This window comes from Peromyscus leucopus, chromosome 15 (genome assembly GCF_004664715.2).
Source record: "Peromyscus leucopus breed LL Stock chromosome 15, UCI_PerLeu_2.1, whole genome shotgun sequence".
NCBI lineage: Eukaryota > Metazoa > Chordata > Mammalia > Rodentia > Cricetidae > Peromyscus > Peromyscus leucopus.
This window is the reverse complement of record NC_051076.1, coordinates 15154735-15224961: the sequence shown is the minus strand read 5'-3', so window position 1 is coordinate 15224961 and position 70227 is coordinate 15154735. Positions and strand designations below refer to the sequence as shown.

Genomic DNA, 70227 nt, shown 5'->3' with positions numbered 1-70227 from the left:
CAGAAGGCGCTGTAGGGTTATTGTTGGAAAGAAGCAGTACTACCACGCAGGGGATCTTTGTTGCTCTCAGAGTAATTGATGCTGATTACCTTGGAGAAATTAAGGTGATGACTCACTCACCTAAGGGAATTTCTGTAATAAAGACAGGCCAGAGACTTGCACAGTTAAGTTTACTTCCTCAGGTACAAACAAGAAATCCAGTTAAAAGGGATAAGAGAGGAGAGGCTGGATTTGGTTTGTCAGATTTCTATTGGCTACAAGCTATAGATCCACAGCATCCAGAATTCACCTTAGTTGTGAACAGAAAAAGTTTCTCAGGTTTTCTAGACACTGGTGTGGATCTGTCTGTTATTACTGCTAGTTAATGGCCTTCCATGTGGCCAAAGATGGAAACTATCACACAGATGAAAGGGATTGGTCAAACTCAGAGTCCTGAGCAGAGCAGCAATGAACTCTCCTGGAGAGATGAGGAAGGTCATGAAGGAACCTTTCAGCCATACATTGTCCCCCACTTGCCTGTAAATCTGTGGGGTTGAGTTGTTATGGGCCGAATGGGAGTCTATTTATATAGCCCCAATACAGTTGGCACTGAACAAAGGTTCCCGACCAGGAGTTAGTAAAAAATAGTGAGGGTCAAATGTCACCTTTGCTCCCTAAAGAAGGGGCTAATAGGGATGGATTAGAGTATTTTTAGGAAGGGTCATTGAGCAGCCTGTACTCCAGGCAGATCTTATAACTTGGAAATCTGCCCATCCTGTGTGAATAGATCAATAGCCCCTGACAGAAGAAAAAATACAAGCTGTCCATCAGTTAGTACAAGAACAGTTGGATGGTGGCCATATCAAACCCTCTAATCCTTGCTGGAATTCTCCTATTTTCCTGATTAAAAAAAAAAAGTCAGGGAAAAGGAGATTATTGCAGGATATAAGGAAAATTAATGAGACCATACAGCCAATGAGAACTTTGCAGCCTGGATTGCCTACCCCTACAGCCATACCAAATGATACTTATAAAATTATTTTGTGCTGTGGGATGGTCTGTATGTCAAATTGCTCTGATTGGTCAATAAATAAAACACTGGTTGGCCAGTGGCCAGGCAGGAAGTAGGTGGGACAAGGAGAGAGGAGAATTCTGGGAAGTGGAAGGCTGACGCGGAGAGACACTGCAGCCACTGCCATGACCAGCAGCATGTGAAGATGCCGGTAAGCCACCAGCCACGTGGCAAGGTATAGATTTACGGAAATGGATTAATTTAAGATATAAGAACAGTTAGCAAGAAGCCTGCCACGGCCATACAGTTTGTATGCAATATAAGTCTCTGTGTTTACTTGGTTGGGTCTGAGCGGCTGTGGGACTGACAATTGACAGATTTGTCCTGACTGTGGGCAAAGCAGGAAAACTCTAGCTACAATTTTGGATTTAAAGAATTGTTTTTATACCATCCCTTTGGCTCCCCAAGGTTGTCAAAGATTTACATTTAGCATTCCATCAGTTAATTTTAAAGAGCCCTTGAAAAGATGTCATTGGAAGGTTTTGCCGCAGGGAATGGTCAATAGCCAAACATTGTGTCAGAAATTTGTGTCTCAAGCTATCCAAAAGGTTAGAGATCAATTTCAACAAGTTTATATTATTCATTATATGGATGGTGTTTTGCTTGCACATAAAGACAAAGAAATTTTGCGTGACAACTTTGGACAGCTTCATCACTAACTTACCCATGCAGGGTTAATTATTGCTCCAGAGAAAGTGCAAAAACAGCTGCCACCTTTTCAATATCTAGGATATATATTATATCCCAAGGAATTAAAGCCTCAAAAATTGGAAATAAGAAAAGATGAGTTAAAAACTTTGAATGATTTTCAAAAATTATTAGGGGGCATTCAATGGTTGCAACCTCATGTAAAATTATCTACTAGTGATTTGGAATCTTTAAGTGATCTTTTAAAAGGAGATAGTGATCTTAAGTCACCCAGACAGTTAATTGGAAAAGGTAGACAGGTTCTTTTGCAAGTTGAGAATGCTATTCAATATTAGCAAGTACATTGTATTAATTATGATCTACCTTGGCACGCATATATCTTGCCCACTAGACACATTCCTACAGCAGTATTATGGCAAATAGTCTGCTTTTATGGTTACATCTTCCTGTTTCACCAGCTAAGGCATTAAATCCATATGAAGCTGTAGCTTGTTTGGTATAGAAAAGCAGGATTGAATCTAGATATTATTTTGGTAAAGAACTAAGTGTGATCAGTGTTCCTTTTATGAAACTGGAAATTGATTGGCTTTTTCAAAATAATGATTCTTGGGCAATTGCCTTTTCTCAGTTTTTAGGTCAAATTGATAATCAGTTTCCAGCGCTGATCAATTGTTACAAATCACTCAAATGCATTTGTTTATACTTCCTAAGATTGTGAAGATCCCATAAGAGATGCTAAGATAGTTTTCAATGATGGATCTTCCAGTGGAAGGGCTGCTTATGTTATCAATGGAAAAAGCTGTGTAGTACAAACATCCCAGCTTCAGTACAGATAGTGGAATTACAGGTGGTAAACATGGTTTTTCAGTTTCTTGTAGATAGCTCATTTAATTTATATACAAATAGTTGATATATTTATAGAGCTCTTCGAGTTACAGAAACTGTTCCATGCATTGGGACTAGTAACAGTCAAGTTAAAATGCTGTTTCAACAAATTCAAGATGCTATTCACCAAAGAAAGCTGCCATGCTTTGTGGGTCACATAGAGCTCATTCTAATCTTCCTGATCCTTTAGGTGATTATAATGCAACAGCTGACAAATTAATAAGATGATTACCTTATCTCAATTAGAATTAGCTCAACAGTCACATGCTTTTCATCATCAAAATAGCAAAAGTCTAAGAAAGCAATTCAATCTTACCAGGGAAGTTGCTCAACAGTTAAACAATGTGGGGTGTGCCCTAAATATTTTCCTGTACCTCACTTGGGGGGTAAACCCTTGAGGTCTTCTTCCTAATCATTTATGGCAAATTATGGAAGTCACTCATATTGTGAAATTTGGCAAGTTAAAATATGTACATGTAACCATGAACACTTATTCAAGATTTTTTCTTTTCTTTCTCATTTTCTTTTTTTTTTTTCTCTTTTGATTTTTTTCAAGACAGGATTTCTCTGTGTAGTTTTGGTGCCTGTCCTGGATCTTGCTCTGTAGACCAGGCTTGCCTCAAACTCATAGAGATCCACCTGGCTCTGCCTCCTAAGTGCTGGGATTAAAGGTGTGCGCCACCACTTCCCAGCTTATTCAGGATTTTTAATGGCTAGTGCACAGTCTGGAGAAGCTACAAAACATCTAATTGCTCATTGCCTGAAATGTTTCTCCTATATGGGGACATCAGAAATAATTAAAACTGATAATGGTTCTGGATATAGTAGTAAAGCATTTCAGCAATTTTGTTCCCAATTGCAAATTGAGTATAAAACAGGTATTCTTTGTAATCCTCAAGAAGGCATAGTGGAGAAAGCCCATGGCAATCTCAAAATGCAGCTTCAAAAAATTAAGAGGGGGGAATCATACCCTTAGTCACCATATAACGCATTGAATCATGCTCTTCTCATTCTGAATCTTTTGAATGTGGATGTTTGTGAACAATCTGATGCAGATAGATTTTGGTATGATGGCACCCGAGTGACTTATGCTCAGGTGAAATGGAAAGATCCTTGCTCTGGATTATGGAAGGGTCCCGACCCTGTTTTAATATGGGGTCAAGGGCATGAAAATGAAGCTCAATGACTGCCTGAGCACTTGGTGCCGGGTGTGGAACGGAGGAATGTCTTCTATGATGACACCATGGCTGCTGATGCTCCCCCAGAGGAGTTTGAGTGAGAGCAGCTGAACCAGTGTTCCTGACATTGATGTTCCATCCTGCAGTCTGGGGAAAGCAGGAGACTAAAGGGGCCCTCCAGACTGCTGACAAGGAGTTTGGGACAAATGTTTTGTCATTATTTGGTATTCAAGGTCTGAGATTGTAAAAACTAGAATGAAATGGAGCCTGGAGTCACACCACTTCTGGTTGCTAGAGGCAAACCAATGTATGTCTCCTTTAAGAGATGGTTTCTGATTCCTACTAGCTGAGTAGAAAGCTTTTCTAAGAGTTACAGCAGCTCAAAAAAGTAATTCCACCTACTAGTAATTAACCCTAGGGCAGCTCTCCTAGGGAAAGCTAACTGAAAGTGCCTCTGTGGCTGAGAGTAAGGCTTCAGAGACACTTGTTTGAACTAAACTGAGTTGTTGCATCAGGAGAGTTGCAACAAATTTGGGACTCCTCATATTTGGAACTGTTTGCCTGAAAAGTCTTTAGGACTTGGACTGCTAAAAGGGACTTCAGGACAGCTGATGAATCAGGCCCTGATCTTGGGCTGTCAGTGAAACTTTAAGACTGTTACTTTTTTGAGCTTTTGCAAACCTTAGAAATGAAACAGTTTTGAGTTCACCTACAATTTTAACCATGGTGACTCACTATTCATGCACCCTCTGTCTTGTTAGAAGAGAATGTAAATAGCTCTGTTAAGAGATCACTTTTGAATGTTTGCTAAAGTTTGTAAAGTATAAATAGTCCTATAGAATGTTTGCTTATGTATGTAAGTTTGTGAGAATTGTAAATATGTATAGTAATATTCATGCTAGAATTATGTTAATCTGTTGATATTGATGAACCATGGTTTGGTGAAGTTAAAGGAGTCTAAGTTTGATGCAGCTGCATCAAGAGTTTATTGATTTAAAAAAAGGTTTTGGTGCAGCTGTTATAAACATCTTAGACCCATTCAAAAGGACATTCTATCTTGGTCATCCTTTACTTATTTACTTTGGGGTGTGGTGGCCATAGGTATTATTGTGGTTGTTCTAGCTATTTGAAAGCTCTTAGTAGGGACCTGAGTCAGAGCTGAGTTAAGCTCTCTGCACTTTACCCAGCCAGAGGCTGGTAGTCAGAAATGGGTAAGTCCTTCTTGCTAGCTACCAACTGAAGTATGCTTGATGGAAAGTGTATCTCCATGATGGGTAAGACTGATTAGTGAAGAAGAAAACAACCTAAGGCAGACACAGTCTATCTGAGGGGCCCTTTAATATATTAAGAAGGGGAAGCTGTAGAGACCCACAGAGGTTTCCTAGTGAGAACTTACTCAGGATCCAAGAATCTGAGTTTGCTTTACCCAGCAGGGCTGCAAAAGGAGATCATATGAACATGGACATGATTACCAGGTGTTTGGAAGGGTCTACACTTGGCTGTGCAGTGTGCTTTGATCTAGCATAGGGGAGGTCTTTTGCCCTGCCCCTTGGCATTGTTATAAAAAGCCCTTTTGAAGAAGCAGAAGGGACTATTGAGGTTTTGATCCAGGTCCTCCTGAAGCTATCCTGTGTTTCTGTCTTTCTCCTCCTTGAGCCTCAGCTTTGGAAGGCCTTTGGCTTCTTCCAGATATTAGCTTGTCATAATCAGCTGATATCCTACTTCATATATTCTTTTTGGCTTGCAGCAATTGAGAGCCTTGATGATTAACTCTCTCTGGAAACACCATCAGATACTCTCTGTCTGGGCATTTTAAATGCAATCAGATTGAGAAATAACATTAATCACTACAATCCATTTTAGAAAAAACAATATAGCCTCCCTATAATCTATAAATGTTCACAACAGAATTAAACCTTATCAGATTGCAAAGAATTAGAAAGACTGAATTTTAAAAGAAAAAACCCATGAATAATAAGACATCTCTGCCATGACCCACATATTAGAATTGGCTGAAATAAGATTCAAATTATTCCATAAATGGGTGTAGTGGCATATACCCTTAATTCCAGAGTTGGAAGGCAGATCTTTCTTAGTTTGAGGCCAGCCTGGTCTGCATGGTGAGTTCCAGGACAGCTAGAGCTACAAAGTGAGACTTTGTCTCAAAAAAAAATTACTCCTCCCAACACTTGGGAGGCAGAGCCAGGTGGATTTCTGTGAGTTTGAGGCCAGCCTGGTCTACAGAGTGAGATCCAGGACAGGCACCAAAACTACATGGAAAAACCCTGTCTTGAAAAACAACAACAACAACAACAAAGACTCCAGAGACTTAGTGGAAAGCATAGTCATAATGAACAAATAGGGCATATCAACATATAAGTGAAACTTCCTTTTGAAAAAAAAAAGAAATTCAAATAATAAGAAACAGTATTTTAAGTGAAAAAAAATAATGAAACAGGATTATCAGAAGGCTTTACACTGCCAACCAAAAAAGGGTCAATTTGAAGACAGACCAATAGGAATTATCAGGTCTAATGATCAGAAAAAAAACTGAGCAGAAATTATATTCTAATCTCTTAATACTAAGTGGTATTACTAATATATACTTAGAAGTTCTCCAAGTGTTTGAAAGCAGGGACATAATTGAACAGAAATTTATTTGAGGCAAAAAATTTTCCAAATTAACAAAGAAGAAACTGATAGGTCTAGAAGACTCAGTGTATATATGAATCTAATGAAAATATTCACACAGAGATCAGTATACTGCTATCTATAAATAATCAAATGGGGAGAAAATTGAAAGCAACCAGAGACAAATGATACATCACTGACCAGTAAAAATGGTTAACGTTTAATCTAATCAGAAAAGAGACTAAAAGTCAACAGAAAGGTTTACAGTGCTTAAAGAAAAAAATCTGCAGATCCAGTATAAATAGTCTCCAAAACTGAAATAAAAACCTAGACAATAACAACAGGATTTCTCTATTAGCAATGCTAAAGGGAACTCCAGAGTTAAAGTTGTCTCACCACGTGGAAACAGATCAACACTTATTCTGCCCTATGTAATAAATTTAGTAGCTTAACAAAATTACTTATTTCTCCCTATTCTATGTCTTATCTGGACTTAGCCGAATGGTCTTCTATTCTATGAGTTACTGGCTGGGGTCATTCACATGACTTTTTTTAGCTATGAGTTGGGTTAAAATAGCTTCATTCCATCATCTGGTAGTTGTGCTGTGGTGGCTAAACTGATTGGAATAGACCTGTATTTCATTCAAATTATCCAGTCATGTATCTTAAACTTGTTGACTGGAGTCCTCTTTCACAATAAGCGAGAAGTGTAAGGCATCTTAAAGCCCAGGGCTAGAATTGATATAGTACCACATTCCTCATATTTTCTTAGACCCAACCACCAAAAATTGGTGCCTGAAGATAACCACCATTCTATTGTTTAGTTTGAATTGGGAGTTTATGTAGGGTTTAGCTTGATTCTGCTACACCTGCTGTTGAACTGGAATCACTCATGTGATTGCTTCTAGCCAATAACTGCTCTAAAATCTGAGATGAGATAACCACCTTTTCATCTTCTTCATGTGTCTAGAACCAAGGCACTGAATGATGGTTGTGCTTTCTTTATGATACTAGGAGCTCTTTATTCATTCACAATCTCTCTCCAGAAGACTAGCCTGGGCTTCTTTCTTTCCATGGTGGCTCAGGGTACCAAACAAGGAGGGAAAAATTGAAGTGCCTCTTAAGAGTCTTTTTCCAAGTCTCAGACTAATGTAGGTTCCTAACCCATGTATTTCAGGGAAGCTATAATTGGATAAAACTTTACACTACCATGCAAGCTGGCTTTGTCTTTATGCTTTTATTTTTGTCATCTTCTCTTTTAACCGACACTATTAGTCTAGTTTATTGGTGATGATGTTTTTCAACTGTTTATGTGAAGCTTGTTCTTATATATAAAAGGTTCATGGGAATAATATTTTCCAAGACACCTCCAAGGCTTTTAGAAAATGTAGCTCATCACCATTATTAAGTTGTTCCCTTGGTGAAAAGCAACTGTGAGAATATTTTCCTCTCCCTTGTAACATACATTTCTAGGTTGGAGTCTAGAAAGCTTTTGTGCATGCTCCTTCTCAACACATTTTCATCCAGAATTGTACTGTGGGAAAGGGAAGTGGTATGTAAGGAATATAAAGATAGTGGATTGTCTCACTTTTATCTCCTAATATCAAGAGATGTTTGAAAACTTTGAGATCAGAACACCCCCCCCATTGGTTTTTGTTGTTGTTTGTTTGTTTGTTTTTTGAGACAGTGTTTCTCTTTGTAGCTCTGGATATCCTGGAACTCACTGTGTAGACCAGATTGGCCTTTCACTTAGAGATCCACCTGCCTCTGCCTCCTGAGTGCAGGGATTAAAGGCATACTTGACCACTGCCCAACATTTCCCCCTATTTTTATGAGCATGAACAAACAAACAAAAAAATCAGTTCATTTTGATGAACCAAGCTTCCAGATGACAAGCTAATTACTGTCTTAGTGTGTGTGACCACCCCACCTTGGCCACATCATCATTTATTTTAGCTTTGCCTGTAGTTTTAAAGTACAGATTTAAAGGCCAGGCATGGTGGTACACGCCTTTAATCCCAACACTTGGGAGACAGAGGCAGGCAGAACTCTATGAATTCTATTGGCTCTATATGCGTTCTAGGTCAACCTTATCTACATAATGATTTCCAGAACAGTTAGGGCTTTGTAGAAACTTGGTCTTAGAAAAACCCAAAACTAAGTAAAACAAAAACAGCAACAACAAAAAGAACAAGCTTAAGGGCAAAGACTAATGATACAAAAACAGTATAAAGAACCTTTCTCCAGTGCTTATGGCTACTGCATATTGGTTATGAAGAAAACATAGAATAAAATATCTGTAGCATTAAAAAACTATGTACAAACTCTTTAATTTCCATGATACACAGATTCTATTCTCAAGCAGTAAATTCAGAATTTTGGAGGAGTCCATACTTTGATCTATGTAGCCTTAACTGAACTATAAAGTCAGTTCTTCCAATGACTTTAAGGTGGCCTCCCTTTAGCTTTTACTCATTAATGTTTGTTCACATCTCTGTGATAATCTGTCCATTAACAGGTCAGTACTTCAGGCCCAGCAGTGGTGGCGCACAGAGCCAGGCAGATCTCTGTAAGTTCGAGGCCAGCCTGGTCTACAGAGCAAGACCTAGGACAGGCACCAAAACTACATAGGGAAACCCTGTCTCAAACAAACAAACAAACAAAACAAAACAAAAAAAACAAAACAGGCCGGGCGGTGGTGGCGCACGCCTTTATTCCCAGCACTCGGGAGGCAGAGCCAGGCGGATCTTTGTGAGTTCGAGGCCAGCCTGGTTTGTAGAGTGAGTTCCAGGAAAGGCACAAAGCTACACTGAGAAACCCTGTCTCAAAAAACAAACAAACCAAAACCAAAGTAGATCAGTCCTTCAAGTAGTATTTTTCCATACATCTCTGGCCATTCTTCAAGGTCAACTTCCCAAACTCCTCCCCCCCTTTCACACGGCTTAACAATGTCACTATCCACCTCCATAATTACTACATGGCTGTCACCGTCCCTCTTGAAAGTGAACTCTAGGCCGATCCCTAGAACAATCCACGTTGAGAAGGAAAAATGGATTCTTGCTCAAGCTGTGAAGGCAGCGAGTCACTTAAATCGGATGCTAAAATTTGTAATAAAAATAATTTTCAAAGCAGCAATCAGAATCGGCTATGTGTCCCCCGCCCCCGACACACACACACACACTCCACACTCGACTTTGCGATGGAAACCTTCCATTTTCCGGCTGGCACAGACCAAGATGTAAATCTGAGCCAAACCAATGGGAAAGCGGAAGCTACCATCCACTTCCGGGTCACGTTCCGAGGCCTCCCCGGAGCTGGAGAGGCCCCGCCGCTTTCCCATAGGCAACGCACGAGGTGGGGGGCGGCTACTCCTGCACGCTCCCCGACAGCCCGCCGGGCTGGTTCTGCGCAGGCTCACAGGAAGCGCCGGCTAACTCTTGCTTCCGGCGAGGGTTTTCTCTGGCGTCCGCGGCGTGGAGACCCGCTAACCCTGCGGCCGGGCTGTAGCCACGCGCGGGGTCGGTGCGCCCTTCGCTCCCAGGGCAATTGGAAGAGGTATATGAGCATCCTGCCTCTCCCTTCTGCTATTTCCTCTTGACTTTCTGCAATCTTGGGTTCTGGGAACCTGAGTTACGGGGACTGTGAAGTTTTGGTTACCGTGGCAACCGCCACCACGCCAGTCTGAGTCCTGGAGAACCTCAGAAGGATTTGCGTTCCTTACCATACGTGGTGGGTCGATTTCACATTCAGGCGTTATTTCAGGCTTTTGCGGCGAACGGTTGAGTTTGATTTTTTAAAAGGCTTAATCTGGATCGAAGGCTGAGGAGCAAAATTTGAGGCAGCTCTTGGGAGACGGCCCAGCAGGTAATAGCCACTACCGTTAAGCCAGGTGAGTTCGAACCATGGTGGAAGGACCCCTGTAAGCTGTCCGCTGACGTCCACACAGGCGCGGTGGCTCACCCCGCACAATAAACAAAATGTAGTATTAAAAAAAGAAATTGAGGCCGGGCGGTGGTGGCGCACGCCTTTAATCCCAGCACTCGGGAGGCAGAGCCAGGCGGATCTCTGTGAGTTCGAGGCCAGCGTGGGCTACCAAGTGAGCTCCAGGAAAGGCGCAAAGCTACACAGAGAAACCCTGTCTCGAAAAACCAAAAAAAAAAGAAAGAAAGAAATTGTTTGGCAGCAGGCACAAGGCCCCAGGTTCCATCTCCAGCACCGCAGAAAACAGACAGACAGACAGACAGACAGACAAAAGCCACACCAGTGCATTCATCCTGGACAAATCTGACGGTGTCCGGAACTAGGGTGGTGATGTAGGAGGGAAGTTTGGTGGAATTCTAAATCGTAGTACCGGAAGCTTCAATACTCGGTAGATACACAGAACAGGGGTCTTGAGCTTTTTGACAGATAAATGCAAGCTCAGTGGCTCATGGCTACTTTGGTAGAGTCATTTATTTGCCACGGTCCCTGCCCACCTCCTAGCCATTTTCGTCATACCAGCTCGTCGGTGTGCTTTGCATTTCCTAGACTCTTGTCTTCGCTCCTTTTGGTCACATTGCATACTTTGAGTCCTACAGTTTTCATTCCTGACGTGGAAGAAAACAAGGTTGCTGCTGTGATTAAATTAGCTAATTTATAGGTTAAGTATGTAGTTAAGTCCCGGTAAATACTAGCTACTGCTATTATTGTACTTGTTATATTGTGTTGGTATGTATTCTTCGATGTCTTTCTGCAGCTTTAGGTTTTTACTTTGTAATCAAATGTCTCATTTTTGTATGTACTTGATACATAGCTTTACAGTAGTCTTTTTTTTTAATAGATTTTAAAACTGATTCTTATTTTACGTGTATGAGTGTTTGCTTGCATGTCATTGCACTACATATATGCCTGTTGAGAAGAAGGCCATTGGATGCCTTGGAACTAGGGTTCCAGAAGATCATGAACTGTTACACATGGGTGCTCTAGAAAGGCGGCAAATGCTCTGCTGAGCCATCTCTCTAGTCCCCAGTCATCGTCGTCATCGTCGTCTTTTTTTTAAGTGGAACTTTAGTTTGGGCTATTGAGGACTTGGACAGATTCAACTGTTACTTTAAAAGAACTGTCAGATACAATGGGTTCTGCTGCTCAGGTGATATTTATTAGAAGAAAAGATGGCTACTTTTCTGTTCAGTTGCCTGTGGATTAGCATGTACTGAAGCTGACTGATACTCTTCAGTTTTGACTAGATATGAGCGATTTCGGGGAAGAATTGACAAAGCTTGCTGTGGCAGAGAATGGCAAGAGAGAAACTTCTGTGTTCTCTAATCCAGGAATGCACTTCCCGTGGCTTCAGAATCGTGTAGAAACTGTAGGTAAGTGGACAGCGTCGAAGCCTTTCGCTCTAGTGCAAGGAAGTACTGAGATTGAAGACAGATACGAAATGAATAACCAAGCTAGTTAGTTCCCGCCCCCCCCCCCCCACACCAGTTTATTTTAGTTGTTGTTGGGACAGGGTGCTGTTTATCCCTGGCTGGCCTGGAACTCACTGAATGTAGCTCAGGCTAGTTTTGAACCCATGGTTGTTCCTTTGCCTCGGCCTCCGAGTGCTGGGATTACAGGTGTGAACCATGATCTCTGATTATCTTGTTAAGATTAGATGGGAGGTTTCTCTTTTTCTTTCTTACAGCTGTAGACAAAAAGGAAGTTATAAGAAATCAGTTCTTTTTTTTCTTTTAGGTTTTTTTTTTTTTTTGCATTTAAACTAATACAGAGTCTATATTATGATAGATATGTATTTATTTTTAAATTTTTGGTCCTCTTTACTGAGCACTTGTATCTTTGGAATTGGCAAAATACTAAGGACTTACAGATGAAGAAAATGTGGTCTCTCACGGAGGAGCACATACATAGGAAATGTTAAGGAAATTTCTGTTGAATTCAATGGAAATAATGCCTTATAGAACTGATGTAATAGATTTAAAAAGCGGTTTTTCTTCATTTGTAATCTAATGTAGATGCAGACAAGGTTTTTCATGGGTTAACCTCTATAAGACTATAGAAAGAAGCCAGGATCTGTGTGCTGCCATGTGTCAGACTTTAAATACACCACCACTTTTCTTACTGCTCTTGATGCTTTTCTTGGCTCCTGGATTTAGCTCCATTTAAAAAGAAAAATTCATTTGATTTTATATTTCCCGTAAGTTAGTCCTCAGTAAATGTGTGCACTGGCATTTTTCATGTGAGGACACTGAATTGCAAAGAAATTAAACTCTTAAGTAATGATATAAGGAAGCAAATCATGTCTGTCTGATCTCAAATCCTATACTTTTTTTTTTTTTTAGTTTTTCGAGACAGGGTTTCTCTGTGTAGCTTTGTGCCTTTCCTGGAACTCACTCTGTAGACCAGGCTGGCCTCAAACTCACAAAGATTTGCCTGGCTCTGCCTCCTTAGTGCTGGGATTAAAGGTGTGCGCCACCACCGGCTCAAATCCTATCCTTTTAACCATAAAGAGGTAGGTGGAGATTGGCCTGAGAGCAGTCTCCCATTAGGTGAATTATTTGAACAGATTATTTGCCAGTTTTGTGGGCTGATTGCCTGGAGTTGTGATATAAGCAGCTTGTGTAGTTCTTACTAAATGCAGGGCCTGCTTCAGAGAGCCGGCTGAGGCACAGCAGTCTCCATTTCTTCCTTTTTTTTTCCTGTCGTCTCCCTTTCTAATTAGCTTTCAGATAATTCCAGTACCGCCAGTTTCAGGCCCATGTGAGTATCAAGGCTGAGGATCCTGGGTGTTTGGAGTGCGCATTAAATGGTCTGAGAAGTCCCTGGTCTGTGCTGTTGTCTTCTTCCCCCTCCAGCCCTCCTCAGGACAGGGTCTTGCTGATCAGCCTTGACTAGCCTGGACCTTGCTGCACAGACCAGGTTGGCCTCAAACTCACAGCAATCCTCCTGCCTTTGTCTCCCGATTGCTGGAGTGGTAGATGTGCACCACCGTGCCCCGCTGAGGGGCTGTGGTCCTTATGTTTGTAACTTACGTGACCCTATGAATATGAATATGAACTGTGTGCTGTCTTGCAGTACTTATTAAACTGTCTTGACAGTTTTAAGGTGTCATATAAATTGTTTTGTAAATTAATAGTTGCAAGTGAAAAACTTTCACCCTGTGATGGATTTTTAAAATGGAGTTATGTTACTTTTAAAATAATCAGGTAGAATCTAAGCATACAGAAAATTTTAAATGATAACAGATAGTAAAAAGCGGTGGTGGCGCACACCTTTAATCCCAGCACTCGGGAGGCAGAGCCAAGTGTATCTCTGTGAGTTCAAGGCCGGGCTGGGCTACAGAGTGAGTGAATTCCAGGAAAGGCACCAAAGCTACACAGACAGACCCTGTCTCAAAAAAACAAAAAAACAAAACAAAAAAAAAAAAAAAGCTTTTAATAGATGGAAGTTTTAGAATACTGCTTTTTTGGAGACAGTATATATCACTACATATATATATATATATATATATATATATATATATATACACACTCTTAATGTCTCATATATTGTATTAGGAGTTTTATTTTTGCCTTGAGACATTGTAACTATTGGTTGTATACAATTGATCAAAATAACATAAAAGCTTTGTTGAGAGATTGTTAGGACTTAACAGAATAAATTTTAATTTGTATTTTATCTCAATAAAATAGACAAAGGTATCACTTTTTCCTCAATTGTATTATAAATCCATGGGTAATTGTTCTGTATTTATCTTCCTTCCCCTGGCATGATGCCTTGAGTTTTGAGGCAGAGTCTTGCTGTAGCCCAGGGAGACCCCAGACTCAGTTTTCTAGCCACAGTGGAATTACAAGTGTGTTCCACAGTTTGACTGTTCTCTATTTTTCTCCCCTATGGAGGAAAGATTTAACATCAATTCTGTTGTTTGTTTCACAGAATTATTAAAACAAAAGACAAAACATAGTAAGGGAGAGTCAGAAGGACGGAGAGATGCACAGGAGGTGGAAGGGAGGGACATTGAGTTTGAGATGGTGTAGGGAAAAGGGGCTTCTGGGACATCAGCGGAGAAGGAAGGGCAGCTGGGTGATTCCTCTGCCTCTCTGAGCTAGCAGGCTTTCACCCCAGCATCTGGCTCCCGAGTCTTTATTGGTAAAATTGAACAATTGAGATTTTGTTAAAACAACACCTCCTTTTTGGGAGGCAGAGGCTATCAGATCTCCAAGTTCCAGGGGAAAAAAGTTGGTATCTCTTTGGTTTTGACAAGACAGACTTTGGAAATCATCTGACTTGCAAGGGGCAATGTTAAGAGGCATTCACTTGTAAGCCTCATCTTTTCCCTGCAAGTATTACGTACATTTTGACTATAGGCCTTGACCACGGGCATAGTTCTCTAGAAGATCAGTTTTAGGAAGGAGTGTCTGGCGACACAGATACACACATTGACCTTGTGCTCTTTCCGATTGATATGGGCATGCTGGGATCACATCCAGAGCCTTGCAGGTGGCTTGTAATGCCACTGAGCTGCAGCCTCTGTCCTGTTGACATTTAAGAAAATTTTACTGTGTTAAATTTATTTTCGCTTCTATATATATGAGTCTTTATGTATGTGTGTACTATGTATGTGGTACCCACAGAGGCCAAAAGAGAGTGTTGGATTCCCTGGAGTTATTGACACAGATGTGTGTTGCCATGTGGCTGTGGGAACCAAACCTGGTCTTCTGCAAGAGCAGCAAGTACCATCTTTGCCATTGAGCCATCTTTCCAGTCCCTAAGATTTTTATTTCTTATTATGTGTATATGTATGTTTGTCTTTCGGTTTGTGCGTGTGAGTGCAGTGCCCATGGAGGCCAGAAGAGGGTGTCAGATTCCCTGATCTGGATGTTAGTTACAGGTGACTGTGAGCTGCCTGGGTGCTGGGAACTGAATTCTCAGGGCCTCTTTAAGAGCAGCACGTGATGTTGACCTCCGAGCCGTCTCTCCAGGACCTGCCCAGATTGTTTGAAAAGTATCTTCTTGTGGTTCCTTTTGGTCTCTGTACTTGTTTACGTAAGGGGGTCTAGCTGGAAGACTAGGCGGGAACCAGGGATGATTGTGCACACCTGCAACTCCAGTGTTTGGGAGACCAGGCAGAAAGAGTCCCAGGTTGTACTGGCTACATAGTGAGCTTGAGGTCAGCCTGGGCCATGTGAGTCCCAGGAAACCAGGAACGAAACACAAACAAACAAACAAACAAGACTGCTGGCCAAATAGGACCGGTTAGAAGGGAGAAGGAGCCACCAGTCTAACTTGTCTCTTCTATGATATAATAGTGTAACTAAGCCCATGGACTGTCACCCCGAGAGTGTCAGTACTTCACAGACCTAGCTGATGCTAATGTTTACAACTGTGTGGATCTTGATTCATTTACTATTACTGAATTACTGAAACTTGATCCTTAAAAAAGGTTCACTTGGAGTTTTCTGAACATTAGTGGGTAATAAGACCATATTTCCCTAGGATAGCATTGGTGACTTTTACCCATTTTAAATACTGGGGCCTGTTCCTTTGGAAGGCTCTCTCCAAGTTATTTAGTAAAGGAACAATCAGTTTTAAAAGATACAGGGAGCCTGGTAGGACAAGACTATCTACTATACTTATTGAGGCAGAATTCCCTTATGTAGTGCGGTCTTGGGACTCACAGTCCCGCCTCATTCTCTTTAGTGCTCAGATTACAGTGCCCTTGTGTCCAGCTTGGTTTTCAGATTCTCCTTTGAGTTTCTACGTAAGATAATTTCAAGTATGGAAAGACCGAATTATAGCACAGTGGCTCCTTGCATAAGATCCACCCAGGACTACTTGTCAACATTCCATCATGGGTCAGGAGACCACTAAAACTAACATTATATGGCAGAGTTTAAGTTAGTAGGCTTGATACTGGGATAGGCTGGGTCATAGCACTTGCTGCCCTTGTTAAAACTTGTGTTTATTAAGGTTTTGAGTAGTGGAGTCAGTGGAGTAATCTGTCTTCTGTCCATTGCTGCAGTGACTGGAGGGAAGAGGAAGAGGGATTTTACTCAGACGACAAGCGCGTGTTTAAGCTTTATCCACGAAGCCCTGCTGAAGCACCAGTGGCAGCGGGCTGCGGAGTATATGCACAGTTACCTACAGACCCTGGAGGATTCCGACCCCTACAAGAGGCAGGCTGCCCCTGAGGTAGGCGCCCGCCGGGAGGCTGCTGGACGCAGCCGGTTGCTGGGAGTTCTGCTTCTAGCTCTGCCCACAGAGGCCTTTTGTTTCCCCTGCCTCTGCTTCCTGAGTCCTGGGGTGGTGGACGTCCACCACCACGCCCGGCTCACTCCTTCCTTTCACTGTCAGGGTTCCATTGTATGGAATACCATTTCATACATCCACTCATCAGTGGATTCGCTCAGCGCTTCATGTATGTGTTTTTGCATGGTGCTTGCTTTAATTTCTCTTTGGTATATACTGAGGAGTAGAATTATAGGTTATATGATAACACTACCTTTAATCTCTTTAGGTTTTACCAGACTCCTTACAAAAAGGAGTTTTCCACTTTATATTTCTACCAGCAATATTAAATGTTCTAATTTTTTCACATCCTCATTGATAATTTCTATTTATTTATTTATTTATTTATTTATTTGTCTATTTATTTATTTATGTGGCAGTCTTGATCTGGATACTGTGCTGGCCTCAGACTCAGGTTCACAGCAGGCCTCTGTCTAAACCTCCCGAGGTTGGGAGGCACGAGCAACCATGCCTGTCTTTTTTTGATACTTCGAGTTGTGAAGTAGAATTTGCTTGTGTTATGATTTGCATTTCCCTATTGACTGATGATGGAGACGGGGCTTCTCGAAACCGTGGTTGGTTATGAGAACACTGGTGGCTTTCCATTTCCCTGGAGCACCCGCCACCGTCCTCTGATTGCTGTGGACGTCCTCAGGATGAGCTCACCCTCTTCCTGGTCTGCCTGTCTGACCCCATTTCTTTACCTTGGGTTTTCTTTTCTAGCCTCACTGCCCTTGCTTTCAGTGGAGCAGGGGAGGCAAATGCTTTCCCTTTCATTTCCTTTTCTTGGGAGGGTCTTTCTTCAGCCACTGCCACCCTCCTGAGGCCTCTTCCAGTGACTTCACTCGCATACCCATCCCTGTCCTTTGCCCAGCACTCCTGATGTCCTGGTGTATAAAAAGCCAGATGTGGAGATGCACACCTGATAGCCCCACAGGGGAAAGAGAGGCAGAGGCAACTTTCATTTAGAGACTCCTGATTTTATTCATCTACTTTCGGTTGAAAGAGAAATAGACATTTGCTCCCTGAGAAAAGAAGAGCTCAAGTTCTGTCACCAAAATGTGGCCCGAGGACATGTATTTCATTGCAGTTTGTCTTTTCTGATAAATATTCTTCGGTTGACAGCCTAAGTACATAGCACATACACTCAGTGTGGATGAAAGTTCAGGGAGCGTGGACATGTCTGCTGTCTGCGCTTGGAGGGTTGAAGATGAGTTAGCCCTGTAGGAACCTGTTTTCTGATTTACCATTTCATACTGATTTTTAAGTTTACGCTGAATATGCATCTTAATGGTGCCTTCTAGAGAGCGCTGATTTAACAATGGCACTCTTATTCTTCTAGGGTAGTGGTGTGAGTGAGAATGCCCCCATAGGCTTGGTTCCACTGGTGGCACTGTGTGGGGCATTAGGAGATACAGCCTTGCTGGAGGAAGTCCGTGTCACTGGAGGGGGGCTTTCAGAGCGTAGAGATCACTGCTTCATGCTTGCCTTCAGGATGTGAGCTTGCCGCCGCCATGCCTTTGTGCTCTATTGCAGACTAACCCTCTGGAACTGTGAGCCTAAATACACTCTTCTAAGTGCCGTGGTCATGGTGTTTTGTCACAGCAACAGAAACATCACCAATACACTGGAATTTTGAGATGTAACGATGACCACCTACTTAATTTTTTTAAATTTATTTATTTATTTATTTATTTATTTATTTATTTATTTTTTTGGTTTTTCGAGACAGGGTTTCTCTGTGTAGCTTTGTGCCTTTCCTGGGACTCACTTGGTAGCCCAGGCTGGCCTCGAACTCACAGAGATCCGCCTGGCTCTGCCTCCCGAGTGCTGGGATTAAAGGCGTGTGCCACCACCGCCCGGCGACCACCTACTTAAGAACGCAGGTTTGCCAGGGAAGGGTAGTAAGTCTGGCAGTGGTGGTCTCCATGGAGAGGAAGCATAAGGTGCATTTAAATGTTATAAACAGGAAAAAACAAGCACAGTTTTGTAGGAAGAAACTGGATAAGGTAAGGATTTATTGTTTTGATACTAATTTCTGCTTTGATAGATCATTTGGAAGCTTGGAAGTGAAATTCTATTTTATCACCCCAGAAGCAATGTGGAGACTTTTAATAGCTTTGCCGACCGGATGAAAAATATTGGTGTCATGAATTATTTAAAGGTGAGAATGTAGATTTTATATATTTTTAAAAGTCATTTATTTATTTTATGAGCACTGATTGGTGTTTTGCCATGTATGTCTGTGAGGCTGTCAGATCCTCTGGAATTGGAGTTACAGACAGTTGTGAATTGCCATGTAGATGCTGGGAATTGAACCTGGGTTCCCTGGAAGAGTAGCCAATGTTCTTAACTGCTGAGCCATCTCTCCAGCCCCAGATTTTATATTTTTAATATGTGTTTATTTTAATTGCCTGTATCAATGCTGAGATAGAAAATCATGGAAAATAGTTAAGTCCCGTGGGTAAAGGAGACGGGAGAACACTACTGTATGGACTACTCATTTCTGGTTTCCAACCACCTTCCATGTGATTGGATCGGAACTCTGTTGGTCTGTCTCTGGCTGTCAAACCCAGGCTTCAAAGATTTGGCTGGTCCTCACTGTGAACACAGCCAGTCCTCACATGGTTGCTGAACTGACTTGAGCCAAGCTGGCATTTTTGGAAAAAAGCAAACTGTGAAACAAAGTAGGAACTTGAACTTGTTCAAATGCTGTAACGTTCCTGCTGTTTGGATAAATTCTCTCCGAATTCCTGTCTTTTAATAATAGTTTTTTTTTTGCAAAAGGGACTGAGAGCATCCCACAGTATTATAGCCTCTTCTCTATTATATACTCCTAACTAAAAGAATACCATTCTTTAGTAATTTTATAAATAATCTGTTGTTAATTTTTTTCAAGACTATAAAGTTGTATAAGAACTTGGCCACAAGTTGAGTAAATATGAGAGAAACCACACAGCATGCAAAGCATAAAATGTGCATTTCTGGCTTTTGGTTTTGTTTTAACTTGTTCAATTTTCTAATTTTGTGTGTGTGTGTGTGTGTGTGTGTGTGTGTGTGTGTGTGTGTGTGTGTGTGTGTAAGTCTAAGTCTGGAGGTCTGATGTTGACACTGGGAGTCTTTCTTGATCATCTTCCACCTTATCTATTGAGGTAGGGTTTCTTGCTGACCCAGAGCTAACTGGTTCTGGCCGGCTAATCTGGAGAACCAGTTTGCTCTGGGATCCTGTATCCACCTCTTGTGCACTGGGGTGATAGGCAGGCTCATATGCCTACCAACTTGTTCTGTGGGTTCTGGGGATCCAAACTCTGGTCCTCACTCTTTCTCCGCATAGCTTATCCACTGAATCATCTTCCTAGCGCTCCCCCCAAACCCACACTTTTTATTGTTTTGAGGCAGAGCCTTGCTGTGTAGCCCAGGCTAGTTTCCAACTCACAGTCCTACTCAGCCTTCCTGGTGCTGGGATTCCAGCTGAGGCCACCACGCCCAGCTCTATGGTGGTTGTTTTTGCCTTTCAGGGATCCTCTTTCCCTTTAAACTAAATCCATTCTTCAGCACTCCTTGGCAGGATGTTTTCTGAGCATATTTGACGTGTGTGAAGTTGTTAGTTAGGCTGTTGTCTACTGTAGGTCAAGCAGGTAAGGTTATGTCATTTATCTTGAGCAGCCTCTTCTGAAGGGTCATTGACAACAGGTGAAGTATGGAGTGAGCAGCTAGTTCAGGCTACAATGTGGCTTCTCTGCCCAGTTCCCTCACTCTGTTGCACTGTACTCTGATACTCTCAATTACATAGTGTTAGTTGTTTCACAGTGTCTTTCTTTGCTTGATTAAAAAATGTAAATGACAGAGTATAGACTATACCACTGTCTGAGCTTCTCTCTCTCTCCCCCCCCCCCAAGACAGGGTCTCTCTGTGTAGTCCTGGCTATTCTAGAACTCACTTTGTAGACCAGGCTGGCCTCGAACTCACAGAGATCTGCCTGGCTCTGACTCCTGAGTGCTGGGATTAAAGGCGTGCGCCACCACCGCCCGGCTGATCTTTCACTTTCATTTGAAGGTTCTACTGCATAGTTTTCAGGACTAGGTCAGCGTATGTTACACCTTTCCTGGGGTTTCTGACTAATAGTTCTGACTTTAGCAACAGTGGGTTCTTCTTTTTGGTGCAGATCTCCTTACAACATGCATTGTATCTTTTACATCACGGAATGCTTGAGGATGCAAATAGAAATCTCAGCGATGCAGAGACATGGAGATATGGGGAAAAGTCGTCCTCTCAGGAAGTGTTGATCAACCTTGTTCAGGCCTACAAAGGGCTTTTACAGTACTACACTTGGTCCAAAAAGAAGATGGAGCTGTCAGAGCTTGGTGAGTGGCCATAGTCAGCTTTCTTTTGGTGAAGGGTCGGCAGGGCAGTGTGGCTTACACAGACCACTGAGCTCATCCAGATGGGATGGAAGACACATTGCTCTTGGGAGGCTGAGGCTATCTTGAGTTTGAGGTTAGGGTGGGTTGTATTACATGATCCTGTCTCAAAAATTCAAGCAAGCACTGGGCTTGTATGGGCAGAAATGCTTTTATTTTTATTTTTATGTTTGTTTTGTTTTCTTCATTAAAGACACTTAAGGTTAAAGATCTTCTGAAAGCTCTCTCATTATTCTCCCCTAAATCTACTGCAGAATAAACCATCAACTGCATGCAGAAAGAAAAGTACAATGTTATCTATCCAAAGGGGTGGTAAATACCAGTCCAAATAGTCATGAAATAACTTGCTCATTTTAGTACCACATGTAAGAAGAAATGTAAATAACAACTTTAAGCCAGTAAACGGTTTCCATTTGCTTGCCTCAATTTTTTTTTTTTTTTTTTTTTTTTTTTTTTAATTGAGACAGGGTTTCTCTGTGTAGTTTTGGTGCCTGTCCTAGATCTCACTCTGTAGACCAGGCTGGCCTTGAACTAACAGAGATCCGCCTGGCTCTGCCTCCCGAGTGCTGGCATTAAAGGCGTGTGCAACCACTGTCCGGCTTTGGTCTCATTTCTAAGCACAGACTGAAACTAACTCACCCAGCTACTGGGAAAAGAATCAGTGTGCCTTTTTACTTTGAAGTATCATTTTGTGCTTCTGTTAGCTGTTACTTTTGAAAGACTAACTCTGCTTCAAACCTTTTATGAAATTCAACACATACAGTATAGAATGAACACATGTACAGTTCCCATCCCTATAACCACCACACAGATAAGGGAACTGGTCATTGCTCTCACATTAACCTGTTAGCTGTGCCCATGAGTCGTCTTAATGCTTCCTCTCTGCCCAACTAGTAATCACTCCTGAGCTGGCTAGTTAATGTCAACTTGATAGATAGAATCACTAACACATCCTAGCAAGAAAGGTGCATCAGCCAGCAGTAGCCAGGCTGCCGTTGCTTTTGTTCATGACTTCAACGCGTCCCTCGCTCAACTTTTAAGTGTGTCTTTCTAAGCTTTCAATTGTTCCCCAAGATTTTCTACCTCAAAGTCATTAACAAAAACATCTTAACCTAACCTTACTAACGATTCTGCATGTCTAAATTCTTTCTAAGGTGGGGGTTGAATCATTAATCTGCTTCAGCAGCAGTGCTTGGAAAACGTCAGTCACTGTTATTGTACCAGTGACAGTGCCCAGTGAGGGGCCGGAGACCCCCGAGAGTTTTCATGCAACCCATAGATGAGGAGGGAGGTGGTGACCACGAGGGCAGTAAGCAGAGCTGTGCTTAATGACAGCATGAGGTCAGTCAGCTGTTTCTCTTAGACTTCTCACGGATCAGGGGCTTCCAGCCATAACCGATCACGCAGACGGTAGTTTTTATAATTGCCAGAAAAACAGTTACTAATTACTTTTCGTATTTTAGAGTTCTGTCCAGTTATCTTAATTAATCATCCAATTCTCTATTGTTTAGTTACATGAAGTCATTATTTAAAGCGTTTTAAAGCTATGATGTACATTGAAACCATGAACACATTTCCCAACATAAAGATTAAAAGAATTTTGGCTAGCCTAACCCCTGGGATTAGATCATCTTCCTTAATCTTGAACCTAAACCGCAGTCTATACGACTCCTCAAGGAAAGCTCCTAAGTCCTAGCTGTGAGACACTTCCTTCTTCCTGTGTTCTGTCTTCTGCAGCCCCTACTTTTCAGGGGCGGGGCAACACTCTATCGTACCTTCACCTATATTAACTTTCCCACTAACCTAACCTCTATCATGATCTTACTATATGTGTTAGAAATCCTTAATCATCAAAATTCTATTTAAACTAACACTATTATTGTATAAAATCATTACTTCAATTAAACAGTTCGTCTTAAGAGGAAATCATCTTCATAATAATCCACAGGTGAAAATGCCCAATAAAACGGGATATTTCCATGAGATAATCACACTACATTAGAGGCAGTGGGGATCTCCCCACACCCATTCACATCATGCCAGATACCAGAGAACATTTAAACAAACATTTAAAAGGCATCGCAGTAGCAAGAGACGTTCTGTAGCTGAAGCCCTGGGGGCCTTGCCTATCTGGGCTTCACCCATCAGTGCCTTGCATTCTGGTGAACCAAACTCCTGAAGCTCAATTGCCACATGCTGCTCCTCTGACATGGGCACCAGCAGAATTGGTTGTAGACTTCAGATCTACAAGGATGTCTACTGTAAGAGTCTATTACTGTTTTAGTCCTTATATTTAGATGTTTAATCCATTTTGAGTTACTTTTTTGTACATAAGATGGGTAACAATTCACCCTGTTGTTTTGCATGTGGCTGTCCAGTTGTTTGATTGTACTTTTTGAAAACTCTTCCTTTCAGTCAGCAGATGATGATGGTGCACACCCTTAATCCCAGGACTTGGGAGGCAGAGGCAGGAGGGTCTCTGTGAGTTCGAGGCCAGCATGGTCTACAGATCGAGTTCCAGGATAGCCAGAGCTGTTTCGCAGAGAAACCCTGTCTTGTGGGGGGCAGAAGGGAGCGTTCCTTTTTTAAATTTGTCTTGTCAGCTGTACTGAAAATCAGTTGCTCATAACCATGAAGGTTTATTTTGGGGCTCTCTGGTGAGTGGTCTGTGTATGTTAATCCTTATGTCTGTAGCATACAGTTTTGATTACTATACATTGTAATAAGTTTGGAAATGATAGTATGCATCTTCCAACCTTGCTCATTTTAAAGATTGTTTTGACTTTGCTCAGCCCCTTGTATTGTCATGAACTGTGAAATCATTCATATCAGCTTGTCAGCTTATGCAACAGGATTGATAGGGATTATAGGATTTTGGATGAACTTTAGCAGTAGTTTTCTACTTTGTAAACATGAGGCGACTTTACATTCAAATGTATTAAACAATATTACTTTTCAGAGTATAATTTTTCATATCTTTATAAATTTATTCCTAAGTATTACCTTTGTTGAGTGTGTATATGTGTGCATGAGTGTGCACTTGTGTTCAGGTGTGCATGAACATTGGGAATATAGGAATGTGGAGACCAGAGGTCAGTCAACCTTGATTGTCATCCTCAGGAGCTGCTGTCCACTGTTTTTTGAGACAGGGTCTATGTAGCCCTGACTGTCTGGAACTCACCATGTAGACCAGGCTGGTTTTGGAACTCACAGAGATCCTTCTGCCTCTGCCTCCCAGGTGCTGGGATTTAAGGTGTGCACCACTGTGCTCCATCACATAATCTATTTGTGTGTGTGTTAGTTTTATATCCTGTGATCTTAATGAATTGTTAATGCTTATAAAGTTTTTTAAAATGAAAGTCTGTGTGTATTGTCTGCATGTATGTCTGCACCACATACATTCCTGGTGCTTGCAGAGGCCAGAGGAGAGCATCAGATCCCCTGGGTCTAGATTTATAGATGGTTGTGAGCAACATGTATGTGGGTGTTAGGAATCAAACCCTGGTCCTGTAAGAGCAATTAGTGTGTGTAACCACTGAGCCATCTCCACCCACCAGCTCTTAGGAGTTTTTCATGGATTTTTTAAGGCTTTCTGTGTACCAGGATCATGTCATCTGAATGGAGATCATTTTTCTTCCTTTCAGTCTAGAGTCATTGTGTTTCCTCGCTTCGTTACCCTGATGAAAACCTAGTGTGGTGAGCAGAAGTTGTGATAGAGGATGCCTTGTCTTTTTCTCAGATTTCATCAAGCTTGTTAGCTATTTTTTAATTAAATTTAAGAAATTTTAAAAAATTCAGATGGCGTGAGTCCCTCGATTCCTAGACTGGTGCCTGTTTTTATGACATAAAGCGTTATTGAGCTTGGTCACGTCTTTTCTGCCTCTGTTGATCACGGTGCATTGGTTTGGTTTAGAGCGTGGATCTTCATGCTTACATTAGTTGATATTCAGCTGCTTAGCTACCCTTGGGTGTGGTGTACAATTGCTTTTCCGAGGTGGCTAGACTCAGGGTTGCCAATACCCTGTGGGGGAGTTGGGCATTCCGTAAGAGGTACTAGTTCTCTTTATACTTGTTAGCGTTTACTAGCGTCCACCTGGGCTTGAGCTTTGCTTATGGCTTCTCTAATAACTTTTTGTTTTGTTTTGTTTTGCTTATTATGGCTTCTCTAAATGAATGTATGACTCTCTTACGTTTGAGCAGATGAAGATGATTATGCTTATACCGCAAAAACCCAAAACATGCTCAGCCAGAGCTGCAAGACGTCTGCAAGTATCAGTGCACTGCTTAAAACTCCTGGGGTTTGGGATCCTTTTGTGAAGAGTTATGTGGAGGTAAGTCACTTTTCACAGGCCAGGGTGGCGATGCGCTTGTAGTCCCAGCGCTGAGAAGCTGAGACAGGATTGCTGCAGGCTTGAGCCCCAGGTTAGCCTGGGCTACATTTGTAGTAGAACCCTCTCAAGAACAAAAGTACAAGATTGTGTTAGTTTGATCTTTGTCATATGATCAGAAGGAAGCTAATAGAGGAAATGCTTAAAGTTTCTCTTTTTTGGTCTAAATAATTCCTGCTTACTAATATGCTATGTAAGTTAGTATTGTTTAGTTTTACCCCTGGCTAACCTTTTAATGGTTTGAATGTGAAATGTCCTATAAAGGCTAAGTTGCTTGAATGCTGGTGGTCCCTAACTTTGTGAGATTGTGGAACCTTTATGTGGTAGGGCCTGGCTGGAGGAAGTGAGACTCACGGAGGGGCCTGCTTCCATCCTCTCCTGGTCAGTATCATGTGATGAGTAGTTGCCACACGCTTTCACAGACTAAGCCTTCACCATGTCTTCTCTTTTCTTGATGGATTCTGACCCTCTGAACTAACCCAACAGAGTCTCTGTGTATGGCCCTGGCTGTCCTAGAACTCCCTCTGTAGACCAGCCTGGCGTCAAACTCGAGAGATTCACCCTCCTTTGCCTTTGAGTGCTGGGATTAAAGGTGTGTGCTACCACCACCTGGCTAAATCCTTCCTTCTTTTAGTTGTTTCTGTGAAGTTTTTGGTGGCATTGATGAGAAAAATAAATATACCTGTCATGGCCATGTGCATAGTGATGTAATCATGACTGGCAAGTCTGTGTTTTTATTGTTGAACATAATGTAAAAACAGAATCATTGCTAAAGATTTGGTGCCATGTAGAAGGGAAGTGGGAAAAATCTGGACCAATCACAATATAAGGGGAGAGGGAAAAGGTGGCTTTTAGAAAGTTTTTACAGCTACCCCCGTATCTCAGAGTCCTTGCCGAAGAACCGAGGGCTTGGGCGCTGCTTGGTGCTAAAGTGACCATTTTGCTATCAGAAGATAATCTAGTTCATCTGTGAATCGATTCAAAAGTAGGAGATGTAGTTATCGTGTACTCCTCAGTGCTGAAGTTATGAGGGCGCTGAGGTAGTTGAGTCACACTCTTGGTCATTAGTGTTCTCTACTTTGGGGACGTGGATTTCTTGTTCTTACATTAGGGGTCTACATTTTCCAGTAACAAATTCAAGGAAAATGTGAGACCACATGTAGCCCTTTGATCCTGTCTTGTGGAAGCTGTAGGAACGTTAGAAAAGCAGAATGAGTGTTGCTCTTGTCTGCTCTGCACTGTTTGTCACTTTCGCTGTTCTTAGCAGTGAACTTGTAGCTTCTTTGTGGAGTTACTGCACAGAATTAACCTAAGACGTGCTTTGTTTCATACAGATGCTAGAATTCTACGGTGATCAAGATGGAGCCCGAGAGATACTCACCAATTATGCATATGATGAAAAGTTCCCCTCAAACCCCAATGCCCACATCTACTTATATGAATTTCTCAAGAGAGAGAAGGCACCAAGAGCGAAACTGATAAGTGTTCTTAAGGTATAGGAACTTTCCCAGTGTTTGAAGAGAAAGGCATTCCTTACATCGCGGCACTTTTAGAAAATGGTGGCAGGCTGGTGGTGTAGCTCAGTGGTAGAGCATTGGACTAGCGTATGCAAGGCCCTGGGTTTGATGCCCAGCACCATAAGACAAAACAACAGTAAACAGGTGTGTTTGAGTGGTGTACTGTGGTCAGCAGAGAACGCTGCTCCCTCTGGGCTTTAGGAGGGAGCTCCAGCTCCAGCTCCTGAGGAGAAAGTCTCTCACTCTGCTTGGAAAACGCTGCAGTGATACTTTTGAAAAATCACCTGTACTGAGATTTAGTTGACATACTTTACAGGCAATCATTTTCATACTTGGTTGCACTTTAATGAGTATATGCATCCACAGAACCGCCACGATAATGAACCTCAAGAGTACTTCTGCAGGACTCAGGAGTCCTCATCTAACCCCCTAAATACCAGCCTGCCCACATGCCCCTGTGCCAGGCAGCCATTGGTCGATTTATTTTAAACCTCTTCTGAAATTTTATATAAATGCAACCTTATAGTTTTTGCTTTTTTTTGGTCTGGCTTTCTCTTGCTTAGCGTATTTTTAGTTTTCTCCATGCTGTGGTGTGACTAATGTATGCATGTGCACATATGTGTGCATGCATGGAGAGGTCAGAGCTGGTGGTGTGTCCTCCTGTTGCTCACCACTTATTTTTCACAGTTGATGTTAGCCAGCAGGCGCAGGAGTGAGCCCCCTTTGAGCAGGTCCTCGCTGGACCCAGCACTCCTCATTGGCTAAACTGGTTGGTCAGGGAGCTCCAGGGAGCCGCCCTCCCCTAAGTTTATAGGCATGCACTGCTTGACGTGTGAGTTCTGGGGATCTGAACTCAGCCTTATGCTTGCGGAGTAGGTGCTTTATTGAGCATGGGCTTTAGTCATGACTCAAATCTCTTGATGGATGAGGAGATGCATGCGGCTCGCACGCACGCTTGGTGGTGCTGGGGAGTGAACTTGGGGCACGCTCTCTCTCACTGAGCTACAATACCAGGCCTTATTTTCATTCTTTCACTGTTAAGAATCATGTGCCGAGACATATGTAAGTCTTTGTTCATTTTCTTGGGTAGCTACCCACCTAAAAATGGGATCGCTAAGTAAGGAGAGTCCTTACTTACCATCTAAGAAACTATGCTGTTGACACCACTACTGTCTGTGGATAAAGTTCAGTCTCTAGCTCCCCTGCCTCCGTCCTGAAGACTGGATCATGGCCACTGCAGTGCTGTATTGGGGTCTCATGTGACTTTGATTCGCTGTTCCCTGACTGATACTGAGCATCTTTTGGGGGCTGCTGACTATTTCCTTGTATTTATTTGTCAACAGTTTGTTTAGATATTTTGTGTATTTCTTGGTGGTGTTTTTATTACCAACTGGGGAGATTTTATGTAATTAGATGTAATTCCTTTGTTAGATATGGATTTGTTAGATGTGTAGGCCTTTTTTGCCTGTGGCTCTTTGCTTGCCTGTGTTTTCTTTTTAGTCTTCTTGGTGCTGGGATTGAACTGAGTTCCTTCACTGTTCTAAGCATCCACTGTACCACTGTGAGTGTGGTATGTCTTAGTTTGGGACACTGTGACCATGGCAACTCTTATAAAGAAAACATCTAATTGGGGTGGCTTGCTACCATTTCAGAGGTTTAGTCCTTTATCATCATGATGGGGAGCATGGTGGCATGCAGACAGACGTGGTGCTGGAGGAATAGTTGAGAGTCCTACATCTTGCAGACAATAAGAAGTCAACTGAAAGTCACACTGAGGAAAGCTTGAGGAAAAGAGACCTCAAAGCCCACCCCCACAGTGACACACTCCCTCCAAGGCCACACCTCCTAATAGTGCCACTCCCTTTGGGGCCATTTTCTTTTAAACCACCACAGTATGTTTCTCTCCATGCCTCTCTGTATTATATAGACATAATACTTTGTGTTCTGTTTCTTATCAGTATCTTTCAAAGATCAGAAATCTTAATGATGTCCAAATTTCCTTTTATGGCTTAGTGCCTTTTATCTGAGAAATTTTTGGCCTTCCAAACTAATGATTCCCTTTTATGTTTCATTTTTCTAGATATGCTGAATGGTTTTATGCTAAAGGTCTATGATGGGTTATTTTTGTGTACTGTGAGGTGTAAGATTCAGGGTTATTTTTTCTCTGCTTGGCTGGTCTAGCACTACTTCTTGAAAAGGCTTGTCTTCTCCATTGAGAGCTTTAAGATCGCTTGGCCCTGATGATACATATTTAGCATGGTCACTGTACCTGAAGAAGTCTTGGAATCTCATGAAAATTATATTAATCTGTCCATTTTAAATTTTTTTCTTTCTGCATTTTCTGGGTCCTTTGACTTTTTATATACATTTAAAAATCAGTATGTTGCTATAGAAACAAAAGTCTTGGAGGGATTTTGAATCTGTAGATCAATTTTGAAAGAACTGGCACCATATATATGTATGTATGTGTGTGTGTGTGTGTGTGTATATATATATATATAAATAAATAAAATAGAACAATAAGCACCTTTGTTACATGAGCTAAGAATGATGCTTTACTTGCCTTTCCGGGCCTTGATCTTCCTCCGAACTCCAGTTCCTTGCCTTCTAGCACATAGTTGTCTGCTCAGCCACACTGGCCTGGGCTTGAGACAGTGCAGGCAGGAAGCTTGCCCTGCCGGAACTGCTCCTCCAGAAGACTGCTGATTTTGGCGTTCTTTTTCTTTTCATCATATTCCTTTTGGAGTTTCTTTGATCGTTTTTTGTTTAATATTTATTTCTCCTCAGGAGTCAGCTTGGCCCCCTTCTTGCGGGCCAGGGGCAACGCATAGTGAGACTCATACCACCGTCGATAAGCACTGTGCAGTTCTTCACCAGGGTCTTGGTGCGGACCAGCTCGTTATGGATGCATTGTAGACAACATCAATGATCCTTGTTTTGCGAGTACAACACACAGAGCCCCAGGAAAAGTTCCCCACATCCAGTCTTAGGGCACGGTACTTCTTACTGCCTCTGTGAACTCAGACTGTGTGTATACGATGAGGGCCAATCTTAGTGCTGGCAGCAGGCTGTCCCAGCTCATCCTTCCGCCTCCTTGTGGTAGGGCTTTCTCCTACCCCTAGTCTTGCGGCAATGGTGCCCGTTGTCTCAAGAGATGCCCGTCACTTGGCACTGGCTGGAAAGAGGAAGCGCAAAGCTTCATGGTCCAGTTTCCAAAACGCAGCCCTGCCTTCTTTTCCTTTCACTCTTTTTTGTTTAACTGCATATGTGTGTGTGGGGCTGTGCACATGAGTGCAGATGCCCGAGGTGCCTGGAAGAGGGCACTGGTGAGTCACCTGACGTGGCAGCTGGGAACTGAACTCTGGTCCTCTGAAAGAGCAGCAAGCTCTTAACTGAGCCATTTCCCAGCCCCAAGAATTGACATCTAAATGAGATTGAGGTTTCCAAGTGGAACATGGCATGTCTCTAGGTCTTCATTTTTTTTTCTGAAATATTTTACTTTCTGGTATATTAGTTGGATAAATTTATTACAAAATAGTTCATGTTTGGGGTTATTATATAGTATTTGTAAATTTTTTATCATGATAAATATACATATCAAAACTTTTCACCTTAAGTAATAGTTAACATTAAAACTTAATTTCTTGCTGTCATCACCAGTTTTTGATGTTTTAATTATCATAAAGTTTCTGTACACATTAGACAGTAAGTTACTGTTACTGCCTCTCTGAAACCCTGGACATCTGTCTTCTCCGGTCTTAACGAATCTGCCTGGTCCAGATACCTCCTCTAGGGCAGTCACACAGCATTTGTCTTTCATGCGGTTCTAATTCCATGGTCCCTCGGGTTGCAGTGTGTCGGAGCTGCCGTTCTTTGTGAGGCTGAGTGTTTGAGCCTACAGAACACCTTTGGCTGGTCCCGTCACCTGCTGACAGACGCCGCGCTTGGGTCCTGTCTGACGGTGGTCAGTAGTGTCCTGGGGGAGATTGCTGTGGGTGTGTTTGAGTGCTTGCTTTTAGTCATCTAGGTGTACACCTAGGGGTGACACTGCTGGATGGGATGCGGATTGTTTGCGGAACATTTGGAGGGATCACCAAACTGCTTCCCAGGGCAGCTGTGTCCCGGTTGTGTCCTGCTAGGACCAGAGGAGATGCAGGCCTTCCACATCCTTGCCAACTCTTTATCCCACCCCTTGCTTTCAGATGATAGGTTGTTCTAGTGCGTGTGAAATGATGTCTCACTGAGTGTAGACTTGTGTTTCCCTAATGACTAGTCTTGGTGGAGCATCTTTTCATGTGCTTATTGGCCATTTATTTCCATCTGTGAGGAATGCCTATTTTGCCTTTTTAAGAACAGTTAGGCAGGAGTGTGTGTGTTGAGTGTAGGCATTCCCTCCCTCCCTTCCTGAACCTAGGCTCCCCAGCATGTTAAGCACATCTTTACCTACCGAGCTCCAGCCCTTCAGCCTCCCAAATGCTGGGATGCAGAGGGACAGGCTTGAACACTTAGGTAGAGAGAAATGCTGTTTTTCCTTCTGAGAAACCAAGTATTGGGAGCTAAGGTCTGTCGTAGCAAAATGAGGATCAGGGTCAAAGGTACAGGGTCAAGTGCAAGTGAGGGGTGAAAGTGCAGAAAGGTCTGTCGGGGCCTGGTGGGAAGAGCGGGGTGTGTGTGTGTGTGTGTGTGTGTGTGTGTGTGTGTGTGTGTGTGTGGTCAGGAGGAGGGGGTCACAGCACACAAAGCAGACGCAGACAGGCAGCACTTGAAGAGCAGGCAGCTGAGAGCTCCTGAAACTCATCTGCTGACACCGGTAATTGATCTGGGTGGTAGTTACGTGAGTGTGCTTAACTTCACGCGAACGTGTTGACTGCCACACTGCACTTGTTTGACATAACAGTACACGTATTTCAGTGAAATTTTTAAGTGAATTGAGATATTCATATATATCTCGTGAAAAAATGTGACTGTAGCAACCAAGCTTTAATAACTTTTGTTATTGATGTGTCAGTATTTATTCTGACTTTGCTTCATTGACCTTTTACAAAACCACCAAGAGAAACGGACAAAATTTGCTTTTTGCTTTGTTGGAAGTAAAGTCAGAGTATCCCAGGAAACAGAAAGAATGAATGCCCTTTTTTTCCTTCTCATACATTACATCCAACACAGTTCCCCTCCCTTCTCCTCCCAGCCCCTCCCCACCCACATCACCTTCTTCCGGATGCACTCCTTCTTTCCCTTCAGGAGAGGGCAGGCATGAATTCACTTTTAGATGAATTTGTTTTGTCTGTGTCCAGGTGTGTGTATGTGTGTGTATATATGTATATGTGTGTGTGTGTGTGTGTGTATTGTGTCCAGGTGTGTGTATGTGTGTCACCGTGCGCTTGTCGTGGAGATCAGACGACAGCTTTTGGAGTCGGCCTCGCTCTACCTGCCGACCCCCAGGTTCAAACGCAGGCTGCCAGGCACAGTGCAGCAGGCACCTTTACCCATGGAGTCATCTTGTTGACTCAAACTCCTTGTTAATGTGTTTTCAAATGCGAGATAATGTTACTTCAAATCCTGTTTGTTCCAGTCATAAAATAGTTCTTTGTATTCTTAAAAAATAAAATCTTTAAATTTCTCCTTATTTTACAGAAGAACTGTTTAAAATGGTCACATGCTTTTTAGTGTATTTTGTTTGAGTATATTCTCTAAAATTGCTCTCTGCCCTTTTGAGTTTTTGTCTTATGTAAATCTTCTGTGATATTTTCTGAGCAGCATGGTATGGTTTTCTATGTGAGTTCTTTGATTTTGTTCCCGAGACTTGGCGTCATGTAGTTAGAGACTGGTTCCAAACTCGTTCTGCAGCCTGCTCTGGGCCTGAGGTCCTGATCTCCTGCCTCTGCAGAACTCTCTGTAATCTGCAGAGTGCTGGGACTACAAGTAGGCCACCATACCTGGCTTTGTAATGTCTTCTTTTATCCTTTCTAAAAGCAACATCTTTTAAGTTTTTAAGTTGGCAAGCAGTATAGATATGTGTAAGATACAAATAAAAGCCTTTTTACTCCATCTATTTCTTCCAGTAAACCTTACCATTTTGTTAGCAGGAATTTTGAGAGGGGAAGAGGGGGGGAACATAGATGAATTAGAGAGAGAGAGACAGAGACAGAGAGACAGAGAGAGAGAGAGTTTGCACACGCCAGAGATCAACCTCAGGTGTCCTTTTTCAAGAGCTATCTACCTTGTTTTTTTGTTTCCTTAAATGTGTGTTTTTTTTTTTTTTTTTTTTTTTTTTTTTTTTTTTTTTTTTTTTTTTTTTGTGCCTTGTTGTGTAGCCCTGGCTGGCCTGGAACTCTCTTGTGTAGACCAGCTGGCCTTAAACTAACAGAGATTCACTGCCCTCTACCTCCCAAGTGCTGGAATTAAAGGCGTGCATCACCTCACCTGGCCTATCTTGTTTCATAAAGAAGGTTTTTCTCCCTGGAACTCACCAAGTCGTCTAGGCTGGCTGGCCAGCGAGCCAGGGACCCATCTGACTCTGCTTCTCCAGTGCTGAGACTCCAGATGTGCCCGAGTTGTAGGGATGAGCGTGCTTACTGTGTGGGTATACTTCAGAGTTCCTACACATGTGCGTGTGGAGGCGAGGAGTCTGTTAGGTGTCTTCCTGTGGTGTTCTCCACCGTACTATTTTAATTTTTTTCCTTCATTTTTATTTTATGTGTACGGGTGTTTTGCACGTCTGTACATCACATGCATGCAGTGCCTCTGGAGGTCAGAAGAGTGTTGGATCCTCCTGCGCTGGGGTTCAGATGGTTGCGAGCTGCCATGTGCCCCTCCACCTTTTGTGATACAGGGTCTCTCACTGAACCTAAAGCTCACCACCAGGCCAGGTTGCCAGGGCAGTGAACTCCCAAGATCCCCCTGTTCCTCCCAGTGCTGGGATTACAGGTGCGTGCTACTACACCGGCTTTTTATGTGGTGCCGAGGAGCTGAGCTCCGGTCCCCGGGCCCGCACAGTCCGCACTTTCCCGCTGAACCATCTCCTGGACTTTTGTTTTCTAAAGTAACTTTTCAGAGAATACCTTCTGTTCAGATTGAAACCGGATAAAAAGCAAAGTGCTTTTTAAGTCCTTAGTTCATTTGCTGAGAGCATATTAGCCAGTTAGAATTTTACATGAAAATAAGCTAGAATTTGAGAAGTGTCTGTATAGTGTATAAATTATAATACCATTTTCTCTTTCAGATTTTACGTGAGATTGTGCCATCTCATCCACTAATGTTAGAATTCCATATGTTGCTTAGGAAATCAGGTAAAACTGTGTTTTATACTCATTTGTGCATGTAGACTAGAGGGAGGACCAGCCATCCATGGTCCAGGGCCACGTCTACACGTCTGTTCTCACAAGCTAAATTCACTTGCACCCACCCCTCCTGGAATGCTGGTGGCTGCTTTGGCTTTATGATTGTAGAACCTGAAGCTGCAACAGAGAGTCCACATCCACAGCTCACAAAGCTTAAAATGTGTGCCGTCCAGTCCTAGTAGAGAGACTTCGGAAGCAGGAGGACAGAATGCCCTTCACGTCTATGATTTGCCTCTTGTTAACCCCTTGAGGGCTGCAGTGCAGTGTAGTAAAGAATGTATGTCTTAGAAGGAAGTCAGCTTGTTTAGGTCAGTTGCTCAAAATCTGTAGGTCTCAACCCAGATATACCAAAAAACGCCAAATAGGGTAGGTGGTATTTAAATAGAGGGGTATAACTCCAGAAGAGGCTCGCCACCTTAGCCATTAACCTTCAGCTCAGCCCAGGACAGTGAGCATAATGAATCGTTTTAAAGAGTTAACCAACCAGAAGGCTTGCGGTTCATAACGCTTCATTCACTTGGTGGGTTGTCTTAGTTCTGTGCCCCTCTCCAGTGCCTGCTCTAAGCTTGGACTTCTGTGACCATTGTAGAGACAGAAGAACACCGGAAGCTGGGCTTGGCTGTGCTGTTTGAAGTTCTGGATTTTGCTGGATGCACTAAGAACATAACTGCCTGGAAATACCTAGCACAGTATCTGAAGCAGACACTAATGGAGTGCGTGAGAAACAGCATTCATCACTGGTTTATCATAAGTATTCGTCGCCACATTTTAGCTGTTGCTTTTAAAGTTTTTAACTTCATATTTTTGCATTTCCTCCTGTATAAGATCTTTAGCTCTTTTTTTCTGAGTATCAGAAGCTAGAAGATACAAAATCATAAGCCTAATACACATAAATTCTGCACATGTGTTTCACGGTAGCAAAGTCAGCACTGCATCTTTTTTTTTTTTTTTTCAAATGTTTTCTTTTCCTTTTCTATTTTACATGCATTGGTGTTTTTTGCCATGGGTGTTGGGTCCCCTAGAACTGGAGCTACAGACAGTTGTGAGCTGCCATGTGGGTGCTGGGAATTGAACCTGGGTCTTCTGGAAGAGCAGTCTGTGCTCTTAACCACTGAGCCATCATTCCAGCCCCCAGCACTGCATCTTAACGTGCATCTTTTTATTGATTTTGTGAAACCTTGTGCTTATAACTTTTTATTTTTTTGGTTTTAATATTTTTATTTTATAATTAATTTTACATGCATCTTAAAGTGATGCTGCACCTGCCCATGCATATTGCCAGCACCACATTCTGGGTGTGAGAAAAGGCGCGGCCCTGCTCACGTGTACTCCGTATGTGAGGAGAGAGGCCTCCAGAGTTAAGCTCTTCTTGAATGCTCTCTCTAGTTTGGGTGGTGAGGAAATCCCGTACTTGAGGATGCGTGCTTTGGGAGTAGAACTGACTTCACCCTGTGTTGCCCACTCTAGTTGTGGCCTGAACCAGGGGTACGGGGCCTAAAAATGAGGCAGACTAAGGTCTCATGCAGTAGCCAACTTTATTCAGAGCATCAGACAGTTTATACTCTGAGGGTTAAGAAGAGTCACCTGAGTAAAGTGTCCAGTCACAGGGACAGGATACATGTGGAAAAACATCTTTCCATAGAGGCACGTGAGTAGCAACCGCTGAAATAAACTCGTTCTTACCCCCTGTACCCAGAGGGGCACGCAGACACAGCCCAGGAACAGTTCCGTGATTTTGAAGAAACCGAGGTCACAAGTCTTGTTTTCTTGGAATTTTCTCACAAGCACTGGGAATTCCCCTCACACCACTCTGTTCTTGGACCATGTTTCGTCAGCCCTGCGGATAGAATGCTGGAACTAGGTGGCTTTTACAGAGAGATCTGAAGACTTTTTGTTTTTCCTGAAGAAGTTCTGGTAGCAGAGAAATCAGGTGAAGGAGCAGCAGCTTTGTGTGTGGTGAAGCCCTGTCTCCTTGTTCCCGGTGCCCACCTGCTGTTCCCTCACACGGTGGTGCGGGAACCCAGGCAGCTGCTGTCTGGGGCTCCTAAAGGCACCCGTCAGTTTGTGACTGAGCACCTCGTGCCCCAGGCCCGGTGCCCCCCCTCATTGTAATGGAGTCTGAAAAGTGCGTTCACACTACGGCAGTGTGATTGTTGGCACCGTCATGTCAGTCACTTTACAGATGGAAAGTTCCATGTAAACCCTACTGGGCCATGGGGTTCCTGAAGGCCAAGACACACACTGGTCACATGTTGGCTCTCCGGTTCTACCACAAGGGCTGCCAAGGTATTGAGTGCACATTATTCAGTTTACGCGGCACACTGTTGGTGACACTTAGTTTGCTTGGCTCAGCACCAGGCTTGTGTATTTGTAATAATGGCATCTGAATTGGCATAGTAACTTTGGTTGCATTTAATTGTATCTAAGGCTGCACAGTACCTTTTAAGTGATTATAATAACAGCTAACAGTTACTGTGTAGCAGCACTGTGCAAGGAGCTTTATGGGGGATCTGCTGTACTGTTGGGCTAGTTTGCTCCTAATAAAAATGCTAGAAAATAGCCATTTCCACCATGGAAGAAATTGAGGCTCAGAAAGGTTTGCGGCTTGCTCAGGAGCATGTGATTGGAGATGGAGGATCTGAGAGTTGCAGGATTTGAACCCAGTGTCCATGCTGTTGAGCACTCTGCTGAGACAGAACAGAGTGAACATGGGCTTGCCCCCTGCTCCTATCATGGCCATGCTCAGGAGTTAGTCCGGGAACTTCTCCACTGTCGTCTTAGAGACTGCTCACGTTCACTTCTCCTGACAGCTTTCCATGAACTGACTTGTCCTTTTCACGTGTTTCCTTCCAGAAGCCATCCGGCGTGGGTGGAAGAAGAGTGGAAATCTAGGAGAAGCTGGTGGCCGGCCTTTCACTTCAGCTTCTTTTGGGCAAAGAGCGACTGGAAGGCAGACACCGGCTTGGCTTGTGAGAAAGCGTTTGTAGCGGGAATCCTTTTAGGAAAAGGTCTGTGGTTTCTTCTCTGTTTATTTGGATGTAGCAGAAGCTAGACAGAGGGCCCCGTTGTTCATCTTGTGCAGCATGATGCCTAGGGGTTTTAGATGCTTGAGAAAGGACTGGGATGGGAGTGTGAGCCCTGAGCAGGATTGTGATAAGAGCTTAGGAGGGATCCTGTGAACTGTGCGCTTGGCGTCCACGCCCTGACTTGAGTTCGGGGCTTAAAATACACCGTGCAGACTCTGTTGGGCCTTGCTGTGTAGATTTACTGAGCTTGTGGGCATCTCAGAAAGCACAAGGATGCTCTTCATTGACCTCAGTGTTCTTCATTAGCTTCATGTTATATTCACTCTCCTGTCCTGTAAAGAATGAAATACCACCTATTAATAGCAAGTCTTCCAAAAAGAGGAAACTGGTCTTTCATTATGGGATATTCTGGCCAGTAAAATGCTCACCTGCTTTGCACCCCTGGCATGGGTGGTAGAGCACAGTGAAATGAGAAGTGAGCCCTGCAGTGATCGCTGGGGAGCCCTGTGCCAGCAGCTCCCGGGGTTTGCCTTTGTTTGTGTTTGTATACCGTGCAGTGAGATCCTGAGGCTCACCCCCACGTGCATCTCTTGTGGAACGAGAATTGGTATGTTTCTTAGAGCTACTAAGAGTAGGAAAAGGTTGATTTTATGAGAAAAGGGATTAATGAGAACAGAGCTGAAAAATGCCATTTCTAATAATGCCCACTGTGCTTCGCTTTCTGAACACTGAGTGCAGTACAGACGGCTCAGGGCACTGAAGGCCCAGGACAGTTTCTAGTCCTCTTACTTGTCACTTAGGTCAAGTCGTGACCTTTGGTGGCCTTCTGTGTGAAGTGCACATTGTACACATGGCTCTTTTCCTTAATTTGCTAACAGGATTGTAAATACCAAGTGAACACCTCCTGGAGGGCTCTATGAGTTCTCAAGGATTCTAGAAGCATGAGGCATGGCTCCTCTTGAGAATGGGCACCTTCCTCCCGTTGGGCTTGGTTCTGGCACTGAGCTGAGTTTGCGTCTTGCTCTGGCCCTCATCATTACATCCCCATATTCCATCCTGGTCAGCCTCTGCTTTGTCTTCGAGGGGGGGGACAGCTGTCCTTCGTCCCATGCTGTGTGGAACGCAAGGCAGGCCCTGTTCTCTTTGGAGGGACCTTTCCTCACAGTTGGCAACCCCGTTCCCTTCCTACTTACGCTCTCACCAAGCTTATGCAGTTGTTGGTGTTGGGATAGGGTGAAATTCAGTTACCTATATAGAAATCCAGCTTTCTATATAGGTAAAAGCAGAAATCTCACTGTCTTTAACTTCTTCTGTAAAGTAGTATGGTATATTTCTGAATACAAATTAGTGTCTTACTTCCAGATACTTAGGAGGCTGTGGTAGGAGGATCATTTGAACCTAGGAATTATATGCAAGCCTGGACAACACAGCTAGATCTGTCTCAAAAGAAACACCACAAATTATTTTAGTAGCACTACAGGCCCCATAGCCCCCATCACTAGCATGTGTCCTCAGGGATGGTAGATGGGTATTGTAGTTATGGTAGATAACCTAGCCTTTTCTTAGGAAAGATAGATGAATGTCAGCTGAGGATCTAATAAAATTAATTTTTCGTATGATTTGTGATTGCTTTGTTTAATATAAATAATTACAGGTAGGCCTGGTGGTACCGGCCAGTAATCCCAGTTACTTGGGAGGTTGAGATAGGAGAATTGCAAGTTTAAAGCCTGCCTGGGTTACACAGTAACTTCAAGACCAGCCTGGATTGGTAACTCAGTGGGACCCTTTCTTAAAATAAAAAGTGAAAAAAGAGGCCTCTAGCAGGGACTGAAGAGATGGCCCAGTGGTTACCAGTGCTTGCTGTTCTCACAGAGGATCCAAGTTCAGTTCTCAGCACCCATCCTGGGTGGTGGACGACTGCCTGAACTCCAGCGCTCTCTTCTGCCTCTGCAGGCACCAAAAATAGGTGGTGTGTGTATGCGCACACAAGCATACATAAACAAAATGCTAAAAATCAAAGTAAAAGATGCTGGGGTTAGGATGCTCAGTGAGAGAACGTTTGCCTAGCATGTGCAAGACCTTAGGTTCAGTCCCTCGAACTGCATGCACTCCTGGACGGATGGGTGGACAGAAGTCTCATCATAGCAAGTAACTTACATTTTTCTTTTCGAAATTGACTTCTCTGAAACACTTGACAAGTCTCATCTTTGCCTTGTGAGACTGAAGGGCAGGTAGACTCTCAGGAGCACTAGGCACCTTGGTCAGAGTGTGATATCTGTTCGTCCACTGCTTGCTAGAAGACCAGAAGGAACCGTGTTTGACCGTTTCTAATCTATAATGTATTTATTCTAATCTTCCCCATTCCCGCTTTCTACGGAAAACTTTCTTACTGTGAGAGATGCCACTGTAGCTGATTTACAAGCTGGCATTGAGCGGGCAGCTGGGCTAGGGTAAATTAGCTTTTGGAAAGCTCCTTAATATGTGGGTGTATGTAACATGGGAACAGTGGAGAAGGAGTTGAAGTGTTTGTGGGTCAGCTATGCCTTCCCAGCCAGTGCTCGCTTTCATTGGTGAAGCTTTTACGTGTGCATTTTAAAGGATGAGTCTTACATTTGATTTTAGCCAGAAAGCTGAGAAAGGAGTGTTTTTGTTTCTTAAACAGAAAAAGTGTTTGTTTAGTGGGAGAACTTGGTTCTCAAATAGTTACTTTTTACATTGTGACACAAATAAATCATTAGTGTTCTAGGACTGAAGCAAAATTTAAAAGTATAGTATAGTATGTAGTATGTACAGTACGTAGTAAGTATAATATAGTATGTAGTATATAGAAATTATACTTAATTGATAAATATTAAAACTTTTATTTTGTTTTATTTTTTAGATTGTAGATATTTTCGGTATATTTTAAAACAAGGTCATGAAACCTTGAAGAAGAAAATAAAGCGGATGAAGAAGTCTGTGAAAAAATATAGTATTGTAAATCCAGATGTTTGCACCTAGATTGTAAGTTGTTTTATGGCTCAGTGGTTATTGAATGTGTTGGTTTGATATTTTAAGAGAGTTGTTTAAATTATTTTAAGTGTGTGTGTGTGTGTGTGTGTGTGTGTGTGTCTATACCTATATTTTTCTTTTTTGTAAGCATTACATGTACTTTTTTTGTCTTGTTCCCAATTTTTTTATTTATTTATTATTTTATTTTTTTGGTTTTTCGAGACAGGGTTTCTATGTGTAGCTTTGTGCCTTTCCTGGAACTTGCTTTGTAGAGCAGGCTGACCTCGAACTCACAGAGATCTGCCTGCCTCCCAAGAGCTGGGATTAAAGGCGTGTGCCACCACTGCCTGGCTTCTTTTTTTTTTTTTTTTTTTTTTCCATTTTTCTTTATTAAGAAATTTTCTATTCGCTCTATATACCACCTACAGATCGCATCTCCTCCCTCCTCCCACCCCCCACATGTACATTTTTTAAGGATAATTCTTACACTTGATTTTAGCTGGAAAGCTGAGAAAAGAATGTTTTTGTTTTTTAAACAGAAAAAGGCGTTTGTGCAGTGTGAGAACATAGCTGTGGAATAGTTCCTCTTTGTGGCTGGCCTGCCTTTGACTGCTGTGTGCTGCGTAGTGAGCGCATGTGCTGTGAGATCCTAACTGATCCATGTCCCGTTTACCACCGGGAAAAAAAGTATTTGAGATCTGTTGAGGAGGTGAAGAGAGGCTCAGGAAAGGGCTTCTCCTTCCTCTGTTGGTTTTAAGCAGGGCGAGTGGGACCAGGTGAGGGACCTGTGACTCTGGAGGACTGATTTTGGTCAGAGTGATAGAGGCCGTGGCTTAGCCTACAGGGGCCCGGTGATCTAGGATATGCTTTGCAACTTGGATGTGCCCTCTCCTTTTCTCTTGGCAATGAGAACATCACAATAAAATCTCTACCAGTAAAATAATGTCCCACAGGTACAAAGTAAGCCCCAGTGGAACTGCTTGACCCAAGGCCAGTGACGTGTTCCAGGAACATTAGCTGGGCTCTGTAGCGTATTGTGCTAATAAATGCTTCTTCAGAATGATCTTGGCTCTTGTGCAATTATTGTTGAGGTGGCTGGTATTTGGATTCCAGGAAGGCTTACTAGTGTTTAGGTGACAAACCACACATTTCCCCATTGGCCTATAGCCCTTCCAGTCTTAAACCATGTGCAATAAAATTGGGCAAGTTAGGCTTTGTCAATAGTTATTATCTCAGTAGTATTTTGTTCATGGGGGAGGAGCATGTTATCAACAAATAACTTCATAATGGACAATGAAACAAGTGGGTGTTTCTTAGCACCACTTGTAAACCAAGTCAGAGTTAGCACATGCAAAGGACCAGCTTTCCTGAGAGCGGGTGGTTGGATTGCATGATAGTTCTGTGTACAACACTGTAGGAGTAAATACCCAGACAGACCTCAGAGTACAGGCCAAGATTAGCAGGACAGCACTCCGGAATCTTAAGTTAGGGTTTATGCGTCCCCGTGTTTTCTGGGACCGTGAAAGGGAGGTGAGTGGCTGTGGTTCTTGGTTTCTACGCAAAGCTTTACTCTCTTGTTTTGCTTTTGTTTTTTAAACAAGGTCTGCTTGTGTAGACATGGCTCGCCTTAAACTCACAATTCTCTGCCTCAGCTGTTACATGTATATGCTCCAACATCTAGTTTTTCTTTCCTTGAATTTTCTTATCACATGTTCAGTTAGAGCACTGTGATTTAACGCCTGTGGAAATTATTTTAGGTCTGCTGACCCTAAAGCCAGTACTATGAATAATGAATGCCAGGTTTGTTAGGTACCTTGACACTCCCATTTCTTCATACCAGCACACTTTTGTGTTATCCCTTCTGACCAAGAAGGGGAAGTTGGTCCTCAGAGGTGAAGTACCTCTCCCCAACCACACAGACCCTACCTCTCCTCCCAGCCCCATGTGAAGCACTAAACTGGGTAGCTAGGATCAGAAGAGAGAGGATTCACAGCCCTGAGGCCATTGGCTCAAGCAAACTAGGTCTGTTCTCTCTCTCAGGCTTTTGGAGACTCCCCTCTTTGTGTCCTAGGAGCCCCCATACTGCGTCTTACCAAATTACCACATTTAATTACTTTTGCCTTTCTCATTAGTATGTTATCGAGGCATAAACATCTTTATGTTCCCACCACCTAACAATGTCTGACTTGGTAAATAAGTGAGTTGAAGTAAATACAAATGTATGGAAGTGACTGAGGGTGTCCTTAGCAAGCTTATGCCAAGAATAGGGTCTTGTGAAACTGTTGGGTTAGTGTCTTACTTAGTGTTGCATTGCTGTGAAGAGACATCATGACCAAGCAGCTTACAGAAGAACATATTTAATTAGGTGTTTCAGAGACTTAGTTCATAATCATCATGGCAGGGACCATGGTGGCAGGCAGGCAGGCAGGCATGACCCTGGAGCAGCAACTTAGAGTGTGCATCTGGTCCATAAACATGTGCCAGAGAGCCAAAAACCGAGAGAAACCGAGCCTGATGTGGGATTTTGAAATCTCAAAGCCGACCCCCCAGTGATAAAACTCCAGGAAGGCCACACCTCCTAATCCTTCCTAAACAGTCCACCAACTGGGAAAAAAACATTCAAATAAAGCAGCCTGTGGGGGCAGTTCTCATTCATACCACCATAGTTAGTTAGAATCCTGGGTTTTATTGTTACGTTTTAGAGAGAAGGTTTCACTGGGCAGCTCTGGCTGGACTTGAACTTAGATCTGTTGCCTCTGATTCCCAAGTGCCGGGATTAAAGGGTGTGTTCACCGCACCCGGCTCTGGGTTTTCCATTTGGTAGTGTGTGACTTGGCAAAGTTGCTAAACATTCTCTTTTAAAATTGGCTTGCTTTCATTTAGTTTGTTGTCTAGGATAGTAGTTAATGGTGGGTCAAGTTAACGGCTAGGTATCCATCATGATTGCATGAGGATCCTTTAAAGAACAGGAGCTAACAGAACTTTAAGTCTCTGCTTTTTCCTAGAAACTTCTGAATGTATATATTTGAGGTAGACAGCTTGGTATCTTGGTAGATGTACACATTGTAAAATGGTTACTATGATCAAGGTAATCCATTACCCCTGCATAGTTACTGTATCTATCAGGATTCTCTAGAGGAGAAGCCGCCATAGAATGAATACATAACACAAAGGGGATTAACTAGTTAGAGTGGCTAGTGCAGTGCAGCCCGAGTAGCCCAACGGTGGCTGTCTGCACACTGGAGAAACTGAGAACCCTGTGCTGGCTGCTCAGTCCATGAGGCCAAATGCCTCAGCAGTCCTATTCCATTTCTGAGGGCCTGGAGAATTTCGGGAGAGAGGTTGGTCTTCAGTGCACTTTGGAAGCCAAAGAATCTGGGTTCCAACGTCAATGGAGGGTCATTGCAGCGCCATTGGTGGCAATAGGGTACATGCCAGCAATCTACTTCCCAGCAAGGGTTCGGAGGACAGGCAAAAGGCAACCTCTTTCCCTCTGACCTCTGTACCCGGTCCACTGCTGGAGGCTGGAGCCCACTCTGGAAAGATTCTCCCCATGAATGAATCTTTCTAGGATGTACAATTAAGAACTGCCTAGAAACACATCACTTAGTTGATTCTAGATCCAATTAAGTGACAACCAAGACATCATCACCACAGTTAGTGTTTTGTGTGTGTGTGTAAATGTGGTCAGAGGACTTAACATTTCATGTCTTAGCAGACTACAGCTCAGTACATCATTGAATTGTGATCCCTACTTTGGATTTCTAGCAGTTACCCTCTCATAATTGCAAGAGCAGTATGCATTCACACTGAGCCATCATCTCGAGCCCCCTAGAGTTACCTTTTTTTTTAATGACTGAAGAATATACACAAATCTTTTTTTTTCTTTATTGACTTATCTATTAAAGGACATTTGGATTGTTTTTCCTTTTAACCATTGTGAATGCTGCTGCAGTGAACATAGGAATCCTGTGTTCTAACTCTCAGTTCCTGTTGATAGATGCCAGCTCTCCACTGGAGTTTTGAAGAGCCTCTGTGTTGTTTTCAGTAATGAGCATGGTAGGCGGTAGCTGTAGTTTGGTGGGAGAGCATTGGCTATCATACATGAGGCCCTGGGCTTCAGTACTAGCAATACCACCACCACCACCACCACCACCACCACCACCACCACCACCACCACCACCACCACCACAACAACAACAACAATGATAATATAATAAAAACCAGTTCACATTGCCATCGGTAGTACACAAAGTTCCCTTTTCCATATCCAGTGCTTGCGTTTTCCTCTTTGATAATCACTCAGCAGGTATGAGACATCACCTCCTTGTCTTAATTTCCTTTTCTCTGATTCCAGCTGTGAGCATCATTCTGTACACCTGGGAGTCATTTCAGTGTCTTCCCTTAAAAAGCATCTACTTAGGATTCTGCTTGTTTTCATAATCAGGTTACTTGCATTTTTATTACTCATTTGTCTTATATATCCTGACTATTCCATATCAGATGATTGTATATGAATCTTCCCTCCCAAAACAATCCCAAAGTACCATGGAGTCAGAAGGACCTGGTGGGTCTTAAATCCCAGCCCATCAAAACACCTCCTCTAAGGTGCAGTCCCTGTGTTCTGTAACAGTGGGTAATGGGAGAATGGTAGCCATCGAGTGGGTGCTATGGGGCCTGGTGTATGGATTTTCTTATAAGGGCTAATATTGGATAGTAACATTTTAAAAAAGAAATGATAGGCTGCTAAATGAGAGTCCCCACAGAAGATGTGGAAAGTATCTTCATAGATAGAAAGTTGGCCTTGAACTCGGAGAATAATGATTCATTCACAGCTCCCATCATGACTCTACCCTGAATTCACAGGTCACCTCCCCCATCACTATGGCCATGTTCAGTTAGTGTGCCTTCAGAAGCTAGCTGCAGTTGATACAAGTTTTTTTTGATATGAAAAACAGTTAAAAGTGATTGCTGAGTTTGGTAAATCATGCCGAGCTGTAATCAGAATACTGGATTTTATTGCCATTTGCCCTCTGGTGGGATTCTTACGTATCTCACTGAACCTCTGTGACTCTGCAGGCTTGCCTACATGCTGGTAATGGAATGTATGCCTAACCACCTCAGAATTATTTTGAAGATTGGGAGATGAGGTGTGAGAAGATGCTCTGTAGACTGGTGCATGGTATGCACACAGGAGCTGCTTTCCATCATCAGGTTCATCCGTTCATCTGCCGACTTCAAGAGAGGAGCCTGGCCTACACATGGACTGCAGAGAGACCGTAAGCTACAGGAGGACTGTAGCTCAGGAGGTGACCTCATTTGGAGATGTCTGCACGTAAATAAAATAAGGTCGTGTTAGCGGGCCTTAACCCAAATGGCTTGTGTTCTCATATAAACAGATGTGCACACAGGAAACGGCGTCCGCGCACGAGGCAGCACTTGGAGCAGCACAGCACAGCACTGCTAAGCCCCAGCTGCAGAAGATGCCTTGAGAACCTCCACAAGCTGCTCCCACAGCCCTCAGAAGGAACCAGCCCTGCCAGCACCATGACTTCAGGGCCATCAGAGCTGAGAGACAATAAGTCTTCTCTTGAGAACCTTTCAGTTTGTGTACTTTGTACAGCAGTCCAGGCAAACTAACACAGTAATTTACAAATGTGTTTTTCAAAGATGGGTGCTGAGGGGCCACAGCAGCACCATGGCTAGGCTTCTCCTGGCCCTCGCCTCCACTGGGCCTGGGTTTTAATGTAGCTTCAGTATCCGTTTCTGCACCCTGTTAAAGCAGGAAGAGGAGCCTCAACCAGTCATGTTCAGAATGACCTCATCCCCTCCTGGCTGCCTGTAAAAGGAGTCTGCAAGCTCCATTTGGGGTCACTGCCATTTTGTTGTCTGGCTGGCAGACCCCTGCATGCTGGAATAAACAATGCTCTTGTTGATTGCATATGTGAGTGGTGGTCTTTGTTTTGTAGGGTGTTCTGTGGACCCTAACACTAACGTGATTTCAGCCCTTAGTCTGGTTCTATCAGATAGGTCCAGACAGTTCTCCAGCTCCGTCTGTTCCTAATGGTTCAGCGGTGACATAATTCCCAAGTTTACCTAACACTCTGTTCTTTTCTGCCAGTGCTCTATATCAGACCCCCTTCAGCCTAAGATGTTCAGATGCCTGAGGTCACCTTTCCTGTGAGTCCTCCATGGTACTGTCCTCCCTCTCTATTAATACAATCTGCCTTCCATTATTGGACATTGTTTTATGCTTTCCCCCATCATAGTTAGGGTTTCTGTTGCTGTGAAGAGACACCATGACCACAGCAACTCTTATAAAGGAAATCATTTAATTGTGACTAGTTTACAGTTCAGAGGTTTAGTCCATTATCATGCAGGCAGGCAGACTTGGTGCTGCTACATGTTGATAGGCAGGCAACAGGAAGTAGACTGAACACTTGGAGTAGCTTGAGTAAAGGAGACCTCAAAGCCCACCCCCACAGTGACACTCTTCCTCCAGCAAGGCCACACCTACTTCAAGGCCACACCTCCCAATAGTGCCACTCCCTTTGGGCGCCATTTTCTTTCAAACCATCACACTCCTTCCTCCATCCTCCTATATAGTCCATGTTAGCCCCGAACTGCTGATCCTCCTGCCTCAGCTTCCCTGGTATCTACCACCACACCCAATTTCTCAGAGCACCTTGGAAACATCTGGCTTATTTATCAGTGTTCCTTTTCCTGCATGGCACCTTACATACAGTAATACTTACTTAGTCGACACTGAGGATCTGTTGAAAAATGACATTGCATCGTGTAATTGTATCTGAAATGTGACATTAATCAGGAGTGTGTGTCAGGGTGCCCAGTGGACTGCTGATCTTGCCTTACTAATCTCTGCAAGGACATCTGCCTCACACAGGAAAATCTCCATGTGTTTTTTGTGGCCAAAAAGACCAAGACATAAATGCTAATAAAAGGCAAAGAAATTGTCTTCAGTATGGGAGATGCACACTCCCTCACCTAGGCGCAGGTGCTTAGGAGACCGTGGTGGCTGTGAGTTCACTTGCCGATGTGGGGCCAAGGGTTACTGCTCCCATCAAGGCTTCCGTAGCAACGACAAGCACTGACCTTTGAGTAAACAGCCCTGTGGAAAGTGCACAGTCACAGTGAATCACACTCCAGCCTGAGCCTTCAGAAGCAGAGGCCGTGCATTTGGCTCAGGGATGGTGTGTTTGCCTAGCGTGTATGAGAGCCTGGGTTCCAGCCTGAGCTCTGCCAGCAAGCCAGCAGGAGAAAGCAAGATGTAGTGTTGACAGTCACCGTGACCACCCGCTTCTGACTTCCCCTTGGCTTTATGGGTTTTGTTTGTATCTTAAATATTGTGGGGCTTTTAAAATCCAGAGGCTTAGCTACCCCTAGGCTCATGGTCTTAATGTCCTCCTGGTAATGGCTCTCCTGTGGTCGGTCAGTGGGGGAGCTGCTTGGGCTGCCCTCTTTAGAAGCACAGCAGGGCTGGGAGGGCATGGAAAGATTTCTGACAGTTCCAGTGGAATCACAGAAATGCTGGAAGGAGGCTCAGCCAGGTACTAAACATCTGTACGAACTCATGCCCTCTGGGTTTGGGGCCGTGTGAGTTTGGAGTTCCAAATTCAGCCATTAAAGAACTAAATGGTGGGTATAGTGGCACATGCCTTTAATCCTGGCACTCGGGAGGCATCACTGTAAATTTGAGGCCAGTGTGGTCTACATTGGGAGTTCCAGGCCAGCTGGGGCCTTATAGAAAGACCCATGTCTAAAAAGAAGGGGGGGAAAAGGCCTATTGGGCGACAGAGACATATATGAAGCAAAACAGTCTTAAATATTGGTTAAATGTACATGGAAAAGAATGCTTCTAAAGCAGCTGTAGGGCTGGTGTGGTGGCTTAGCGTAAAGGTGCCTGCTGCCAAGCCCAACAACCTGAGTTCGATCCCTGGGTCCCATATAATAGGAGGAGAGAATGTACTCCTGAAAGTTCCACATGTACCATGGCTTGCGCCCCCCCCCCCCATGGATGTAATAAAATCAGAGCAGCCGTAGATCTGGCAAAAATAAGGAAGTCAGGTGTTGTGTGCTTCCTGGTCTTTGTGGTTGTCTGGGACACCGTGATCTGCTTGTGAAAAGTTTGTATGTTGAAACCCGTCACTCTGTTAGTATTAAGAGCCAGGCTTTGGGCTGAAGAGTTAGCCAGCTTTTCCATTACCATGAAAGTGTCCAGGATAATCAGAGGACAGGCTTGTTTGAGCCCACCGTTTTGGGAGTTTCAGCCCGTGGTCCCGCATCCACTGCACTTGGGTCTGCGATGCAGCCCCTCACAACCGTGAGGAATGTGGTAAAGCTGCTCACCTCCTGCAGCTGGAAAACAGCACAGGACAAGGCAGGGTCTCAGGTACTGCTCAGGACACCCCCTCTGCACCTGATTTCTTTCTGTGAGGCCATGTCTCTGGAGGTTCTAGCACATTCCAATGGTTCCGCAAGCTGGTGGTGGTGGTGGTGGTGACGACAAGTTTTCAATGTATGCATTTTAGAAACTATAGCAGCTAAGGGGTACAGGTCAGTGGTAGGGTGTGCTCAGCATATGTGAGACCCTGAGTTCAATTTTCATGTACCCCCTTGACATGCTAGGAGGCGACTGGGGTGTCTGGAAGGGGGCTTCAGAGGGTGGGTTTGTCCTGTCTCTTACTGTGAGGCTATAAAGATTCCTCACTGGACACTGGACTTGCTGGCTCCTTGATTTTGAGTTCTCCAGTCTCTTAAACAGAAAAACTTATACTGTTTATAAGCCAATCAGTCTATGGTATTTTTATGTACTTTTGAGATTGGGTCTCATATAGCCTAGGCTGGCCTCAAACTTGATTTATAGCCAAGAATGACCTCGTACCTTCGACCTTCCTGTCTCTACCTCCTAAGTATTAACTTGACAGTTGCACACAGCACAGTCTGGCTTGTGAGGTACTGGGAATCAAACCCAGGACCTTATGCATGCTAGGCAAGCACTCTACCAACCAAGCCACCTTCCAGTCTGTGCAGCAGAGTGAAGTGACTGAGTCACCCTCCCTTGACTGCTTGTGATGGACGAAATTTCCCTCCACGCTGTCTAAGCACATACCAGACGTCCCTCCCTGACGTGTTCCCAGACCCACACCGGCCGTCTCTGTGCCCTTCCGCACTGCAGGAGCCTGGACGCTTGCCTTGCACAGAGTCTGCCTGCCGTTGGGACTCTGTGATGTGCTGCTCAGCCTGCAGAGAAACCGTAAACCAGGTGGGAGTTTCCTGGCCCGCTCCCGACATGGTGGGAATTCTGTGCCGTTTGAGGAAATCACGGCACCTCGGTCACCGGCACCATCACACCTTTTGACCTGTGAGCCTCAGCCACTTGGTGCTAGGATTGAGACTTGCTCCAGCTTTTCTTTTAGACAGAACTGCCAGGTGAGGGCACCTCTCACTGACCATCACTAGGTATGTTGAACCACCAGTCCAGAGAAAGGACTCCACCTCAGTGAACTTGGGGCAGGATGTGAGGGAGAGAAAGAAGGAAGAGAAATTGGGAGCTGGGGGAGGGAACTTGGGCAGACTGGGCAGGCCAACCCAGGAAGGCGGCAGCAGAGAATCCCCGAGGCCCAAATGCTGGGAAAACATACCAGCCCACAGGCTGTTCCTGGTCGTCCGGGCCCATGGCTGTCTCCTGGCATTTTCTACCTGGGCCTCTCATTCTTGGGCTGGGTGGGCCTGCTGCAGGGACACCCCCAGTGCTTGGATTATGGACCACCCTTCCGTCCTTCTCTCCACCTGGAGTTTTGCTCTGACTATGACTCCTTCGGCTGCTGCGATCAGCGCAAGGACCACCGCATCGCTGCCCGGTACTGGGACATCATGAACTACTTTGACCTGAAGGGCCACGAGTTGTGTGGAGGTTACATTAAAGACATCCTTTGCCAGGTGGGTCTGAGTCTAATCCTATGAGGAGGAGAGAAGAGCAAGTTTGGAAAAGGGCTTTCTGGCTTTAGGGTGCTGGGCTGATGGCAGATCCTGGGCTAGGACGTTCTTGCCAGGTACCTCCCTGGAGAGCTGGAGGAGAGAGTGTATGTACACTGGCTCTCCGTGCTCTTCCCGCTGGGCTTTTTCCCCAGACAGCAGAAGACTGAGAAGTATTCATGGAGTTCTCAGTGCAGCTGCTCTGACCTGCCTATAGGGACCAGAGAGCTGGGCACAGCGTTCCTGTGGCATTTGTGGATCATACAAGGGAGGGCGTGGTGGCACCTGCCGGGGGGGGGGGTGGGGGGTGCCTTGCAAAGGGGGCTTTCTTCTGGACAGTGGTGGGGTCAGGGTTGGGGTCCTGTCTGCAGGGCTCCTGAGCTGGATGGAGAGAGCCGCAAGTTGCTGGGAGGTGATGACTCAGAGTTTCTCTTCTCCAGGCTCACCAGCAGCCAACATCCACACTTGGGAGGCATCACCGTAGGTGAGCTGAGATTGAAAACACGAAGGGGCGGGGGTGGGGGGTGGGGGTGGGGGTGGGGAGGTGAGGAGAGGAGCTGCTGTTAAGAAAGCAGCACTCTAGTGACAGGACAGAAGTCCAGGCTGACCTTTGACCTGACGCCTTCCGGGGTATGTTAGGGCTATGATGTGGCTGTTCCAGGCCTTCTTTTCAGTGATGACCACTGTTCCCAAGAATGCTGGCCTCCCCAGTTCTATGCATGGGCACAGACATCCCAGGCAGGAATCATAGTGCAGTCTTACTCAGAGGACAGCCGCCTTGGTGGCATTGCCCTGGGGCTATGCTCTCATGCCAGGGCACCATCCCTCAGCTGTTTCCTGGAGACTTGTCTCTGAGATGAGCATGTGGTGTGTGTGTGTGTGTGTGTGTGTGTGTGTGTGTGTGTGTGTGTGTGTGTGTACTGGCTGGAGGTCAATGTCAGGTATCTTTATCACCCTTCACCTTATGTTTTGGGACAGGGTCTCAGGGTCTTGTAAGATTGGAACTCCCTGATTCAGGTAGGTGGCTGGCCAGTGAGCTGCAGAGAGCCTCTGTCTCTGCTCCAGGGCTGGGGTTACAGACCCAGTGCCAGGCTGGGGTCCAAATGCAGCCCTCATGCCAGCAAGCCCTTCAGTGACCGAGCCGTCTCCTCAGCCCCAGACTTTGGGTTTTACAAATAGCAGGGACACTTTATTTCTGAGATGCCCTCTACTGAATACCCCCTCCCTTCCATGTCCTCTCCAATTCAGAAAGCCACATTCAGCTGCTCCCTTGTTTTATTGAACTTGAAGCAGAATATAACCTGATTTGTATCTATTCGTTAAAGTAGACAAGGCCATTTCCCCCCCACCACGTGTGGTCTATACCTGAAGTGATTCCGCAGGAATCAGGTTGGCTTCAGGTTTCAGGACCTCTTGATTACACCACACCAGCATCATGTCTGCCCCATTTCTGCAGTGGTTTTCTGAACTCCAGGGAGTATGAGCTCCGTGAGAAGTTGACTGTGCACTTTGCTCGCCCCTGCTCGTGGGCCTTGCACACGGGAGAGGTGCAATGGTTCACCCACACAGCAGAGCTCTTCCGGGCCTGAGTCTCTCCCCCTTGGAGAAACACCGGCTTGGTTCCTGAGATGAGTCAAAACAACTCTGGGCTCTAGATGGCTGCCTTCGTGTGCCAGGGTGATGGCTGCATTCCCGCTGCCGGCTTCTGTTCCCGAGTCTGTCACCGTTTCTCTCCTTCTCCCTTTGCTTCGCTCTCCAAACGGGACGGACGGGGCTGGGCTGACACTAGAGAGTGGGCCATTTTGCTTTTGTGTATCAAAAATGTGGGTCCTAGAGAAACGATTAACAGCAGTTTGTAAGCAAACCTCCAGAAGACCGTTTCTCCTTTTTTTTGCCTGTTCGAACTCTGGTGGAGCTTCCTGTTCTTCTTCCAGGAGTGCTCTCCTTATGCAGCCCACCTCTACGATGCCGAGAACCCTCAGACCCCCCTCCGGAACCTCCCGGGCCTCTGCTCAGACTACTGCTCAGCTTTCCACCACAACTGCCACGCTGCCATCTCCCTGCTGACCAATGACCGCAGCCTCCAGGAGTCCCATGCAAAAGATGGCGCTCGCTTCTGCCACCTCCTCAACCTGCCCGACGAGGACTACTGCTTCCCCAATGTCCTGAGGAACAGTCAGCTCAACCGCAACCTGGGCGCGGTGGCTGAGGACCACCAGGGCTGCCTGCAGCTCTGCCTGGCCGAGGTGGCCAACGGGCTGAGGAACCCCGTGGCCATGGTCCATGCTGGGGACGGCACCCGCCGCTTCTTCGTCGCCGAGCAGGTGGGAGTGGTGTGGGTCTACCTCCCCGATGGGAGTCGCCTGGAACAGCCCTTCCTGGACCTCAAGAGCATGGTGCTGACCACACCGTGGATTGGGGATGAGCGAGGATTCTTGGGGCTGGCTTTCCATCCCAGATTCCGCCGCAACCGCAAGTTCTACATTTATTATTCGTGTCTGGGCAAGAGGAAGGTGGAGAAAATCCGGATAAGTGAGATGAAGGTTTCTGTGTCTGACCCTAACAAAGCGGACCCCAAATCAGAGAGGTGAGACAATCCCATGAGAACCTGGAACCTGTGTGTGCTCCCAAATGATGCCCATCCGTTCTTGGGGTGATAGAGAAGGAATAGACCTGGTGTCTGAGTGTTAGCCTAAAATCTTAAGAAAACAGGCTGGGCAGTTGGCTCAGGCGCTAGGGGCAGCTGTTGTTCTTGCGAGGACCCGAGTTCAGTACCCAACACCCACGCAACAGCTCACAACCATCTGTAGTTCCAGTTCTGAGGGATACGACCTCCCCCTTCTGGCCTCTGCTGGAACTGCATGCAGGGGGAAAAAACCGATACTTGCAGGAAAAAAAGTAATGCACATAAAAACATGTTGAGAAAAGACAACCTGGGTAACTCAGAAAAGCATCCTTATGGGGTATAGCCCTTGCTTAAATATCCTAGTTAGAGTCATGCTTGACTTGTGTTTACAAAGGAGAAGCCAGGACTGGCAGCCAAAAGGAATTCTAAAGTGATGATAGATCATATATCAAACACAGTAGCCTCTAATTGATTGTGTGGCCACGAGAAATCAAACCCTTTACCGTTAGTGTGGGGTTTCTCACTCCCATGGGAGCCATGGCACAAAGCCATACAGCTATTGATGCACGGTTAGATGGTGCTGTGGTTTCATTCTGCTGCTGTGACAGGTCCCATGACTAACAACTGAGGGGAAGGAAGGATTTATTTGACTTACACTTCCAGGCCACAGGCCACCTCTGAGGGAAGGTAGGCCTGCTTGCTACTCCATACAGCATTACCTCCAACTGAGGAAATCCTTACACTGTCAATACAGACAGCGGGAACCATGGAGGATGCTGCCTGGTAGCTGTTATACTCAGCAAGCTTCTTTATACAGCCCAGGACCACCTGTCTGAGGATGGTGTGTCCACAGTGGGCTGTGCTCTCCCACATCTGTTAACAGTCTAGATAGTCCCTACAGACACGCCCACAAGGCAATGCAAGGAGGCAGCCCCTCCCCTGAGACCCTCCACTCAGACCTGTCACTCTGGACCGTGTCACGTTGCTCACCAGGACAGATGAGACACTAGTTCTAGCTGGCTCCACAATCACCTTTGTCTCTCCATCACAGCCGCCTTCTTCCCTTCCTTCCCCTTCCTGCCTGGCCCCTTTCCCATTATTACAGCAGGAATCTTAAAACTTCTTATTAATAAAATCAAACCTGAGGCCAGTTATTGGGGTGAACGCTGGAAGATCAGAGAGACAGAACAAGCCACAGCTAACCTCACCTGGCCAACTTCTCAGCTGATCCTGTTTCCTCAGACTGGAAGCCTCTGAGTCCTCATCCCGAATGAATCTCAGCTGACCTGCTGCTAAAATCCTAAAAGCTTAACCAGCCAAATGCTTAACTAGGCCAAAAGCTTCTAGTTTCTGGTCTTCACGCCTTATATATCTTTCTGGTTTTGCCATCACTCCCTGGGATTAAAGGCTCATTTCTTGGGATTAAAGGTGTGTGTCACCATGCCTGGCTGTTTCCAGTGTGACCTTGAACTCACAGAGATCCAGAGGGATTTCTACCTCTGAGATGCTAGGATTAAAGGTGTGAGTGCCACCATTTTCTAGCCTTATTAGTGGCTGTTCTGTCTCTGACCCCAGATAAGTTTATTAGGGTACACAATATTTTGGGGAACACAATACCACCACACATCATAGACAGGCTAAAGGGTTGGAAAGAACAGAATGACCTCCTCCATCTGCCTTTCTAAGGAAGGAATGGGATGTTCTGCTGGGGTAGAAGGCAAACCCCAGAGATGGGTGGCTGTTACCCCGGCTGTGTCTCAGCTTGCAAGGTCATGGTATGAAAGAGGAAAGCTCTCTGGGGAGACCGCTCAGTAGCAGACTGCTTGCCTGGCTTGTGCAAAGGCACTGGGTTCAATCTTTAGTACTGAAAAAAAATTAAAAGATTCACATAGGAATTACACCAGGAAACATGGGAACCCTCAGGGCCCCAATCCACCTATGCTGTGGTCCTTAGAGACTGAAGCCAGGTTTGGCTAACTTTGCAGACCTCGGTGGCTTAGGCCGGCCAGCTTCTGGAGAGCATGTAGCTTCAGCCTTGCCAAAGCCTAACCTATAGTTTCTTTTTCTCTTCCAGGGTCATCTTGGAAATAGACGAACCAGCCTCAAACCACAATGGGGGACAGCTTCTCTTTGGCCTGGATGGCTATCTGTACATATTCACTGGGGATGGAGGGCAGGCTGGGGATCCCTTTAGCAAGTTTGGAAATGCTCAGAACAAGTAAGCTGGATGGGGGCTGCGCCCCTGTTCCTTTTGAGTGTACCTCTGGTTCAGTGTTCTTTCTGCCAGAGTCAAATTTAGAAGATCTAATCCCTTTCTCTGGGAGGAGCCGGTGGGAGGAGCCGGTGGGAGGAGCCGGTGGGAGGAGTCCGTGAGAGGACCCTTTGGCTTTCTGCCCTATAAACAGTACAGAATACTTTTCTAGCTAATATTATAAATGTTTAATGTAGCCAGGTATGGTGACGTACACATTTAATCCCAGCACTTGGTAGGCAGAGGCAGGTGGATCTCTGTGAGTTTGAAGCCAGCTTGGTTTACACAGTGAGTTCTAGGACAGTCAGAGCTACAGAGCGAGACCCTGTCTCAGTAGATAGATAAATAAAACAAATATTAATATAACTACTACAGTGCTGTGTAGAAAAGAATTTAAAAATTAAATATATGTTATCAGGATGCTCTATGACAACCACCATCTAGTTTGGCTTAAGAGTAGTATTGAGCAGTGTGTCCCAGTCTCTGTACTAGGTCCCGAGACACAGGAGAAGCCACTTAATAAGAAGAGCTGATATATAGTGAGTGCCCGGTATGTTGACAGTGACTGCTTCAGTCAGATTGTATATTATACTTGAGAACATGACGTGCTTCAAGGACAAGAAAAATGTAATCTGTTATGACATCAGTACCAGGCCTCCTGGAAACACGTATGAAAAACTCGCATGAAGTGTGGGATTATGGTTTGCCCTTTACAGCCACGAAAAAGAAGCACAGTGGGTAAATGAGGGACCCTGGGACCGGGACACGCATGTCAGAGCCCATCTGTGCCATTCTGCCCTTTGCGCCCAGGAAGCACTTCCTCCCACTATTTGTAGGAGTAAAATATTAACGTTAATCACACTAAGCTAGTGTCTGCTGCAATTCAGGGATTTCACCAAGAACCATGTGCCTAATAGCTCATTAAAAAGTATTACAACAGCAATACCACACAGTGTTCCTTACCTCCATGACAGAGAGTGCGGCCCAGCAGTCAAACTCCTCATTGGAAGAGCCTCTCCAAAAACAAAAAAAAAAAAAGTCTATTCTTTTTCTATCTGGGGAAAATGAAAACCATTATTTATTTTCAAATAAATTTCACATTAGACCAAATTGGAAAGCACCCATCATTAAGGTAGGAAACAAAAGCTGCCGGTTACTTAGGGTCACGTGGTGCAGGATGGCGTCATGTTCTCTAGATCTCCTTGAGCCAGAGGTGAGGAACTCTTGAACATCTTGTATAGATTTAAAAGAACAAAGCAGGTCACTTTCCCATGGATTTCCAGCTCTCCTGGCGCCAGCTCTCAGCCTGTCCTGCACCCACACCACCCCCACCCCCTTCTCTCCTCAGGTCCTTTGTGGGTCTTGCTTGTGTCCTTGCTCACCCAGGGCCTCTTTCTTGGCCTTTTGTCTTTTAGAAGCTCCCTGCTGGGGAAAGTGTTGCGGGTTGACGTGAACGGAGCAGGCACCGATGGCCGGCGGTACCGAGTGCCCTTGGACAATCCCTTTGTGTCTGAGCCGGGTGCCCACCCTGCCGTCTACGCCTACGGGGTCAGAAACATGTGGCGTTGTGCGGTGGACCGAGGGGACCCTGTCACCCGCCAGGGCCGAGGGCGCATGTTCTGTGGGGATGTGGGCCAGAACAAGTTTGAAGAAGTTGACCTCATCGTTAAAGGCGGGAACTATGGCTGGAGGGCGAAGGAAGGATTTGAATGTTATGATAAGAAACTTTGTCATAATGCTTCCTTGGGTAAGCAAGAGGGCATCTGGGCTTTTGAACGAGTTGACTAGGTTGGCAGCGGAGGTGGGGGAGCACAGCCAGAGTACCCTGAAGGTTGTCTCCATGGTAACTTGTTGGGGGGTGTGGGTGGGGGTGGGGTTGTGGGGTGGTACCTCTGCTGCCCGAGACAGTGGCGCCAGACACACTGTGGCCGTCCTTGTTAGAAAGTCCATCTCTGCTGGGTGTGGTAGTACTTGCCTAGAATCCCAGTGCTAGAGGCAGAGGCTGGAGGACTGTGACTTCAGGGCCAACTTGGGCTTCATAGGGAGTTCAAGGCCAGCTGGGCACCCTGCAGGGGGTGGGGAGTTGCTCCCTAACGTTAGCGGATCAGGTGTTTTCCTATATCGTTCTCTCTCTACGTGGCTGCCGTACAAACACAGAGTTTTAAATGGCTACTGTGTGACTTGTTTTTGTTTCTGCTTCTTGAGACAGGGTCTAGAATAAGCCTGAACCGACCCTGACCTTGAATCGGTGATCCTCCAGCCTCAGCTTCCTTGGTCCTAGGAACGCCTAGCCTTTTCTTTTTCACAAAGCCCTTTTCTCTGTAGCAACTCCCTTTGCTCACATCACTGGAACACCAGTTCTGTTTTGTGGAATGGAATGTTGACCAACTCTGGAACAGAAAATAAAGCCAACTGATATTGATTTGGGGCCAGTGAGAAGGCTCAGGAGGTAAAGGTGCTTGATGCCAAACTTGGTGACCCGAGTTGATCCTGGGCCCCATGTGATGAAAGACTTGAAGCAGCTCCTGAGAGCTGTTCTCACGACAAGTGCTCACACCCATAAATGTAAAACGTTTTTTAAAAAGATGGATTCACATGGTGTGTGCCAGGCATAATGCATGAACATTTTTGGGTGAGCTGGGGTACAGGAACTAACTGTACTTTAAAGGATTTCCTTGAGTGGCTTTTCGGCATACTATTTTAAGAACCACTTGGTAGGGCTCATTTGATGGCTGCATGAACTAAAAACAGTCTCCCCGTTGGGACATCCACTAAAATGGTATTTCACATACATAAGGAAGAGAGCAGCCCCTCAAAATCAACAATCAAGGGGTATTCTGGGGCTCCACCCCTTCCAAGTTGAAGACTGACTAGCACCTCTCCCTCTCCCTCTCCTCCTCCTTTTGAGTTAGGGTCTCACATAACCCAGGCTGGCTTTGTGCTTATTGATCCTTCCACCTCCACCCATGTCTTAAGACTTCCCATATGCTAACACCCGAGGACGTGGCCTGAAAGTCTAAGAGGGGAACCAGGTGTCAGGGAGGCTTGCATGCCGTGCTGAGAGAAAACAAATAAAAACAACCTAAAAACACTTGATTCAGTTGTCTGTCTTACTAATGGTCCAAAGCTCAATCAGTCAGTTTCATTATGAAGCCCACTTTTGATTCCTTAGAACTCTCCACTCAGGCAGAATCTCTATTCTTTTGTCTTGGTCCTGACAGATGACATTCTGCCCATCTATGCTTATGGCCATGACGTGGGAAAGTCGGTCACTGGAGGGTATGTCTACCGTGGGTGTGAATCCCCCAATCTCAATGGCCTCTACATCTTCGGGGACTTCATGAGTGGGTAAGGAAGTATTTATTTATTTATTTATTTATTTATTTATTTGCTCATTTATCTATCTATCTATCTATCATCTATCTATCTATCTATCTATCTATCTATCTATCTATCTATCTATCTATCTATTATCTATCTATCTATCTATCTATCTATCTATCTATCTATCTATTGTGACAGGGTATTTATTGCTATTCCTGTCTGACCTGCAGCTCTCTATGTAGAACAAAATGGTCTCAAACTCATGGTGATCCTCCTGCCTCTTAGAGGTGTACTTCACCAGGCTCAGTTAAGACCCTATGCTTGTATTTAAGGATCCCTGATTCTTGGTGGGGAAATCACCTCTGGAGTGGAAATGCGGATCCCTACACCATAAGGTTTTATTTTTCATCCAGTCGACTTATGGCTTTGCAGGAAGATAGGAAAACCAAGAAATGGAGGAAGCGAGACATCTGCCTGGGCAACGCAACCTGTGCCTTCCCGGGGTTGATCAACACCTACAGCAAGTTCATCATCTCCTTTGCGGAAGACGAAGCAGGTAACCTGTTTGCGTCCTGCTGGGTTGTTCTTCCCTAACCACGGGCACTGGCTGCACGCTGGTTGTCATTTGAACAGTGACTGTCACTTCTCTCACGGGATCCTTGAGCTGAGTTAGATAACATGCTGGGTGGGTAATTAGTAACCTCAGCGGCAGGTGACGCAGTGCCATTTTCAGTGTCACCAGGGAGGGAACGGGTTGACTGTTGATTGTCCCACACGCCACCGTGTTGTGATGAGAGAGCACACCTCCTTCTGAGGGACACCTCCGGGTCTGTGCCCTCATCTCGGACTTTGGAGAGGTTCATGTAGTGCCCTTCTGCTGACTTTATTCTAAAACAAGGATGAGAACGTGGGCAAGGCCCAGCGGGTCAGACTACATGTACAGCCTGTTCTTCTCCTCTTGGATGGTCTAGGGGGAGATTTGTGCACACTGATTGGCTTAGGGTCTTCCTGACTCTGTCAGAGTTTGTAAGGAAAGAGATCTGGATGTAAAAGGTGTATGGGGGGCGTGGGGAGGCAGCAAGGTATCGAGTCAGTTAACAGAGGTGGTGAGGCGCATGCTAAGGACATCATTATGATTGAAGCTAAGATATGTACTCATGTATGCTCCTAAAAACATATAACCAAAGAACTCATTTTTAGTTTCAGTATTCCATTAGCTAATGTTTCATTTTGAAAGGTTAAAATTGAACATTTTGAAAGAAATTCCACTTTGTTTACCTAAGTATGCACAGGATATTTTATCTAACCAGGCTTAAATGGCAAACACACAGTAAGATGACATCTTAGGCTGGGATGTAGCTCAGCTGCTAGAGAGCCTGAGGTCCTGGGTGCATTCCCGTAATACCAGTATTTAGGAATGGAGGCAGGAGAATCAGAAATTCAAGATCGTCCTTGGCTACAGGGCAAGTCTGAGACTAATCTGGACATATGAGATCTTGTCTCACAACACAACACAACACACACACACACACACACAAATGCACACACACATGTATGCATGCACACACAGAGAGACAGATAGACAGAGACAGACACAGAAACACAGAGCAGACAGAGGCAGAGACAAAGAGACAGAGAGTACAGGAAAGCAAAGACCAGTATCTGCAAGTTATAGATCCCTGGGATTCTCTCTAGGTGTGAAGCCAGGGCTGTGAGAGTCCCCAGGTTTAGCCTCTTTCCACTTGGGGCTTTGGGGTGGCTGCACAGGAACCCAGCTTGAGGAAGTAATGAAGGCATCCAGTTAGCGCCTTTTCCTCTCCTCTCACCTATCTGCTAGATGGATACTTTGAGAAGAACATTCTGTATCAGCAGAGGGTATTTTGGGAAATTCAGGATTTTTAAATAGAAGAAGTCTATATGAGTTACAAATTGGGAATCCAAATCCATAAAGAAGTAGAGAAACCACAGGCTGTCAGGAGTCTGCTCAGTGGAGAGAAGATGGATCCGTGCAAGCCATCCGCCCTGGTGGGGCTTCTCTGCTGGATCCTCCCAGAAGGTAGACAGAGCCGGAACCCTAGAGGCTGCCTGCCTAGAGGTGTGCGTCTTCTGTGTCTTGCTTCTCTGAGGCAGCAGAGAACCCTGGCTTTGGAGGTTTGGTTTGTAGAGCCTGTAGGCATCTGTCAGAAGGAGAAAACAGGCTGCCTTTGAAAGCAGTTAGACTCCTGGCAAACAAGGCTAGCGTCCCTGGCTGAATTCTGGGAAGTGGGTCTTGGCCAAGGCTTTGCCCCAGGTCAGCCCTGAGGCCAGAGAAGCTGCCCCCAGGCGAGCTCCTTTCTCTTGTGCCTTACTTAGCAAAGCACTTGGCAAAGCAGGCTCCATCTCACGTTCACTGTGGATTCTTCCCCACCGAGACGCTTTCAGACGGGGAGGTCACTGTCTCCTGCTCAGTTGCAGCTTCCGTTTGTCCAGTGGAACTAGACTCCTGCCTCTACTCCTGCCTCAGTTTACTCACGAGCTCTTAGACCTGACTCCCAGTGTAGTGGAAGTGAGGCTGAGTGGCTGGCTGGCCCCCAGCTACCCAGGGGCCACTTTGCAAGCTGACCTAGGTAAGGGCTGGCCTAAGCAAACATGCTTGCAGCGAGTCCCACTGGGTTAGAGCTATCTCTCTGCCTAAGATAGACACTAAGGGGCTGGCAAGTTAGGTCAGCTGGTAAAGGTGCCCCTGACACCTGGCAACCTGAGTTCGAACCCAGGACCTGGGGAGAGAACTACCAATCCCTGCACATTGTTCTCCGACCTCCACACATGTGCCGTGGTATACATGCCCCTCACATTCACAAAATTAACAAGTAAAATGTAAAATAGATATTAAAAGGTTAGCTGGACACCGCAGATAAAATCTAAAGATAGAACTGGAAGTCTAGAGCATGCTCGTAACATATACGTTACACAGGCTCTAGTCATGTACCGTGAACTCGAAGTAAGACAGCCCCGCACCCAGCTTTGGAGTTTCTGTATGGTTTGGAGGGTTCTTGCCAGAGAGTGGCCTGCATTCACACAAACTATCGGGAGACAGCTCATTTGTCTGATGACGTCTGAAGGTGTTTGGCGTTTCGAGTCAGAGAGGACAAATTGTAGGACGTGTCCTGACTCCCTGGACCCCTCCTCAGGACAGTTACAGACTATCTTATTAGTATGGGAAGCCATAGTGCCTTCCGTACTTGTCATTCTGGGTAGCAGACTCGGCAAAGCCTTAGAGCCTCTCTCACTGCAGAGAAACACATCGTCTGTTCCCCACGGAGCTGAGGACAAAAGCTGTTAAATGAAGCCGTAGAACTGTCACATTTGCAGCTTCAGGGCTGTCTTCCGTGAGGCTGACAGAAAGTCACATGAGCCGTGTACGTGGATTTAACGCAGCGCAGTTTGCTTCGCATTGTGTCAGGTTGGCAGCGCTGCCGAGGCGCCTCCCCTGGAGATGAGAAGGAGGGGAGGGCTGGGGAGCTGGCTCGGTTGTCAGGTGCCTGCGTGCAAGCGTGAGGACCTGAGTTCAGTTCCCCGACACCTAGGTGAAAACCGGTGTGCCGCTGTAATCACAGTGACGGAGGGGCAGAGGCTGGCGGACCCTGGAGCTCGGTGGCCCAGCCAGCCTACATAAATTGTGAGGTCCTGATTCCACAAGGGACCTTGTCTCAGAAAATAAGGTGGAGAGCAGTCGAGGAAGAGACTTAAAGTCCACCTCTGACTTCTGCCTGCTGTTGCATACATGTGCACACCACACATACGAGCATATACATGGCCTCCCTCCCCTCCCCCACACAAAGCGCTGGTAACTGGTTGTTACTCTATGCTTCTTTGAGGCACTGTGACTCTCTCTTATAGACGAATGACTAGCTGGGTATGTGTGTAGGTTGGGAGGTCACCTGGGGTAGCACAGCTCAGAACTGGTGGTATGAGAATTTGTGTCTAGAATTACCGATATAGCATTGGAGCCTAGGCTCACCCTCAGACACAGCCATGCTGCTCACAGGCAAGTGCCACGCCAGGTGAGACCAGGGAGCGTCTTCGAGACAGGAATGAGGATGTGTCCTGAAAGGCAAGGACTGGGAGGAAACATGGCCCTTTCTAAAAGTGATCCTGGAGAGTATGCATGGGGTTGTTGGGGATGGGGGGGTGTGGAGAAGACCAAGGTTGGAAGGGTGGGGATGCTCACAAAGAAATAAACAACCCAATGACTGAGAAATGCCAAAGCTAGGCTGGGAGGAAACAGGGATGGAGGGACAGAGGAAGTGACTGGCGGATGGCCCCAGCCTGCACCCAAGCCTCACCTGTGTGTAGGTGGCTGGAGAAGGGGGTGGAGCTTCACTGAGGCGATGTTTCCAGGAGTAAAGAAGTGATGGAGAAAAACCTGCTGGATTCAGCAGCGCGCACACACACACACACACACACACACACACACACACACACACACAGAGTGACCTCTACAGGGCCTTGTTCTGAGATAGTCTTTGGGGGTTCAAAGGTGAACTTCCCCTCAAGAAGTCTTGTGGTATTGTGTTCCCTAAAATATTGTCACCCTAATAAACTTATCTGGGGTCAGAGACAGAACAGCCACTAGATACAAAGGCTAGAAAATGGTGGCACTCACACCTTTAATCCTAGCACTCCAGAGGTAGAAATCCCTCTGGATCTCTGTGAGTTCAAGGCCACATTGGAAATGGCCAGGCATGGTGACACGCCTTTAATCCCAGAAAGCGAGCCTTTAATCCCAGGGAGTGGTGGTAGAAAGCAGAAAGGTATATAAGGCGTGAGGACCAGAAACTAGCAGCATTTGGCTGGTTAAGCTTCAGGCTTTTGAGCAACACAGTTCAGCTGAGAGCCATTGGGATGAGGACACAGAGGCTTCCAGTCTGAGGAAACAAGACCAGCTGAGAAGTTGGCCAGGCGAGATTAGCTGTGACTTGTTCTGTCTCTCTGACCATCCAGCATTTCACCCCAATAATTGGCCCCAGGTTTGATTTTATTAATAAGAACTTTTAAGATTCATGCTACAAAGCCTGCAGCCTAGTGAGAGGCTGGCCATCAGGAATCCAGAGCTCATCCATGGTGCTCACAGCATTTTAGCCCCATAGCTTCATTAGGCTGTTTTCTGTGTGTCCAGACGTGTCTCCGCCCTGATGATATGGTGTTCTGGTTGCTCACTCCTGTTTCTTTAGGGGAGCTGTATTTCCTGGCCACCTCCTACCCAAGTGCCTACGCACCACATGGATCTATTTACAAATTTGTCGACCCGTCAAGGTGAGATTTGGTGTTGTTTTCTTCTTAGGAATTAGCTCATAGCTAGACCTGCAGATAGGCGCTCCCTCTGAGGCTCGTTTCCCCAACCCAAGGTGGAGCTCACCTGATAGCTGACACATAGGTCTAGCCATTGCTCAGGGTCCAGCGTCGCTTCACTTCACAGCTGGGCTCTCCATCTGTGTGATCTCAGAAGTGATCTCATCTGGGAGAGGTGTGGTTGGTCCCCGAGGCTGTAGAGTGTGGCTCGGCACAGGGTGAACCACCCTCCTCTATGGTCTGTTGCTGTGCACAGCTCTTGTTCTCTGGCCTGAGCAGTTAGTTCAGCCTTTGGAGTACTCTGGGTGGGTGATGGTGCCTGGACAGGGAGCTCTGTCCTTTGCACTAAAGCTTCCAGAGTGAACCTGGCTTCCCCTCCTGTGGTACTTCAATGATCAAGTGTGCCCAGGAGATAACCCCTCTTTCCCAGGAACAGCTGTGAAAAGCCGGGCAGAAAGCAGTTGTAAACTTTTTTTTTTTTTTTTTTTTTTTTTGGAGAGGGGAGTCTCGTATTATTGTCTAGGTTGGCCTGGTACTCATTATGTAGTCTTGAACTCAAGGCAGTCCTCCTGCCTCAGCCTCTTGAGTGCTTGGAGTGCAGGTGTGAGCCACAAAGACCGGCTTTTTTCTCCTCTTTTCATGACGGCATTTATTGTCACTGTGCATGGGGGCCACAGCAAGCACCGAGCACACACACACCTGTTCACAGGATGCCAAGAAGACAGAAGAGCAAGCCGGTCAAGTTAAGCCACTGGCCTACATGGGGTGACAGTGACCTCGGAGAGAGGGCTGGAGCAGAGTGGTGGCGGCAGAGAGGACCGGCTGGGAGGTCCAGCTCAGTGCCCAAAGCCCCGCTTGATTCGGGAATTGTTTGCGGTTTAAGAATGAGTGTGATGCTGGCCAGAGAGGTGTGCTATACTTAGGATCTGTGCCAGGACCCTTTGAAGGGATTTTCCTCAAAGTGATTCACCATTGCCCCTGCAACAGCTGTCACCACCACCATCACCACCACCATCACCATCATCACCATCATCACCATCACCACCATCATAACCATCATCACCACCATTACCACCATCATCATCACCATCACCATCATCATCACCATCACCACCATCACCATCATCATCACCATCATCACCATCACCATCATCACCATCACCATCATCACCACCATCATCATCACCATCACCACCATCACCATCACTACCATCATCACCATCATCACCATCATCACCATCATCACCATCATCACCATCACCACCATCACCACCATCATCACTATCATCTGTTACCATCATCACCATCATCACCATCATCACCATCATCCTCTGAGCACTCACTATGTGCTGGGCCTTGTCCAAGTGTTTTTCTTTCTTTGAAATTTCATTTTTCATCAATCACTTGCGGTGTGCCAGGCACACAGCTTCACTATCCCCCTGTGAGCCATTGGAAACCATTATTATTATTGTTACTGTTATTATCATTACATTTCATAGACGCACACATGGAGACCTTGCACGGTGTCCTGGGCTGCTCTGATGTGGACCGAGCTGTGCCTGTCACCGTGCTGACCTCCTGTTTGTGCTGCGTCCTGAAGGCCCCGAGGACCCTTTCTCCTCTCCGTCTGAGCTCAGAGCGCAGTCCTGTCACATCCATGCAGCCCTGTGCACAAGAAAGGGCCCACCCCAGTTCTAAAATGTCCACCCCGTGGTGATCTTGCTTCCCGAACTGTCTGTGTTTCTAGGCGTGCCCCGCCAGGCAAGTGCAGATACAAGCCAGTGCCCGTGAAGACCAAGACTAGAAAGATCCGCTTCCAGCCGCTCGCCAGTGAGTCCCTTCCTGAGTTTTGGTGTTAGTCATTGGTGCAGCCACAGCCTTAGAAAACCCCCAGGGTGGAGGGTCGGACTCTGTTTTCTTTTTGTGAGATTTATTTTGTTTTATGTGGATGGATGTTTCGCCTGCACTTACATGTGCACTGTGTGTATGCAGGAGTCTACAGAGCCCAGCATGAGGCTTTGGAGCCCCTGGAACTGGAGTTCCGGTTGGTTGTGAGTCACTGTGTGGCTGCCGGAACTGAATCTGGGTCTTTGACAGGAGCAGCAAGTGCTCTTAATGGCTGAGCCATCTTGGGCTCCATGGCCACAGTTTCTCTTACGAGTTGTGAGGGTTATTAACCTGTAGCTCAGTGTATACGTCTCTACTGCAGACCAGAATTAATGGGAGAGATACCTGCTTCTACCCTGATCTGTTATTCTCTAGTCATCCATCCATCCATCCATTCATTCACGTAATTATTTATGTATTCATTCATTTGACAATGATTATTAGTACTTTGCGGCAGGTTCTGTGCTAAGCCTGGGGCTATAGCAATGGATGTTCAACATCTCTGACCTACACACATTCCAAGTCAAATGGGAGGAGGACATAGAGAAATGAGCGTATCATGAGGGTCTGGTCCAGAAGGCTATGCAGGGCACTGTGAGGGAACCCGAAGGGATGGATTCTTCATGGTAAAATGGGGAGTCACAAAGGCTTGTAAGAGGAAGGATACCATCTCAGGCAGACATCCCAGAACCACTTATCTCTGGAGTGACCGCAGCCCACAAAGGAAGGCATTTACTGCAAGGCCAGAGAAGGACATTAAAGCAATATCATTACAGAGAATTGCTCTCATGGCAAGCTGGGTGTGGTGGGTGTGGTGGCCCTTACAGTACCAGCTCCTCAGGAGGCCAAGACAGGAGGATTGCTTGAGCCTGAGCGTTGGAGGCCAATTGCAGAAGTCAGCAGGGCCCCTCTTTAGGAGGCTGTGGGGTCCCCTAGTGCGTCTTTTACAGCCGCCTCCCCGGACTGTAGCTTTCTCACTGAATAAATGCTTACTTTCCAGTCACGGTTTTGGACTTGATGAAGGAGGAGGAGTCACAGAAAGCGGCTCGGAGATCATCCAATGCAACCTTAGCTTCAGACCGGACTGCATCTCAGAAGGGCTCCCCTAAGAAGCCAGCTTCTCCACAAGCAGACAGAAATCATCAAGAGGGCCTGGTACCAAGAAGAAAGGCAGAGTGTGGTCCCCCGGTCCCCAGGGCAAGAGGAAGCAGAATCCCCATGCCCGTAGTGCTGGGATAAGGCAGGTGACCGAGCAGAAGTCCCCAGGCAGAAGCCAACAGTGACCTCTTGGTCAAGTTGGCTGCTGAGACCAGAGTTAGGAGATGGCCTCACACAGTGAAAATTGCTGCTGGCTGCTGAGGGTGGGTCTCAGACAGTCAGGGAGCCTGGGTGGAGGGCGGGTGGGCAGAGCTTAACTCCAGTGTGTGTGGTCTCTCTCTCTCTGGGAAATCTTGCTGTGTACTGAAGAAACAGGAGCTGGTCTGTGGGCGGCATTTCTTGGGGAGACCACAGCCCACATGACCCCGCACCTGGCTTACAGCATGCTCTTGTGTGCATACCTGCCTGGAGTCCACCCGACATCCCTTCAACCTGGGGTAATAAATCAGCTTTGGCTTACACTGGTGCATCGTTTGATCTCAATGTTTGGCAGTGGGAAATCTAGCATGTTTCAGCCAGCTTGCTTAAGCAGCTCACTCCACTCTCCTGCTGCCTGTGACCGACTGGCTCCTCAGTAAGCCCCCTGGAAGATAGATGGCCCCTTTCTTTCTTCCAGACAGAAGCCCACGGACTGAAGACAAGCAGGCTCAGCTCTGATCACCTGTTGTTTGGGCTCAGCAAGGCTAATAAACACAACTACATTCCATCTGGGGTCCTCCGATCTGCCACCTCTGTATGCTTCTTGAAATTGCCTGACCCTGCTCCTTAGCCTTGCTGTACCACTTGGAAGATAAGGGAGGAGGGGCTTTTTGATTGGAGGAAACAGGGCACAGATCAGCCAGCCAATGGTCCATCTCAAAACAGTATCCCTGCTTCTGTGAGGGCTGTGGCTTCTGAACCACAGGAGGAGTCAAGAACCAAAGGGTGTGTGTGTGTGTGTGTGTGTGTGTGTGTGTGTGTGTGCGCGCGTGTGTGTAATGGTGAGTGTGTTGCTAGAGAGATCGCTCAGAAGTAAAGGGCACTTCTTCTGCAGGACCTAGGTTCAGTTCCCAGTGCCCACACAGCAGCTTACAACTGCCTCTCATTCCAGTTCCAGGGGATTCAATGTCCTCTTCTGGCTGCTGCAGGCATCACATACACATGTGGTACATATACTTACATGCAGGCAAAAGTACCTATGCACCCCCCCCCCCAAAAAAAAAAAAGAATAACTAAGAAAAGAAGTGAGGTCTGGCAGTCCTCCAAATCCCGAAGATCAGCTCTGTGGATGTGCAGTTTCAGGAGAACAGGCATGGCACACTGTGGTGGCTAAGGCTTTCGGAGGCCGTGTGGGCCTGCTCTAGATGGGGGTGAATGCACTCTGGACAGGTTTTTGCTTGCTTTCTGCATCTTTCTTTTCCCTAGGCACACAGACTCACTCTGCACCTCCCCAGTTCTTGCTCTTTCATCTTTATGGGAGATTCTGGAATCTTCAGGTTCTGGAAGTCCATTTTCAGGCTTGTTTATCCTTCTTCTGTCCCATCACAGGTCCATCCCTATCCCTTTCCTTACCAATAGTTCTTACAAGTACTCTGCAGGGTAGAAATAAACTTCAGAAGGCAGCTCTGAGGCCTCACACTTTTTTTTTTTTTTTTTTTTTTTTTTGTATTTTGAGACAGGGTTTCTCTGTGTAGCTTTGGGCTTTGGTGCCTCTCCTGGATCTTGCTCTGTAGACTAGGCTGGCCTTGAACTCACAGAGATCCGCCTGGCTCTGCCTCCCGAGTGCTGGGATTAAAGGCGTGTGCCACCACCGTCCGGCAAGCCTCACACTTCTTACTTTGCAGATGAACACCTCATCTTAAAGATGGAAGGGATTTTGACCCAGCATCATTTTGTTGTATGGTGGCTGAAAATCTCGGATCCCTTCAGAAGGATCGACTCTGACCCCTGAAGTGGATATGTGAGTGCACATTGCCTCACTCTGCCGGTGAAATCTCTCTTCAAAGGCAGACAACAAAGGCAGAGTCTAGGTTGGTAGTGTTTAAACTAAGTGTCCCAAACCCAGGTTATCAAAATACAGACCACACACACCAGACGTAAGGCATTCTGAACTCTTTAAAAAAAAAAGATTTTGCTTTTATTTTTAATTATGCTTGTATGTGTCTATCTGCATGTGTTGAATACAATGCCGATGAAGGTGAGAAGAAGCTGTTGTAGCTCCTGGGGTCGGAGTTGAAGGTGCAGAGAACTGAACTGGATCTTGGGTCATGTGTAAGAGCAGTGAGTGCTGAGTTCTTTTTCCAGCCCCACTCTGAACCTTCTGTCGGGGAGGATGGTCGGTGGGTCTAGAGAGGCAGAAGGAACAGTTATCTGAAATGCCCGGGAGCTGGGGGAGGGGCAGAGTTCCCGGCCCAGCGTTCTGGATGAACTAGTCTGGGAAGGTTATTCATGCTCTGAGCTTTCACAGAAGAAGGGCCTAAGAGTTAGAAAACCCAAAGGTCCAAGGTGTGTTCAGCTTCCACGTACTTTATGGAGTTGAAAGGTCCGGAAAGGAAAACACAAAACACAAACACAAACACATGTGCCGGTGTTTGCTGGGACAGAAGGACAAGGACTGGTCGGACAGCCGAGGTGATACAAGGGTATGGCAGGAGACAGCTCCATGCTGCCGCCCACGGCGGCTTTGAGGAGCTCCCTGGTCAGAGACCTCTCCCCAGGCGAAGGTGCCGGACTGAGATGGCAGGGCAGGACACTATGAGGCTGAGTTGGGGTTTTAAGCAGAGGTTTTAACAGGGTAAAACACGGTGTTAACAGGAGGCGGACACTAAGAGCCGGTTAGCAGCCGCACAGTGTGGGCTCGGCTTCCCCCGGGGTGTCTTAGTCACAGCGGCACGCTATTGTGGTGGCTCCGGAAAATACATCAAGATTTCTTGGGAACTTTCTTCTTTCTTCCCCTTGCCCTTTTTGGTAAAACGGATCCACAGGGTTCCTGAGGCACCTTGGATAGCATTCCATTCTGATAAGCTAAAACCACACTAACAAAATAGGGGAAATTATAATTATATATTTTATTTAATCCAGCAGGTTCAAGTGTTATTAGCCTTCCTAACGACATAGTTTACATTCCTTTTCTTCTTTGTTCTAAGTTTCCTAAGCGGAGGTACGTTTGTCTCTACTCATCTCTATTCGGCCCAGACGCGCTTCAAGTGGCCTCCAGTCTGTGGATCCTGACTGTTCTAAGCACAGTCCTTTAGCAGGCCCCGGCCCCGAGATCTGGGTGAAAAACCCGGAGTCCGGAAAACCCATGAGTTCAGAAAAGGATCTTGGCCCTCC

The 70227-nt window shown here is 45.4% G+C and overlaps 2 protein-coding genes and 1 pseudogene across 10 annotated transcripts; 2 read left to right on the top strand and 1 right to left on the bottom strand.

Moving 5' to 3' along the window:
• The first annotated feature begins 9692 nt into the window (after positions 1-9692).
• Positions 9693-46283, top strand: Taf1a (TATA-box binding protein associated factor, RNA polymerase I subunit A). 9 transcript variants are annotated; one of them, XR_005092980.1, is made up of 13 exons: positions 9693-10282; positions 11609-11744; positions 16394-16563; positions 18710-18823; positions 20825-21023; positions 25281-25411; positions 26803-26961; positions 34208-34274; positions 34915-35038; positions 37179-37333; positions 40233-40354; positions 45422-45651; positions 45742-46283. XR_005092980.1 is itself a non-coding variant. In XM_037211161.1 (12 exons), exons 2-11 carry the CDS (start codon positions 11705-11707, stop codon positions 40349-40351), a joined length of 1278 nt encoding a protein of 425 aa, XP_037067056.1. In that variant the 5' UTR covers positions 9693-9948; positions 11703-11704; the 3' UTR covers positions 40352-40354; positions 45422-46283. The 9 variants fall into 9 exon arrangements, 8 of the variants coding, with proteins under 8 accessions (XP_037067056.1, XP_028750389.1, XP_028750388.1 ...); XM_037211161.1 differs by having other exon boundaries at positions 9693-9948; positions 11703-11744; positions 45422-46283; XM_028894556.2 differs by having other exon boundaries at positions 9693-9948; positions 45422-46283.
• LOC114710428 lies at positions 29541-32475 on the bottom strand (annotated as a pseudogene).
• A 3700-nt stretch (positions 46284-49983) lies between the features above and the next one.
• Hhipl2 (HHIP like 2) lies at positions 49984-67376 on the top strand. The gene is given in 10 exon segments (XM_028894573.2): positions 49984-50302; positions 52273-52925; positions 55039-55182; positions 56631-56962; positions 58437-58563; positions 58953-59095; positions 63753-63834; positions 65618-65700; positions 66758-66874; positions 66877-67376. Coding segments are annotated over 10 exon segments (2160 nt in total). The 5' UTR covers positions 49984-49987; the 3' UTR covers positions 67041-67376.
• Positions 67377-70227: the final 2851 nt, after the last annotated feature.

What these genes read in the sequence shown, in the direction of transcription:
- Taf1a (XM_028894556.2), top strand. Translation starts at nt 11,621, where the DNA reads ATGAGCGATTTCGGGGAAGAATTGACAAAGCTTGCTGTGGCAGAGAAT. An exon ending in AACTGATAAGTGTTCTTAAG is followed by an intron (nt 26,962 to 34,207) that starts GTATAGGAACTT and finishes TTTCTCTTTCAG; the next exon opens with ATTTTACGTGAGATTGTGCC. An exon ending in CTGAAGCAGACACTAATGGA is followed by an intron (nt 35,039 to 37,178) that starts GTGCGTGAGAAA and finishes GTTTCCTTCCAG; the next exon opens with AAGCCATCCGGCGTGGGTGG.